This window comes from Miscanthus floridulus, chromosome 8 (assembly GCF_019320115.1).
Source record: "Miscanthus floridulus cultivar M001 chromosome 8, ASM1932011v1, whole genome shotgun sequence".
Taxonomy (NCBI): domain Eukaryota; kingdom Viridiplantae; phylum Streptophyta; class Magnoliopsida; order Poales; family Poaceae; genus Miscanthus; species Miscanthus floridulus.
In genome coordinates, this window is record NC_089587.1 from 211825353 (window position 1) to 211897441 (window position 72089).

At 46.6% G+C, this 72089-nt stretch overlaps 3 protein-coding genes across 3 annotated transcripts; 2 read left to right on the top strand and 1 right to left on the bottom strand.

Moving 5' to 3' along the window:
• Nucleotides 1-4895: 4895 nt before the first annotated feature.
• On the bottom strand, nt 4896-8013 carry LOC136478088 (auxin efflux carrier component 1a). Its single transcript, XM_066476422.1, has 6 exons — nt 6564-8013; nt 6187-6463; nt 5964-6049; nt 5679-5836; nt 5316-5392; nt 4896-5176 (listed from the first exon to the last, which is right to left on the bottom strand). Exons 1-6 carry the CDS (start codon nt 7696-7698, stop codon nt 5110-5112), a joined length of 1800 nt encoding a protein of 599 aa, XP_066332519.1. The 5' UTR covers nt 7699-8013; the 3' UTR covers nt 4896-5109.
• A 16292-nt stretch (nt 8014-24305) lies between these two features.
• Nucleotides 24306-41185, top strand: LOC136478089 (probable serine/threonine-protein kinase SIS8). Its single transcript, XM_066476423.1, has 13 exons — nt 24306-25288; nt 25929-26363; nt 26662-26765; nt 27054-28408; nt 28557-28597; nt 29222-29290; nt 29734-29834; nt 30382-30460; nt 30565-30663; nt 30751-30819; nt 40223-40272; nt 40354-40530; nt 40653-41185. Exons 1-13 carry the CDS (start codon nt 24629-24631, stop codon nt 40762-40764), a joined length of 3351 nt encoding a protein of 1116 aa, XP_066332520.1. The 5' UTR covers nt 24306-24628; the 3' UTR covers nt 40765-41185.
• A 496-nt stretch (nt 41186-41681) lies between these two features.
• Nucleotides 41682-42981, top strand: LOC136478090 (uncharacterized protein At5g39570-like). Its single transcript, XM_066476424.1, has 2 exons — nt 41682-42507; nt 42625-42981. Exons 1-2 carry the CDS (start codon nt 41824-41826, stop codon nt 42742-42744), a joined length of 804 nt encoding a protein of 267 aa, XP_066332521.1. The 5' UTR covers nt 41682-41823; the 3' UTR covers nt 42745-42981.
• The last annotated feature ends 29108 nt before the right edge of the window (nt 42982-72089 follow it).

The window sequence follows — 72089 nt, forward strand, 5'->3', positions numbered from 1 at the left end:
TGTTGCCACAACCCTCTAATACACATTAGACCACCTAATAAGTCACAAAGGCTCAAGGCCCTCTAATAGTAACCATTCTCCACTCCGAATTAGCGGGTCTTAAATCAAACACAAAGTTTGAACAAGAACACGACCAATAATAGTGCAGATACCAGCCATGCGCCTGCCTCTGCGCATGTAACGTGACTATGGTAGTGAAGGGCAAATCAGATACTTAGTTGTTCTCTTTAGTCTCTTTATAAGAAAGTCTAAACTGGCTGTATTCTGGAGCGAGTGAGTAGAAATATCTTTCAGCCTCAATATGGCATTATTACATCAGCTTATTACCCCCAAAAAAATTCGAGTAGAATATAGATTGGAAACCGTTCTTATAAAAAAATGAGGCGAATTTATAGTTGGAATCAATATTCAGAGATAAACTGAATTTACATTTAGAACTGGATGAAATGATTTGTTTACCACTTAGATTAAGTAAGTAACTCTTGGTAGGGCAAAGCTGAAAGCGTAGAGCATGCAGGTCCTGTAAGGCTGTAAAGACTGCAACTGCAGCCTAACCAGAGAAGAGATTACTGTATGCAGAAGATTAGCTAAATGGAGTAGGGGAGCACAAGGACCCAACAAAGCACTTAATGCGACAGCAACCTAGCGGGGCCTGATTGTCGCTGGATATGCTCCACAGGTCCACATCAAATCCCACATTAGCGCATAATGCCCCGCACCGAACGTGACCCCACTTAACTTTATTTAAATCATTTGTCTATCCAAATTACTAACTGCCTACTACTAGCAGATGAATAGGGACTGTTCAGGAGGAGGAATCCCAGGCTATTTTTTTTCTCGAATATAATCCCAGGCTATTTTGAAAAGGGAGAAGGTTAAAAATTATTGTACAAAATCACTAAGCAAACTCCAACTTTTCTTGTGAAGAAATAGCCAAGTTTCTGCACCTTCTTAATCAATTAGTAAGCACATGTGCAGCAGAGTAGGACAAGATTCCTTTTTAGACGATGAAAGTAGGACTAGATTAGATTTTACTGTATAAATCTCCTACAACTAAAAAGAATAGAGTGTGGACACCGTTTTGGTGCGATAATTGCGTGGGTTTATCCGTCTACCACCCCATACGATCGATCCCACCTCCCATACGGTCTAACGGGCGAGCGAGAAAAGAAAAGGTGCGATAGAAAAAGAAATTGTCATCCCTGCGATCTCCGCCTACTTTGAAGGAAACAAATCGATCACCTGGGGCCACATGCATGGAAGGAAACAATAATAATGCATGGAAGGAAACAATAATCATGCATAGAAGGAAACAATAATAATGCATGGAAGAAAACAATAATCATGCATGGAAGAAAACACTAGTGGTGCCAAATAAAAGATGTGCAGATTATACATGGTGAGACTGGTGAACCTTCTGTAATTTCCTAAACGAATATTCCCATCATTAGTATATAGGTCTATTCTCCTGTGTTTCTTCGTGCTCCCATTAGCATATAATATGAAAGTATTGTTGTGTTCATCACCACTTCCGGTTGACTACTCCCATTAGCATATACTTTCTCTACCCCAAAATATAAGTCATTATGGGATGCGTGCAGGTCAAACTTTCTCAATTTTAACTAGGTTTGTAAAAAATACGTGCAACATTTATATCTCCTAATAAGTTTATTATGAAAATATATTCAATGTTCTATATAATGATACTAATTATGTATTATAAATATTAATATTCTTTTATATATAATTGGTCGAAGTAAAAAAAAGTTAACTTCTCGGAAAGCGAGAATAAATTCTATTTTGAGACAGAGGGAGTATATGAAAGCAGTGTTGAAAATATTTTAACAATCAAGTTTGTCTTTGTCTGATTGGTAAGCTTAGACATTATAATGGCATAAAAAAATTTGACTCTCATGGACACCCTCATGGATCAGTGCAAAGCATCCCAATCCTACAGCATACACAAATGACAACCTTAAAGTTATGATATTTTTCAAAGAGTGGACAATAAAGACTATCTTAGGCGTTCTGGCATTAGAGTATATACGTGCAGACACATAGGCATGGTGGTGCAAGTGAGCAAGCAGCAGGAGTCGAGAGTCAGGGGTGTTTGGATCATAGGACTAAACTTTAGTCCCTATCACATTGAATTTTTAGATATCACAATTAGGAGGACTAAATATGAGCTAATTATAAAACTAATTACATAAGCTGTGGCTAATTCGCTTGCCAGCGCCATGTACAGGATGGTATGTAGATGTGGTGGAACTTATTCGTGGATTTGTTGACGCACGAAAGAAATGGATATCGGAAATCTCTTCATGCCGGTATAAAAAAATGATCTTAGCCGCATCACGGAAATATCTACACGGTAGAGTTTGTGAGTCGCGATGCCACGCTCTCTGTGACTGTGTAAATTTTACGAACTTAGCTTTTTGGGTTAAATGTCATTTTAACGTCAGTCATATACTTTTACAGTATTGTTATCTTATCGTGCGATCCGTGTGTTTTTAGTATAAAAGTTTAGCTGTTCAGTAGCAACGCACGGGCACGAACCTATTTGCATATATACTCAAGCCTGTGTACATGATTATATAAAGATGCAGCGGAACTTATTCATGGATTTATTTGCGTATGAAAGAAATGGATATCATAGAATTTTTTTTGCCGATATAAAATATTATCTTAGCCGTGTCACAAAAAAGTCTATACAGTAGAGTTTATAAGCCTACGACATCGCGCTCTCCATGACTATGTTAAATTCACGAACTTTGTTTTTTGAATTAAATGTCACTTTGACGTCAGTATTTAATTTAACAATATTATTATCTTATCGTGCGATCGTGTGTTTTTAATAAAAAAAAAAAATTTAGTTGTCTCGTAGCCACGTACGGACACGCTAGGAAATATAAAGGTTCATGTTTATTGGGAGCGGCCGGCGTGGCGAAGGGACGATGGTTGAAGGAAGTGCTACGACTACGAGGCACGATCTTAGGCTTGGACGCTTGGTTACTTACCACGGCCCAGGCCCACGGACAAGGTTTGGTGGAAATAGGATTTGAGGGGTGATGACGATGCTCGTGATAGTAGCTCCTCTCTCAGAACAGATATAGTGTCTATATATAGAGTGCGATGCGATGGTAGATTTTCTTTGTGTAAAGTGGGTAATGAAAAAGTAGGATCCTCTACTTAGCCCGTGCTTAGTTCAAAAAAAAGTTCCAAAAAAGTGCTACAGTATCCATCACATCGAATCTTACGATACGTACATGAAACATTAAATGTAGATTAAAAAAAACTAATTGCACAGTTTGATTGGAAATCGCGAGACGAACGTTTTGAGCCTAATTAGTCTATGATTAAACACTAATTGCCAAATAAAAATGAAAGTACTACAGTAGCCAAATTCTAACTTTTCAACCAACACGGGCTTAGTGGCGAATGATGATATACTCCGGATACAATATTGTTTAGTGAAGAAAGAGTACCGGCTGAACTTGACCTGCTCCTTTTTTGCAAAATAAAGAAAAAAGAAACTTCTTTTTTGCTCCAAATCATCCGCAAGTTTTTGCCGCGCCAATAATAACACTCCTGATTTGACTCACAAAAAAACGCCATGAGGATTACTTTCGCGCTCACCAATTTCCAGTACGGTGCCCTCTTCACATATACTCGCTCGTTACCTAAATACGTGTCGTTTTCGTTTTCTGATAAATAACTTTGACTAAATATATATTAAAAAATACTAATATTTATGGTACATAATTAATATTATTGAAAAAGTCTTTGAATCTAATTTTTAATAAATTTATTTGAAAATATAAACGTTGTACGTATTTTTTACAAATCGAACAACTTATGACACGCACATCAACCGTGACGGTTACTGAGGGACGGAAGAAGCGTGTGCCTCAAACTCGAGTCGTTCGGATAATACAGGGGCCGCTCACAACTCTAACCGACAGACCTAGCTAATCAACAACCACATGCTAGTACTCCGTATTTTGTTGGTTTTGACATGCACTGGTCAGCTATATTTGGCGTTTTTTTTACATGCACTAGGCAGCTACTAACCTACTACTGCCGTACTGCATATTTTTGTTTAGTTTAGGCCACCGTGGAAATGTTAAAAATGTTGTACGCTTGTGCAAACGGAGGCCTAGACGTGCACATGCACGATCTATTTGGGGATTGCGTTGGATCCAGTTGAATCATTGCAAATTATCATCATCTCAGGGTGTGTTTTATCGGTCCCGCTGAAAGTTTTGAAATCCACAAAAATTATCCAAATTTCATCTATATTTTAATAGAGCTTTCTACGGTGTACTAAATCATAAATCTGAAGTATATCTTTTTTATTTCTGTAAGTACCTAGCATGATTATGCATATATCCATCTAACGAGTGAGAAGTCATGAAAGATTTCTAGGCCTCTTTGGAATGCAAAAAAATATATACAAATATATATAAATTTCACCGGAATAAGTTCATTTTTATAAATAAAAAATAAAAAAGATCCTAAGGTTCCAAAGGTTCCTCAAAGAAAATGTCCTCAGGAATCCAACGGTTCGAATGAGTCAAATGCAAAGTAGACTTTAGAGCTTTAATTTAGTAACACCAAAATCCACCCCTAGAGTTTCGGCGATATTTTGAGGTGCGCCATTATCTCAAGCAAGATCCATCTCCTGTTAGAATGGCGTTGATTTTACATCGGTCAGCGCGGCCAACCAAAATTCCCTAAATCCGTCGAAGAACCCAACCCAACCCATCCCGTGACCTGCTTAAACTGGATCTCCTGTTCCCTTCAAGCTTTGTACTTGCACCTGCTTTTGTTCCGTTTTGCCTCACCATTGTCGTCCTACCTTAGCTACCGAGTCTTGCGCCCCCCCCCCCCCCCCCCCCCCCCCCCCCCTTTCCATCCACCCAATCCCCATACCTACTTCTAGAAAAAAAAATAGAAGAGAGAGAAAAAAAAACACGCCACTCATTTTGCAAGCGCCAAGCAATGTCGTAGCAGCTCTATCTCCTCCTTTGCCTCCCACGAACGGAAAGTGGCAGCAGCAGCGGTCTTTACAGCAATGCGGCGGATGCCATCATCCACACAGGTCGGTTATCACAGGCCGAGCAGGATGTAGTAGACGAGCGTGATCGGCAGGGCGATGAGCATGCCAAAAATGACTCTGCAAGCAGCGAGCAGGGAAAAAAGGGTTAGCAACAGGCGCCTGTGTCAGCGGCGACTGGAGAGAATCTTTGAACAGATTGGTGTGTGCTTGTGTCTGTCCGTGCTGGTGTCGTGTTTTCCGACACGGGGGGACTTACGCGGTGCTGAGAATGTCAGGGTGCACGTTGTACTCCTTTGCGAAGACGAAGGGGACAATGCCCTGGGGCAGAGCTGCCTGCTCGTTCCGCCGTTTTGCAAAGGAAAAAAACCAAAAACAAGCAGAGCACACACAGTGAGAAAGAGGGGGCAAAAAAAAAGGTCACTTTTGTGCTGTCCGCCGAGGGCAAAAGGCCACGGCGGCGAGACAGGGGGAGAAAAGAGGCGAGCAAGCACGCGGGGACCGGGAAAAGAAACAGCGCAGCCATGATGCTTCGCTGTAGTTGTGGCCGCGCGCGCGCGGGCGGGGGCGGCCTTTTCCCGCTGCGTATGTGTGATATCTATCCGTCTTTCCCCCAAAGTACCTGGACGATGGCGACGTGCAGAAGCGTGCCGCGGAGGCCCACGGCGAAGGACGCGGCGGCCATAACGGCCGGACCGGTCAGGAAGCGCACCGCCATGGCGAACGTCGCCACCTTGTTCCCGCACGCGATGATCCGGGGCTGCAGCGCCATGAACAGCCCTGCACAACACCGAGACCCTCAGACCCGGTGAATATGATTCATTCATTCTACTGTTTGATAAGCAATAAAACCAAACTGAAACGGAGGTGGGTCTCGTAGGAAAGTTAGGCCGCAGCTGGTACCCACCGAGACTGAACATAGCCATTCCGAGCCCCGCGTCCGACAGGATGGAGATGGATTGCAGGACGATGGCCGGCATCTGGAAGTTCCACCTGCAGGACACCAACAGATCCAACAGCGAAGCTATCAATTCGGCTGCCTCGCCAGATCACCGACTACTCTACTCCGCCGGCCGAGTGCCGATGCATGCATGCTGTATCGGTTGGTAGTTGCTACTAGTAGTACGGACCTGAAGCAGACGAGCGACCAGATGACGCCGATGAGGCTGGAGTAGGTGTTCGGGTTACGGATGAGCTTGCGCCACACCATGATCAGGATGAGACGGGTCATCACGCTCGTCGGCGGCATCGCCGTCGGCGCGGCCACCGCGCTGGGGTCCCCGCCCGCCGCCGCCGCGGCCTTCTCGTCCCCTGCCTCCGCGTCCCTGTCCATCGCGCCCCTGTTCCCGAAGCTGAACTCGTCGCGCTCCACGTAGTCGTCCCTGTCCTTGGCTCCGCCGCCGTCCACTTGGATTGGATAAAGAAAGAAAGAAAGAAACGCGAGTCAGTCGAGTGAGTACAAATTATTAGCCAGAGAAACACTCGTCGCGGCGGGAAAGATTGCTACTTTTGCGGGGGGACTTGACGGCCGCGGCGTCGTTGTAGTCCGGCGCGCCGCCGCCGAAGACGTCCGACACGGGCGACGCGCTGGAGCTCCAGACGAACATGTGGAGGTCCTCGCCCTTGGCCTGCCCGTTGGTGCCGGCCGCCTTCTTCTTGGGCGCCGCGGCCACCGCCGGGTTGGGCGCGGGGTAGTGTCCCGCCGCCCCGGGAACGGGCGCCGCATTCACCACGGGGAGCGGGTACTTGGCGGGCTTGGACGCGTCGTCCTCGTAGTTGGACGGGCGCGGCGTGGCGCCCGTGCGGATGCCGAATGCGTCGGCCGCGCCGAAGTTGGAGCTGCGGCCGACCATGGAGTAGAAGTCGTTGTGGTTGAAGCTGGAGCCCCGGGGCGTCGGGTTCCGCGACGACTGCAGCGAGTAGATCTCGGCGTTGGTCAGGTTGCTGGGCCGTGGCGTGGTGCTGGAGAATCCCATGGAGCGTCGCGAGTAGATGTCGGAGCGCGACGCGTTGGAGCGGCGTACGGTGACGTGTATCTTGCCGTCCTCCTTGACCTCGGCCTCCGTCTCGATGGCGTCCCTCCGGCCGTCGAGGGAGACGACGTCCGGGTCGACGACGATGGAGGCGATAGCGCCCGCGTTGTCCGGGAACTGCTCCGTGATGAGCAGCCGCGCGCCGCGGTACTCGAACATGAAGAGCATGAGCGTGTACCAGATGATGCACTGGAGCACGACAATCTGCACCATGAGGCTGCCAGAGAAGTCGCCGTACATGCCCTTGAGCAGCGGGATGCCCATGACCAGCGTGTTGGGCAGCGAGGAGAGGGAGAAGAGCGTGATGGTCCACTCCAGGCTGCCCCGGCGGCTGAGGTGGCTCCACGCGGTGAGCATGGCCAGCACCATGAGCTTCTGCAGCGTGTCGGCGGCGATGAAGCGCAGGTTCATGGTGTAGGGGTTGTTGGTGGAGATGAAGTGGAAGGACAGCAGCGGCACGGCGAAGAGCGCGACGAAGCGGTTGATCCCGGAGCACTGGTCGGGGGAGAAGATGCGCCACCACCGCACCGACCCGTACGCCAGGATCATCGCCACGTACAGCGGCACCACGGCCGTCATGACGTGGTAGAAGTCCGTCGCCGTAATCATCTTGCCCTTCTTGGCTTGCTTCCTCCTCCTCCTTGAAGCTCTCACGCTCCCTCTCTCACCTTCCTTCCTTCCTTCCAAGCGCAGCTCCGCTGGTGAGCTGAACGCCGCTCGCTACACACTCTCCGGCGCGCGACCACACTACTCCGAACCTTAGCTTTACAGCTGAGCTTAGCTGAGAGGAGCCAGTGAGCTGTTCAATTCACTCAGCCAGAGCTAGTGATAAGGGGACTGAGCGAGAAAGAAGGAAGGAGGAGGTGCTCGCTGCTCCGCGCGGTGGTGGGTGTGCGTGGGAGTGTGTTTTATTTAGGCGGGCGAGGTGGCAGCGCGGCCCAAGCTTTGTTTGGACCATCCCTTGTTTGCTTGCTTCCTTGCTTGACAACGGTGCGCTGTGCGCGAGTGAAGGGCGATCGGGTTGTTTGGTGCGTGTAGGGTGGAGCACAGCACCATTAGACAGCCAAGGGAGCCAATTGCCGGGGCCGCCGCGCTGATGCCTGCACCACGGGCTGCAGCGCGGAGGAGGGGGTGGCCGTATGCGTGCGCCGAGCCCTTGTTTATCCCACGCAAGTGTTTTAGCAAAAAAAAAAAACATATATATTTTTTTATATCTCCCTCCCTCTCTCTTTCTCACCGGTGACCACCGGCGCTGGCGCTGCCAACCGGCGAGCTCGCCCGTGCCCGTGCGGCCATGGCAGTGGCGGTGGCGGTGGCGACGGATCTGTGATTTGTCCTTTTATAGAAAAAATTGTGATATATGATCTGTGGAGGCCGGAGGCCGGAGGTACGAGACGGGTGGAGGCTGTTTGATCTTTAATTCTATGGTGCAAAAAAAATTATGTGTTGAAAATGCATAAAACACATGGTTGTATAATAGACAGACTCTTTATTATACGCGTACGCAGGGCTACCTTTGCTCAGATACATGTGCGTTGCACGTACCGCGACATCAAGGGCAGGACAAAAGGTTCAGGGCTTGGTCGGCTGATAATGTATTCAGCCTGTTCGCTGGTTGGTTTCTGCACTCATAAGCCCGGCTGGTGCTGGTTCGTTGCGAGAGAAAAACACTGTATCATGACTGATAAGCCATGACTAAAACCAATAAGCGAACAAACTGATTGTGTACTATCCCATGCTATGCTTTTAATACTACATCATATACGACTTAAATTATAATATACGGTGTGTAGTAGTATCATACAACTATACATGCCTTTATATACGTGCAGTTTGGCATGATAGCCCCGTTCGGCTGGCAGTTTTTTGACTGGTGCTGAACCTGTAACAGTGCGAACAACAGCCAACAACAGCAGCATCGCCCGACTGAACCAGCAACCAATCTAATTAAAAAAATAGCCCCACACTGGCATTAAATGCAATTCGAGTTCAAATTCAAACACCACCAGCTGCTGGCTGATTCTGCTACATATCAATGAAACAATTTACAACACCATTAAATACATGCTAAATCAAAGAATTTTCCTAACCATGGATGAAATTACATGCTGCTGCTAGGCATAATTTCATCCAAACCCATCAGATACATAAACACAAGTGACCAGTCTAACTAAACCAAAGCCCATGTTAAGCCTGCAACCAATGGCATCAAATCAGCTTATGGAACGCCCGGACAGGTTATGCCTTGGCGTTCCAGAGCTGACTGAGCTCCCCCCTATTCGCTCCAAGCAAGACAATAACTCCTGCACATATTCGACGCAACAAGATCTATAAGATTTCTGATATATTGCCCACCAGAATATGTAAAAAGGGATCAAATTCGACTCAACAATAGCTTACAGATGGATGGCCGGCCTTGAGGTCAAAAAACTCCATGTTACGGATGGATCAGCGACCGCCGTGTTTTAGTTGTTTGCATACATTCCTGCATATGTGTGCATCACTTGTTGTTAGATAGAAATAACTAACATTTGTCATCATCAGTCACTCACTCCCACTTGCTCTATGCACATTAGAACGAAGAACTCAGCTGGACATAACAATAGCTGCCGATTTGAAACCAACTGAGTCACTGGTCATCCATTTATTCATAAATACAATAATTTGTATTGCCTGGTCTTTACTACTCAAATTCTGCATGTATTCTTGTAGGCAAATCAAATAAACTGCATATTTCCTTTCAATTTCCCGATGACTAACGTAAAAACTGAGAATTCAAACAAGTCTCCATTTTCTATACATGCCAAATAGTAGAAGAAACTTACCTGGGTGGACTCTAGTCTATTGATTAGGTGGAACAGATACGAACAATTTGGTGACAAAGGAAGCTATTGGGACTGAGGGGTCGCTCTTGGGTTTGAATTGTCTGCACAGAGCTTAACACAACTTTGCTAGGTATTTATGGCCACAGATAGGTACCTTCACATTACAACAACAACAAACTTAAGTTAGTTGATACAACATGACATCAATTTTCACTGGTATTAATGCTAAAAAGAACTACAGATGATTTAAGTGTGTCAATGTGCATCATGACTTATCCATCTAGTTATCATATTAAAAGAAGGTTAAGGAAACACAGAGCTTGGTCAAAGATTTTCTTAGTAATACCATAAATAAATTATTAGAAGTGGACCTCTTGCACATCACTAGGATCTGCTCCCAGTGCACCATGTCGGCAATTACTTCACCTGCATGTGTACATATCCTCATTAGGCCTAAACTAGGCAGCCAAAGGAAAAAGCATGACTTAAGTGATAACATCAACAAACCATAATTGTTTCACTTACGTTGTCTTCCCAAGTAGTCCTAGTCCATATGTTATCCACTCGTGGACATGTTCCATATCATTGGGATCTCCCAACGCCATAGCTGCCACTTGACTCAAAGGGCCAAGGTCTGGCGCCTGCCTAATCCGCACTTGTTGGTGCTGACCCTCCAGTTCATGCACATAGTTGTGCAGTCCACAAAGAGCAATAATTATCTAGGTTTGCTTGGTCCTTGAATAGTGAGGTATGCCTTTCAACATCTGCCACTTAGCTTTCGCTGCTTCAAATGCCCTCTCTATGACATTACACAACTTGGAATGGTGTCGGTTAAAAAACTCCTGCACATCACAAGCCCCCTAGTCTGGAACTCCTTCACCCAATATCTCTTATTTGGATACGACGTCATATACCCGAGGCAAAGTGCATAATCGGAGTCCACAAAGTAATAGCGGACTGTATAAATTCATAGCAAGGGATCAATTAACATACAAATAGCTCTAGCCTGATACAACCAAACGGACTAAGTTCAACTAACCTGATGGTGGATGTGGGAAAGAGGCATCGGCTTCTGCCTTTCTTTTGCCCCACATATCATGTGTGGAACCCTCTGTCCCCACCCAGATATACGTGAACCTCATGTCGAAGTCACAGACCGCAACCACATTTTGGGTTGGCTTTCCTTTCCTATTAATGTGGTTATCATGGGCTCTTTGATCAACTATGACATCTATGTGAGTGCCATCCATAGCGCCTATACAACCATAAAAAACGGCGTGTACTCCACCAATTCAGCTGGCAGTCCTAAATAACTAGTGTCCCTAGGCCTAATCACGTCATTTGCAAATCTAGTCAAGGCAGCTAGAACATAGGAAAATACCTTGCTACATGTCCCCAACTCCCTCCCAAATCTCTCATGCATTTGTCTCTGGCATTGATTTATACCACATGCCCATAGAAACATGGCTAAAACTTCAATTAATTCAAGCTCCCTACTGCCTTTTAGCCGATAGCTATCACATAGTATGCTATGCAACCTAACCAAAATTTTAAGCCGCATTCGGCAGTTTTCAAAGCATCTACCAGCATCTAACAACATCTTATCTACCCACTGTCTTTCGGTAAGCTCAGGCATTGAGATAACATGGTTACCTTGTGGTGGTACCTGCAGCATGTGCGCAAATGCATAGCCTGCAGCCATAGCTATAGTAACCACCTCGTTGAAGTTGTTCTCACTTGAATTCTGACTTTCCTCATCGCTGTTGTCCATGTTCCAATAGGCTGCCAAGGAAAAATATAAACCATCGTTGGTATGTAAATTCTAACAGCATATGAGATGTTATCAAACTATAACTGTATTACACTATAACTGTCAGAGGCATACACACCTTCAAGCTCGTCGATCACCGATGACCCCTGCAACCAGTCCCTTACGTACCTGCAACAAAAGTACCCCGTTATGATTTGTTCAAATATAGAACAATTAAAGCATCTATTAATAATGAAATATTTGTTAGCTTCAACAACCAAGTAATGTCAGGCAGCTCAAACAAATACATCGCATCACACAACTTATAACAAGTTCAGGAAAATGAATACGACACATGGTTTTTGGCCATAGGCCCCGTTACAAGACAGAAACCTCAACACAACTAGAACAACAATGAATGTAAAGGATAAAAGACGATACTTAAATACCACTGTTGCTTCACACCAAACTCAACATCCTAGCTGCTGAACTACTTGTTGTTCTTGTTCATTTGATATGTCAGCCAAGTCATACGTTCTTCAGATGTCAGCAGATTCTTGAACACCCGTCGGGTCACTGAGTTATTGAACAAATCCGTTGCTAAGAAGAACATGTCTGAAGTGGCTGGCACACCATTGAAAGGTCCTAATATGGCTAGAGGGGGGGGGTGAATATCCTATTTAAAAATCTACAAATTAACTAGAGCAATTTGATTAGTATGACAAATAGCGTAATGCAAACTTGCTCTAGCTCTACAAGGATTGCAAGCCACCTATCCAACAATTCTAGTTGCAATGAGTACTTAAGCACACAAACTTGCTACTCCAAAGAGCTCAACTAGATGAATGTAAATAATAAAGCAAGCTCTTAATTCTAATTACACTAAAGAGCTTGTATCAACTAGTTTGCAAGAATGTAAACAAGTAAGTAGGGTGATTATACCGCCATGTAGGGGATGAACCAATCACAAGATGAAGATCAAGCCAATCACCGGGAGAATGCAAATGACAAGAGACAATCGATTTTTCTCCCGAGGTTCACGTGCTTGCCAACACGCTAGTCCCCGTTGTGTCGACCAACACTTGGTGGTTCGGCGGCTAAGAGGTGTTTCACAAACCTCGTCCACACGATAGGACACCACAAGAACCGACCCACAAGTGAGGTAACTCAATGACACGAGCAATTTACTAGAGTTACCTTTCGGCACTCCGTTGGGGAAGGTACAACTCCCCTCACAATCACTGAAGGCGGCCACGAACAATCACCAACTCGTGCCGATCCTTCACCGCTGCTCCAACCGTCTAGGTGGTGGCAACCACCAAGAGAAACAAGTGAAATCCGCAGCGCAACACGAATACCAAGTGCCTCTAGATGCAATCACTCAAGCAATGCACTCGGATTCTCTCCCAATCTCACAATGATGATGGATCAATGATGGAGATGAGTGGGAGGGCTTTGGCTAAGCTCACAAGGATGCTATGTCAATGAAAATGTGCAAGAGTTATCCTTTGAGCCGGCCATGGGGCTATAAATAGAGCCCCCATCAAATAGAGCCGTTATACCCCTTCACTGGGCAAAACGCGCTTTGACCGGACGCTCCGGTCATACTGACCAGACGCTGGCCCTCAGCGTCCGGTCGCCCGATGGACGCCACGCGTCACCAGCTTCAAACGCTGTTCGTCAGATTTCAACGGCTACAAAGCTGACCGGACGCTCCGGTCAAAACTGACCGGACGCTGAAGCCCCAGCGTCCGGTCGTTTCCAGTAAGCTCCTCGAGGCATGTTTTTTCGACCGGACGCGTCCGGTCCACCTTGACCGGACGCAGACCAGCGTCCGGTGCTCAACCCTAGCGACTGTGCCGTCTGACAGCTCGACCGGACGTAGCCCTTCAGCGTCCGATCGCTGAGTGACCCAGCGTCCGGTCAGTAGACCGACGCCAGCATCATTTCGACTAACTCCATTTCAACTCTAACTTCTTCACCCTTACTCAAATGTGCCAACCACCAAGAATTTTGCATCCGGCGTAATAGAAAATAGACATTTCATTTTCCCAAAAGCGGGACCCAAACCCATCTCAACCCTGCAAACACCTTGTGCACATGTGTTAGCATATTTTCACGAATATTTTCAAGGGTGTTAGCACTCCACTAGATCCTAAATGCATATGCAATGAGTTAGAGCATCTAGTGGCACTTTGATAACCGCATTCCGATACGAGTTTCACTCCTCTTAATAGTACGGCTATCTATCCTAAAAGTGATCACACTCACTAAGTGTCTTGATCACTAAAACAAAATGGCTCCTACATTTTATACCTTTGCCTTAAGCCTTTGTTTTTCTCTTTCTTCTTTTCCAAGTTTAAGCATTTGACCATCACCATGCCATCACTATTGTTATGATCTTCACCATTGCTTCATCACTTGGAGTAGTGCTACCTATCTCATAATCATCTTGATAAACTAGGTTAGCACTTAGGGTTTCATCAATTAACCAAAACCAAACTAGAGCTTTCAACCATCTTCTCATAAAAGTCGCATAACTTCGTCTACCTCGACCTGTTCATGTGTCCGCTCTCTATCCCTTGATGCACTCCTTGTAGCAATGCTCTCAGACAACCGGGCCATATACTCCCCCATACTGCAATTCTTCTTCTTCTCTAGGTTGTTGACAACATGGTCCCTAGTGTCCCTCTTCGAACCAGACTGGTAGCTGGATGGGTCGCCTAAGTCTAGCTGACGCAAAACAGCAGTTGGCGTTGACTCCCGAATTCCACCAGCGGACACGAAGCAGCCCGTGTTCCGGTTGCGGTCCCCAAACAGTGCCTCCAATTGGTCTAGGAAACGAGGTTGCCTACCACGTCGTACCTCAGGCTGACTATCATCCTACAAAAAAAGGAGAGGACATAATGTTAAACAATGTAACCTATATAATCGGAACTGTTAACAAGATAACATACCGATGTCACACACGAGGAGCCTTCTTGAGTTTCCCAGTACTCAGTGTCAGCATCAATGGCGCCCGTACGTGGGTCCCTCCCAAGCCCAGTGGCTGTCAGCCCCTCTTTCCATGTCAGGTAGGCTTTTTTTAGGTATCCTAGCTTGTTGTTGCACTGTTTCTTATCAAAATGGAGAAAGTAAGTGTAAATGTTATTCTAGCCAGTCGTGGTGAGGCCATGCTGATTGAAGTTACACTTTTCCTTCTCTTGAAGACAAAGGTCCAGCAACAGCTTGGTGTCATCCTCAGTCCAAGTTGCACGCTTTGGAGGCATCTGTTGGAACGTGGAAGTGCTATTGTCGTTTGTGGCTGGAGATAGTAATGGTACCGTAAAAAAAACTAAAGGAATGAATGGCTAAACTAAAACATGATGCAATGGACAGAATTGTGTACTTGCCTTGATTTCTCGCTTCACGCGCTTGGAACGCAAGTTGTGCCGAGGGGCTTTCGGCGGGGAGCAGGAAATTGTTGACGACGGTGCCAGTATATAGACTTAGAAAGAGCACACCTACATGATAAACATGTGAATCTGTCAGAGCTATATGTTTACCAAAGTAATCCCACCTCAATGTCTAAATTCGGAATAGAAACTGTATGTTTACTGTACTAACAACAAATTATAGGAGTAATAAAATAAGTAACCTAATCATTGAAATTAAAAATGCATTTCATCAACGCAATGAACTAGTGTATCTGTATGTAAGAGAAATTTCAAACAGACCAGCATGTCAGAACTCCAATGTAGACTTCGATGTTCAAAATAAACAAATGTCATGACTGTATTTGTATTGGAAGAAAACCGTGACAAATATGAATACCCATACATCCAGCATTAGTTAATATATCGAAATTTTGAGATACGGGGAGAATTTGGCGTGAACCAAATGTAGTTACATCACACAAAGCATCAAATCACCCTAAAATTTAGCAATATGACGAACAATAAGAAATTTGAAACAACCCGAGGAAGACAATGTGATTCATTCGTTGATGCATTATTCATAAGCCGTAAGCTGAACAGGTAGAGTTACAAGCATACAACTCATCCAACATTGAACTACATGAGAAACCAGGAGAGCCAAGTCTAAATGAAAACAGTAAAAAACAATGGAGTTTATGCTAACCCTCAATGCAACGGATGTGCAAGGACTATGTTTCCCTAACAATCCGTCTCTACTTAGGCATCCACACCTAGGAGCAGAAACCTCAACCCTAACGAAGCAGATCTGGTAGTATGTAGCAAAAATGGGATAGAAAAGGGAACATACCGAAAATGGCGTTGCAAGGAGGGCGGAAGCAGGAGAAGGTGACGGATCCGGTGCCGTGGAAGGCGGCGTCCGCGGTGCCAGCTAAAATAGAAGTAGGGAAGCAAGGATTTGTAAACCCTAACAGCAGGGATGGTCACCGACCAACGATTAAGGGGAAGGCGTGGAGTGGACCACGCACCCGAAAGGGCGGATCTCCCGCCGACGGTGACAGATAGGCTGTATCTGCTTGCCAAGACGGCGATGACGAAGCGGTGACTCGGAGAAGGCGACGCCGAACCAAATCCGACGAGACGCCCCCTGTGGATGTCGCCTTCCTTCTCAGGGCCAAGGGATGGGAGGGGTTTAGGACGGAGGGCGTCCGGCGGCGATGCGGGATTAACGGCGTGGGCGAATGCGAGACGGGAGAGAGAGTAAGGATGGCGGCAGCTGGGCCTTCTAGAGCAGCCGAACGGCTAGTCTTCGCCTGGGCCACGAGGCCCAACTAGCTCCTGCCGGTTTCAGCCACAAAATCGACCAGCCGAAGGGGGCCAATATAGATTTAGGGCAGCATGTATGTTGAACTGAAATCCGCAGTTATATTAGCTGAGCTATATATACGTCTGGTCGAACTCAACTGATAAAGGTGGAGTAGTGGTCCCTGGCTTGGAGTCGATTACATTTCGTTGCCAATGTTGCTTTGCCTGTGTTCGTGGAGCGTGAAAACTGGGATGCGCATTTCTTCTCTCTTTTTAGACGTGAGGTCCAGGAACGTTGCTTACTGTTGTACTGCGTTTCAAAGGAACGGTGTCCATCTGGGGAGCAGTTACTGTAGCACCCACAAAGTGAAAAGCCTGAAAGCAAACGACTGGACGTGGGCTCGATCCTGGACGGCGGCTGCCCGGACGGAATGGGGTAGGCAGTAGTGACGTGTCAGGCCCGGGTCCGTCGCCTTCCTTCCTCCGCCAATTATCGTGCCATCCGTAACAGAATCCGGAAAAGGGCCGCCAGAAATTACCACAAATGTCCAGCAGTCCCGGGATTAAGAGTGGCATCATCAACGGACGACGAATCTGCTAGGGGTAGGCAAAAGGCTGCGCGCCGGCGTAGCTATAAATATTCTTGAAACGGCAACTCTCAGTCACAGGTCGGTATCGCGATCCGTGATGAGCCGATCATCTATGACTGTGGATTATAAGTTAAAAGAGTATTTTTTCTCATCTCAAACCAGTTAGCAATAAATAATCCACGATCGGGCTGCTCTGCATATCTTTCATCCTCCTCTTCGCGCCACCGCTACTGGGCGCGGATATTTACAGCGTAGTGGATGGCAAGGTTGAAGTCAACCGAAAGCCCGAGTGCGTGAAACAGGCCTAGTACGGAGTACCGAGAATATTTCTGCTAGCGGCGGTCTGGCACTGGCAGTGAAGTGAAGTGAAATGCGAAATGACCACGAAAAGATGGTGCTCGGATAACAGAAAGCCTAATCTTTAACACATTAGGATCCATCATACCAGTAGATCCTAAGCGAGTAGTACCGGTACTTATTTCATAATTTTATCATCGGAATGTCTGAGACGACCCACACCACACATGCCGACCTGCCGTCCCAAGCTCGCAAACGCGATATTCTTTGCATCACACGGCGACCAAACCCCCATCGGGAGGAAGAAAACACGAGTCCAAAGCGACAAATTGCCCACAAACTTGCTGCATCTCGGCGTCGGAATCCGCGCGTTGGACAGCGAGCAGCGCCGTTTTTTAACTGCGCTAGCAGTAGCAGTAGCAGCGTGTCGTAAAAAATGGCAGGGAACATGAGGATGGGGAGCAGCGCGGATTAGAAAACGAGGGAAGAGGGGAGCAAAGTTTGTTTCCTGGCCTGCTGCCGGTTTATTGGCCCGCGTATGCATCCCCGCTCCAGGATCGCCTCCTGTACTCTCGCACACCAAGCACCTAAAGAAAGCGATCGATTCGTCCTCTTTTCGGCGACGCTCAGGCTTTGCATAATCCAAGCATGAATAACGTTCTTTCTTTTTATAGCCATTGATTCCGAGTTGCAGATGGCGAGTACACAGAGACGTACTACTTTATACGGTATACTCCTATATTGCACTACATCATGCCATGCTCAGTAGGGGCAGGTAGCGTTTCATTTCTGGACCCGGCTCTGACCACTTGATCGAATCACACGCAAAAAAGTTGGGCCCTGTCCAACACATGCATGGCTGATGGCTCACTGTTAGTTGTTAGTACACCTTAGGCATTGTTTGAATGCTCTAATTCCACTCCATTCTATTCCAACACATTTAGATTGAGATGAATACATATGCATTCAAATAAGGCCTTACGTGGCTCGTCACTGGTCTAGTGATACTATCATGCTAACTCTTATGCCTTGTTTGAATCCGCATGTATTCATCTTAATCTATATGTGTTGAAGTAGATTTGAGTGAAATTAAACTAAATTTTATTATATTCCACTCCGACTAAGTGTGATGAATGCCTGCACATGCATGGTTCGTCTATGCCTGGGTTTAACTGTAGCAATGGAGAGAAAGGACGAGGAGCAAAATGGCGAAGTGCCCCCTTAACATACCCACAAAAGCTGCCCTGTGTCAGAAATTTTTATTCAGATACCTGTCTATCTACATCTATAAAAATCTCAATTGTGCTACCTTTCACCCTGTCCCTTTGCTGTGCGGGCGAATAACTTTGGACAAATTCCGCGGCCATGCCCCACCATCACCCGCGCTTACGTGCCGCTGCAAAAGATGTTTAAGCGTGCGTGTTATCATTTTTCAAGTACCTGTGACCCCCCTACTTACCCAGCTAATCCAAGCACGGCTCCTGTACTATGCTCGCCGGTGAAACGCTCTAAAGTGCCCTCTGACAGTCTGTCTGTTCACTTGTTGGTTCAGCCTAAACCAATCAGTTAATAGTGTTTTTCTCTCACAGTAAATCAACACCAGCCAGTCCAATCAGCTCAAAAACCAACCAACGAACAGACCGAGTATTTTTTGCATGCTCCCATATGTGAGCCACTATGCCATAAGTCCATAACAACGGATAAACAATTGAGAAAGAAAGGGAGGCAAACGCAATACTAGAATGCATGGTTGTAGGGTGTGCCACCACTACTAGCTAGGCTTGTGGCACATCGCCACCGATCCATGAAACGGGGGATTTGGCTGCCAAGGCAGGGCGAAATGCCTCCAAGATTAGCTCGCACCCTGGCCTGTTTCCCGGAACGAAATTGTGAGCTGTTTAAAGACTCGATTAGAATAAATCGAAGGAGCAGTCATGGGGGCCTCAGCTGGATTCTCTATTTAGGTGGCTGAAGCGGAAAACCGTGGCCTGCGCATTCCTATCCTCTCGTGTCTGCGTCGCCGTTCTGTAGAAGATCCGAGTGGAGTGTTGTGGAGGCGTAGGCGACTAGCCATAGCCCGTAGATGGTAGGGGGGCTGTAGCACGAGGGAACGCCAGAACTGGAGCAAGCGAAAAGCGGCTGAAGCAAAGCGTCCGTCCACGATGGAGTCAACCACCCCAAGCCTTCCTGGGTACCGTTTCTGCGGCGAGGGGGAGATCCACGGCATGGGCTTCAGGCGAGACGCTGACCTCTCAAATCGATGAGAGCCACCGTGTCTCGCGACGACGGACGAAGGAGAGGGATCCCCGTGAGAGGCGTAGGCATCCGTGATCCGCCGAAGCGGAGGGAGGGACCGAGGGAGGGCCGGACCACGCTGCGCTGGGAGGCCCAGGCAGGAAATCGGCCCGAGCGCACCGCAGCTACGAGCGAGCCCATCGGCGCGAGCGCGACCCAGCAAGGAAAACCGCGCGCTGGTCCATCCGTCGCCTCTTTGCCCTTGGTGCGCCTCCGCGCAGTGATCAACAGTCGTTGCTCGTCTGGATCGACCTGCTTAATGAATCAATCAATGCAGTGTCTGTGGTTCCCAACGGACTCGCATGTGCTCCTGAAATTTTGAGTACGTATAGTAGCGCCGCGTGTCCGTGTCCGTGTCCTTGTCCCAGTGGCGCCGCGCTGCACGGCGCACGGGCACGAGTTCTCTGAACCCTCCTCCGGGACGTGCGATTCGCTTCTGGTTCTACTTCTGGCCCAGCAGTACGATGGCGTGCCTCCAAAGTCAAGCCGCGCACAGTGCCCTCGGCCAGCCTCGACGTCGCGCCGCTGCGGACCTCACGGTCTGTCCGGCCGCCCCACACGTGCTCATCGCGCGCCTGGAGGGACCTCTGGTCCTGCCGTCCTGGCGGGGGCGAAAAGGCGTCCGGCGGCACCAAAAGCGGCGCGGATGATTCGCCAGCACCAACAGAATTCTACTTAGAGGGGCTGGCTCGATCTTTTTTATTACGATAATTTTATTATCTAATTATGCTTTATATGATTATATTATCTAGAAGATATTAATATATATATACGACAAGAATTTTATATAATCATTATCTTAATATAAATAAAAAATATTAAGTCATACTACTAATTTTTTTTTTTTTTGTTGTAAAGGGGCCATGGCCCCTGCCAGCCCCCCCTTGGCTCCGCCAGTGCCAACAATGATCGATCGTCGGTGATCGCTGCTAGCGCGGCGCATGTTGATAGAACAGGGCATATTTTCTTTTCAGGACCAGGCGGCGAGCTTCTTCGCATCGGAACTCGATCTTTCCGATCGTCCTTGTGCATCGCTGTTGCTCGCTTTTCCAGCCGCGCCCACTGTTGCTTCTATGATGCGTCACGGTTCCGTCTGCCGTTCGAGTAACAGTTTTCACTGTATCTATCACCTCGCTTGGTATGCCGCGCCACTGTTGCTTCTATGACGCTCCAGAGCAGTGAGAGCGAACCGTTGACTTGAGCCAGCGTACCATCTGAAGAGTGAAAAATCCTTACTCTTTGGTCAAGTCTTTTCAGAGATAATAAACGCGCTGTGCAACGACTGTTTTTACTGTGCGTGATGGCGTTTGCATAGTAGTATACCATAGCAAAAAAGGACGAAAAGGTCAAAAGCACACACAGAATTTGGGCTAGGTGAGGGTAGACCAGGGTCATTTGGGGATTCCCGGATCGAGGTTTCGTCCCCAAGTTGCCGGGTGCTGTCGAAGAACTGCCTCTGCTGGCTCCGCATGCACATACTGTAATTGGCAGACCCGTGCCGGTCGTTGCGAAGCCTGCCAAAAATTGCCGAAGAACTGCTTCTAGAGGAAAAATGAAAATGAACGGCAGCGCATGCGCATGATGAGGCATGCCTGCTCAACTGTTGGTGGGACTGGGAGGGAAGGGAAGGGAATTCCAGAGCACAGGTCAGCTAGAGTAGCATGATGACCAGAAAAGCACAAATGTGGTTTTGGGACGGAACGCTTTTCTGCCAAAATGCGTTGCTAGTTGCCTCTCCCGGCCGAAACGAGCAAGCGTGCAGAAAACAGCTAGCAATGGCGGTTGCAACTTGCAAGCCAACGGACCACAGCAGGGCACGTTTAAGTGTAGTCTGTCAAGTGCTGATACAGTCAGGCAGGAACAGGAACGTATGGGACACGATGCCTGTATGTACGATGTGCCCGTCTTCCTTTGTGTACAGTACAGTTTGGCGTACTCCGACACTCTTTTTCGCTTTTTCATTAAGCAGACAGACGTACTCCAACACTCGTTATAGTCCAAAAGGAACACTGGGTTTATCTGATCAGGAATGCAAGATAAATTCAGACGTCAGGTATGGAAAAATCACGCTAGTAGGAGATTACGTCCTGACCTTGTTCTACCTAGTGATATGAACATGTAGTCCTTGAGCACCTGAACTGTACATCTTCTTCTTGTTTGAGAGTGAACTGTACATTTTCTGATCCCTACAAAGCTGTACAAAAAACGGACAGAGGCCGACCCGGCAAACAGTTAAACAAGGCTGGCACCCCGTCGACGGCCCATCCTATTATCGTTTAGTAGCCCAACAAAACTAACATGTTGTACGAGGCTGAAATCCTGAAAAAGCCCACATAGATATGAAGGCCGATATTGTGTAACAAAAGAGTTTCTTGGGGTGAAGTTCCCCTCCCGCTCTTTTTTTGGCGCACGTTTCTCCATGTGAAGCATCTCAACCTGTTCTGCAGCTCGTATTCGACTTATAAGCCTTGGCTTATCAGCCAACGAACAGTATTTTTCTCTCACACCAAATCAGCCAGCAGTACTTTCAGTCATAGCTTATAAGTTAATCCAGTCGAAACGAACATACTGTCTATCTTTAGACGGTCGTACGTGCATTCTTTCTTTTCAAACACGAAGGCACTATTTGTAAGTATGCAAATGAGTCCAAATTTCTAATAATCATGCATTAGTCTTGCCACAAATTAAGTCATTTTGTATGATTAAATTAGACGCATGGGAAAATTTAAGTATAGATAGTTTAAGGTTGAATAGTTGATGGATAGAGATGTGTGGGGTTTCTTTTGCAACGCAAGGACATATTCACTAGTATACGCAAGAGCGGAAGAGAAAAATAAAATTTACTTCCTCCTCAAACTTGGAAACGAGATATTTCAATCGCTAAACTTTTTAAAACTGCTCTAAAGTGGTTTCAATACAACTTTGCCTTTTTTAGTTAAAAAACTAATAAATACTTGACAAGGTCTGAGAATCACAAAAATTGTTTACAGGCGACTAATAGTTTCTATAAAAAATCATAGAGATAGATTGGGATACCAAGAAACGAAACAAAATATTTAGAGCTTATGAAAAAAATCTCTAAAAGTTCCAAAATACTCCATCCGTTCCAGATTATAGTCGCTTTGACTTTTTTGGTTCATCCATTTTGCTATGTATCTAGACATACTATTATATCTGGATGCATAGCAAAATGAATATATCAAAAAAGTCAAAGCGACTTATAATTTGGAATGGATGGAGTAATAGATTTAGCTCTAGAAAAATGAGAATAATATATAAAAAATCTACAAAATTCTCAAACATTCTGATTGATGTCTAAACACATTAAAAATCTACATGAAAAATTATGAACTGCAACCTGCTTTAATGTTGAACGTATTCGTGGTATGCATTCATCTGGTTGTGTATTATGTTTTCTTGTTATGGAAAGTTTTTAAAAGGCACTTAGACATTTAATGATACTTAACTGATATTATAAATATTATCATTTTATTATATAAATTTGGTCAAACTTGATATGCTTTGACTATCTAAGAAAAGTTAGAATAATTTATAATTTGCTGTGGGGGGAATAAATATCAGGTTTTATTAGAGTTGTAGGGAGCAGACTACGATGACTACTGGTTCAGACCTTTGTCCCGGAGTGATATTCTTCGGCCTGCAGATTGGAATGAAAGCCCACAAACGAGACAGTCCAACGATGTCCAAGCCACATGTTGAACTTGCCACCTTCTGGGCCCCGCGAACTAGCCTATCTGCCGGCGTATCGCACGGTCCGCTGGCGAAGGATATACATGGGAGGTGGGGTCCAAGCGCAGCGGAGTTCTAGGTCCCACATGACAGTCACTCCATATTACCGGGGGCGGAGTGGCGGACGTTCGTGGCTCTGGCGTGTGAGAAGGAATGGGCCGATGGGACTTATGATAAATGCACACTGTCCACTACTACTAGCAGTGCATGGCAAGTGGCCCGCTAGATCAGCGTGTCAGTGGGAGCAGCATAAAGTTACCAAGCGACGGTCCACGCGGTATCCGACGTTGCTCGTCCCGCCGTCGTCCGACGGCCGTCGCCATCAGTTGCCGTGTGGTTCGGGCCCGATGTCATGGGATATTAGCCCGTGCCCATAATCCAAACTTTGGCGCTATATAAAAGAAGATTCTCCATCACATTAAATTTACGGTATATGTATAAAGTACTAAATATTGATGAAATCAAAAACTAATTGCACAGTTTGGTTGTACTTTGCGAGACGAACGTTTTGAGCCTAATTAGTCAACGATTGGATAATTATTACCAAATACAAACGAAATGCTACAGTGCACTACAGTAGCGCCAGAATTCAGCCGGCGCCAATTCGGCCGGCAACTAAACGGGCCCATGTTTAGTTCCAACCCAAAATCCCCAAAGTGCTACAGTAGCCATCACATCGAATGTTCGCGGCCCGTGCATGGAGTATTAAATGTAGACGAAAAAAAAACTAATTGCACAATTTGGTGGAAAATTACGAGACGAACATTTTGAACCTAATTAGTCCATGTTTGAACACTAATTACTAAATAAAAACAAAAGTGCTACAGTAGCCCAAAATTATCTACGAGACATGCGCACACCTTTCCTAATTAATTGCACGCACTGTAGCAGACGTAATTTGGCAGCTAAACCAAGCTTCATTTGGTAATTAACCGCAAGCCCCCAATTCGTTCTCTTTCGGGTAAAACCCTCGAATTCTCTTCGCCTAGTCCTCGCCTGGTCGAGTCATCGCCGCGGGGACGGCGACGGGGACGGAGGAGGCGCGAGCTAAGCCGGCAGGAGTGGGCTACTAGTCGCTTGCGATTGGATATAACGACTAAACTAATGCGGTTTCGGCCACTCGGGGACGAATCAATCGCTGCCAAAAGCTAATCAGAGACCCGATAAAAAAAAAGAAGCTAACCAGAGACCGACCCTCCGCCTCAGCGTCTCAGTGGCCATGTCGGATCCACCCACCCACCACCAACGCCAGTCGTAGCAAGCGACGCGATTAGCTGCGACGGCGACCCCGGTTTCGGCGGCGGCGGCGGCGGCATGAAGAACTTCCTCAGGAAGCTCCACATCGGCGAGGGCTCGGGCGACGGAGCATCATCGCCTCCCCCTCCGCCCTCTCGCAAAGGCGGTACCGGTACCGGTGTTGGTGTTGGTGGGGTTCATCATCATCAACCGCACCACGATCAAAGGCAACAGACCTCGGCGGTATGCAGTTGGCTCGACTCGGTGCCTACGAGGCCTCCGCCGCCGATTCCTGTCGAAGCAGAGGTGCCGACGTCGTCGTCCTCGGCGTCGTCGGTCGGGGTTGGGGCAGAGGATAGGAAAGCGAGGCAGTCCGGGGCAGTCGAGAGGCGGCGATCGCAGCAGGAGGAGAGGGAGCGGAGGCGGTCGCAAGAGGAAGAGACGTTGAAGGAGCTGAGGCGGTCGCGGGAGGAGGAGATGGAGCGGGAGCGGAGGCGGTCTCAGCAAGAGGACGAGGTGGAGGAGAGGGTGATAAGAGAGTCGTCGGTAGCGGAGGAGAGGAAGCGGGAGAGGGAGAAGGAGGAAGACGACCTGGAGGCGTACCAGATTCAGCTGGTGCTGGAGATGAGCGCGCGGGACAATCCGGAGGAGATGGAGATTGAGGTCGCCAAGCAGCTTAGTCTGGGCTTCTGCCCTCCACAGAGATCCCCTGCGGAGGTCCTCGCGGTCCGATACTGGGTCAGTTTCCAATTCAGTACTTGGCATGTTCAATTTCATCTTCCAACAGCAGTATTCCAATTGCAATTGTGAATTGTGATCGTGGAGCATATTGCATGACGTGCGATTGCTTAGGATTACACATTTTTTCCATACCATTTGCTTGGTTGTACTACCAACTGGCTGCATTACAGTGTTCTATCATGTAATTTAGTTTAGTATAAGATCAGAAATATAGAATGCATTGCCTCTCGAGTTTAGACAAAATTTCAGCTGCATAGATTATTTCATGGAGTTCCCACTGCATACCCTTTATTCTATCAGCGACAACAGGGTTTCTTTCTGTAGAGCAAAATCACTATTCTAGGTGCCTTTATTTTGTAAATTGTTTTCTATTTGTTGAATAGTACACCATTGTTGTGTAAGGTTTGGTAAAAGTTGTGGTGATAGCTTGCAAAAGGGACTTCATGCTGACATGAATGACATCTCTTACACCTATGATGACTGATCAATCTTAATCTGGATTATAGTGATGGCTGATATTCTGGGTCTGACTGACGTTTTTGTGAAACCGACTCATGTTCCCTACTTAATTTTTGACTCACCATATATCTGATATGTCTGGTGCCTCATGATATATTTGTTTGTTCATCATTGACAGAATTTTAATGCCCTTGGCTATGATGACAAAATATCGGATGGGTTTTATGATCTGTTTTATGTTGGAAATGGGCCGGCATCAGTTACTATGCCCTCTTTTGCTGAGCTACGAGCTCAGCCATTTTCACATAAAGTTGACTGGGAAGCTGTGTTGGTCCACAGAGGTGAAGATCCTGAGCTCATGAAACTTCAACAGGAGGCCTTAATGATGAATCTTGAACTTCAATCGAGAACTTCAGAATCTGTGGGCAATGCTTTGGTTAAGAGACTTGCAAATCTAGTTGCTAGACACATGGGTGGAGTGTTTGATCCTGAGAGCATGTCAGTGAAATACCAGAATATGCTTAGCTACTTAAGAAGTGGTATTGGAAGTGTAATTGTGCCACTTGGCCAGCTAAAAATTGGTCTAGCTCGTCATCGTGCACTGCTGTTTAAGGTCAGTAACTTTATAGACATGTTTAGGCTGACCTAACCTCCGATCCTGTAATTCTTGCACCAGCTTTGAACTTTATTTACCAACAGAATTTGCCAACAATGAACATTGAGAATCATATTCTGTAATGTGTTGCATGCTGTCCTATATTTCAAATTGAATATGTAGTTCTCTACACACCAAATTTTCATGCTGTTCTATAAACTCCCTGAACACATGGCATAATATTTGTCAATGATGTCTGTTGAAATGACAATCCATGAGTATGCTAACAATTAATTCTCATCATGCTTGCATGTAGGTTTTGGCTGATGGCCTTGATGTACCTTGCTGTCTGCTGAAAGGAAAGCAATACACTGGATCAGATGATGGAGCTTTGAACATTGTGAAATTTAAAGACGGAAGGTATATTGCACCCTTTGCATATGGGATTTTGTAGGATGGAACAATAGAGGACAGACAGAGGAGGGGATGGCACCAGAAGGGAACGCAGACAGTCCTAGGTGCTGGTCTCGCACCTAGGGCAGTGCCTCGTTCCCATTTGGTGCTGTCCCCATCTCTCCATATTGGAATTGGACAACATAGCACACTTTCGTTATGTGTAGACATAAAATTTGTTCATCCTAACGCTGTCACTAAGAAATGAGTTCTGCATTAAATACAGTAACCACCTATACTTGTATGTTTTTGCAGGGAGTTTATTGTTGATCTTGTGGCTGATCCCGGTACACTTATTCCGTCAGATGTTACTGTTTCATCCACAGAATTAGACAGAAATTTCGTCTCTGATAATCATCACTTTGGCCAAGATGATACTACCAATCTGTTGGGATCTTCTCTTAGTGGTGTATCGAGCTCAGGGTATGGTTCTTTTGAGTATGAGTTACTTGACCGAAGATCCACTTCAACCAATGTTGGTCTTGATACTGATGGATCTACAACTAATCGGACAAGCAATCAACAAAATGTGTTATCAAATTCATTCGAGAAACTATCAGTTAGCACATTCACAAGTGAAAATAGGCCTGTCAGTAATGAATCTACAAATACAGACTACATTATTGTTGGAAAAAACAAAGAAAAATATACTGCGGCCATTGATTCTTCGTCAACTTCACCCTCTACGCCAGATATGGGGAGCACTCCAGCTGTCCGGAGAATGAAAGTGAAGGACATTTCAGAGTACATGATTAATGCTGCCAAGGAAAATCCACAATTAGTTCAGAAAATCCATGAGGTTTTACTTGAAAATGGTGTAATGGCACCACCTGACTTGTTTTCAGAAGATTCAATGGAAGAGCCAAAGGACCTCATCGTGTATGACACCACCCTGTTTCAAAGCAAGGATGAAATGAAAAGGAGGATGAACGAGCTTGGGTCAAGGGAATACACAGATCGTGGTCATGGTCCATTGTTGCCTCATCATCCTGGACATGAACTCCAACCAAAAGTTGCTCCTCACCGAGCACCTCTGGAGTCACTTAAGCCTGTCGAGAGCTTGGGCATTTACCACCCCCATGATATCAGAGTTATTGCATCTCCGTTTGTTTCTCAGTACGAACCTTCTGCACCTCCTCAGGAAGCTCCATCCCAACTTACAAAGCAATTGCCTGTCACAGCTGCTGCTGTTGCAACTGCTGCAGTGGTGGCATCCTCTATGGTTGCTGCTGCCACTAAATCTAACAATGACGTAAACTTTGATGTGCCTGTTGCTGCTGCAGCCACAGTTGTTGCGACAACTGCTGCTGTTAGCAAGCAATATGAGCACTCGGAGCCTGGTAATCGGCTGCTTAGCTTACCAAGTACCTCTCAAGGAAATGAATCAGTTGAGAAAGCTGGAGATGACCTTTGGGACAAACACCACCTTGAAACTGATCATGGCCAAGATAATTCTCTGGACCAAGAAGTTCCTCAGGAAGCTGAACGAACCTCTGATAAATCAAATAAATCAAGTGGGACAGAGAGTGCAAAATCTGATCTTTTGGAAGATGTCGCAGAGTTTGAGATCCAGTGGGAAGAAATTGCTGTTGGTGAACGGATTGGCCTTGGTAAAGTTGATTTATTATTTGATTATTTATGAAAATGATTTCCTAATCATACTATTTCATTGACTGTGGGAAATGATTTCTTTGATCCTTTTTTCTTTAAAAACATATTTCATGTTTTTTAAATTCAATTCAACCTGTTATGTTCCAGGATCGTTTGGAGAAGTTTATAGAGGAGAATGGCATGGAACAGTAAGTTTTTTTCAGTCAAAAAATTCCTTGCTTATCTTTTGAGTCGGCAACTTCTAAATGTGCTATGGAAAAAATATGAAGTTCAACCCTTTTGGTATACTGATCTAAGGATGTGAAGAAATGTTAATTTAGATAATATCACAATATTATCTGTGCCAACACTGAAATAAAATACCTCTTTACTTGCCAATCTTACAGACATCTAGTAATTTGAAAAACCAGTTAATAAAAGGCAATGTTCCAACGAAATACTTCACAGTCTTGGTGGCTTTTCTCCATTTATACCATGAAACAGTATCTTGTAACGAAAAGGAGAATATTTTATTTGTAGACTTGAACTGCACCTACATTTTTCTGTCTGCTGCTTTATGTTTTCCCTACAACTTTAGGTGACTCATATATCTTAGTGACAGGCCTTAGCACCATTTGGACTAACAGGTTTTAGAACATTTTTGGCCAGTAGTTCTTATTTTTGAAAAAGAAAACAATGATCCATCCATTGTTGCATTCTGTCTTCTGAAGTTCTAGCTATTCCATTTGTTATTGTCACTGTATTTTTATTTTCTTTTGCTTTGTTCACTGCTACCAAGTTGTTTACAGAATCACAAATTTGTTTGTCTATAGGAAGTTGCAGTCAAGAAGTTTTTGCAACAGGATATTTCGAGTGATGCTCTGGAAGAGTTTAGAACTGAGGTATACTCCTCTCTCTATGCCAAGCCATCCACTGACATAAATGGACTGAAATACAGAAATTTGGCTTTGTTAATTGTGCATTCTTTGTATTTACCTGCAACACTTGAAAATTACTGTAAAATTTGTTAGAAAAGTTAGTGCTGCATTTTTTTCTTGAACACACAGGGCAACTTTGGCTTGTAGCTGATAGATAAGTGGTATGAAATACACAATAGGTGGTTTGAAATACTCAACCTTTTCTGATGCTTCATTTTGACTACTGTTTCTTAATTAACATGCAAATTCTAGCTGTTTATGTATCAAGGTTTTAGTGATTATGCCAGCAGCCCCAACAATCATTTTGCAATTTGAAATTTTACTCCCTTTCTTAGGGATTAGAGACTGTTTGAGGTTCTTTCTAAATTGTTGTTGCACCACCTGATAATGCATTGCTTCATGTCTAGGTGCGAATAATGAAGAGGTTGCGCCATCCTAATGTTGTTCTCTTCATGGGTGCCATCACTCGTGTGCCTAATCTTTCTATTGTCACTGAATTTCTTCCAAGGTGGGATTTCTTGATTTAGATTGTTTACTTCATATACTAGCATCTAGCACAATGGTCACCACATAATTTACCTTATGATTTAGAATGCAATGTGTCCCCAGCACAAGCTTTTGTCTAATATCTTCCATGTTGCACAATTTTTCTTGAATAACTAGGAATGACTAAGTTGCATGAATATAGGAAGATCCCTTTTACAGATAATGATTGTCTTTATTCGCAAAAAAAAAGATAATGTTTGTCTTTAAGAACTGCGCATTAAGTTAGTAGGAAGTGACATATTACCGAGTTTACCGCACAGTGTTCATAGATTTAAGAAATATGAAAAGGTATGCTTGGGACAATGATAGAAACAGTAGTATTCAACACATGCATGACATGCATTTAGCTATGTAGGATCCACATACCCTTTTAAGCTTAGTTCACACGTACCCATTTGAATACCTCATTCAACTCTCCATGCACGACATGTAGCTGCAGCTTCCGGCCCTTGCTAAAAATTTGTGCTATTTACTGAAAGTTACTTGTGCTATTATTATTGGTATTGCAGAGGCAGTTTGTTCCGTTTGATTCACCGACCCAACAACCAGTTAGATGAAAGGAAGCGCTTAAGAATGGCACTTGATGTGGTATTTTTAATGAAAATTTTGAATATCTCTATTGCTAGATGCTGGTGTATATATGGAGAAGTATATGTGAGATATTACCAGTAAACTTTCTTTCAATTGTCTAGGCTCGCGGTATGAATTATCTGCATAATTGCTCACCAGTTATAGTCCATAGAGATCTGAAATCCCCGAATCTACTGGTGGACAAGAATTGGGTTGTGAAGGTAACATACAAATTCCTTTATAACAGTGACATTTTGCATTTCTTGCAATCTGTATCACTAGTTGGTACATAACTTTTTTGTCATTAGGTTTGCGATTTTGGTTTGTCAAGAATGAAGAACCATACCTTCCTGTCATCAAGATCAACAGCTGGAACAGTAAGCTTGCATAACTTTACAATTGTATTAGTTTTTCTAAAATGCTTCTGCACTCTCCCAAAGAGTATTTTGCATACTCCTAAAGCATTTGTGGTTTAATAGCAGGTGTAACCAAATTGCTTGAAGTGTCGCTAACTTTTTGTTTTTGGGAGAGTGTAGGGGCACTTGCATCACTATGATTATCTTTTGTTCCAATGTTGAGTCCTGTAACCATGTAAACTGTAAATTGTCTTCATTTGTTCTAAGAAAATTTTGCAAGGGTATGGTTTGTCTGTTAGCTGAGCTCTTATGTATTTAGAGTTTACCTGCCAGTGAATACACTTTTCTGATATGTAGTTAATATTAATACAATTGCATCAGGTATTAATAAACTTACTCCATCGTGCTCCTTGAATATGGAAAAGGAATGAAATATTTGAAGGTATAATTTTAACTGCCCTAGTACGGAAGGAAGATTGTTGATCATAGTTACAGGGTTTAGATACCCTTCCCCAGACCCCGCACAGAGCAGGAGCTCTCTGCACTGGGTACGCCCTTTAGTTACAGGGTTTAGATGAATGGCAAAGGTCTGAAGTACATCCTCACTGCAATATATTAAAATTCTCCGTACAATCGTGTGTTACTTTCAGTTTCTTGTAGAGATGCTATAGTCATCAAATATGCAAACAATCCTTTCGGTAATCAAGTGAAGGTAAAATATTATTTATTGAATACACTGTGTTTGAAGAATGCTACTCAACATGCAAAATACCAGTTTATGCTTTAATCTGATTTCCTTTCCAGTGTCCTTTTTGATGGATAAGTCTCATGTGTGGCTGGTCTTTGTGGGGCTATGATGCTCACATGGTCATGATCCTTGTGGCTGTTTTTCTGTTTTTAGGACAGCATCTTAGACTAGAGGACAGCATCTTAGAGGACAGCATCTTAGACTAGAGGACAACATCTTAGATTAGCATCTTAGACTAGCATCTTGGCATATGCTTGGCTGGCTAGCAGCCTATAAATATGTAACCCCAACCCCTCAGGTTGGTATGGCATTTGTGTGAGCTTGTGTGAGAAATAGACAAGAAAATTGCCCCAACTCCTAGTGTCATCATTTCTCGATGAGAGTAAGAATTCTCCTACTATCAAGAGTGAGAATTCAGCGACTAACAACTGGTATCAAAGCCGTATTATCCTGTAGCCTGAGCATCTCTTGCTCATCTTCTCTCCCAGCCCCACAACAGCCCCAGCTATTGGCAGCAGCAGCTCCTCCGGCCGCTCCTGTTCACTCCTCTCCTAGCTCGTCCGAAGCAGCTCTCTCCCCACGCAGCAGCCCCCCGGTAGCGCGTCATGTCCGCAGGGCAGTCTCAGCGCTCGGTCGCCTCGAGCACGCGGCGTCGGCAGGAGGCCGAACTTGCCGCGGCAGAGACCGCTGCGGCGGCGGCAAGGGCGTCGAGGCTGGCAGCAGCCAGAGCGGAGGCGGAGGCAGCGGCGGCGGCGAATGCAGCGCGTGCGGCGGCAGCGGAGGTCGAGGCTCTGCGCGGCAGCATCGGCAGCTCCATTTCCGCTGACGACACCGCCGACGCGGACCTCGAGCTGCTAGGGAGGGAGGCAGCGCGAGCGCGGGCGGCGCAGTGGGCAGCCGCGCACGTCCACGAGCGTGGCGGTAGCCCAGACAGGCGTGGACGCGCCGGCGGCGCTCCTGGAGGAGGCGCGCACGGCGGTGGCGCTCCTGGGGCAGCCGCGCACGCCCACGAGCGCGGCGGCAGCCTAGACAGGCGCGGACGCGCCGGTGGCGCTCCTGGAGGAGGCGCGCACGGCAACGGTGGCGGACGGGTCGATGGAGAGCGCGGCCTTCACAGGCAGCGTGGCTCTCTCTCCTCGGATAGGTACCGACGGGTCGATGGAGAGCGCGGCCTTCATAGGCAGCGTGGCTCTCTCTCCCCAGATCGGTACCGTGGTTACCACGGGCTCCAGGCTGTTGTCAGGGACGTCGGTCCCGGCGGTGGGTGGCCTACCCTCACCAAGACCAACTACGTCGAGTGGGCTGCGGTGATGAGGGTAAAGCTCCAGGTGCGGCACATGTGGGAGGCAGTCCGGTATGGCGACGTCGACTACGACCTAGATCGACGGGCGCTGGATGCTCTCATCGCTGCAGTCCCGCCCGAGATGCAGTTCTCGCTTACCAGCAAGCGAACTGCCAAGGAGGCTTGGGACGCCATCGCTGCGGCACGCATCGGCAGCGACCGCGCCCGCAAGTCCACACTGCAGGCACTTCGCAAGGAGTGGGAGAACCTGGCCTTCAAGCCAGGTGAGGACATTGATGACTTTGCTCTCCGTCTCAACACTCTGTTGCAGAAGATGGTGCAGTTCGGCGACGACACTTACGGCAAGGAGAGAGCTGTTGAAAAGCTCTTCCGCTGCGTCCCCGAGAAGTACAAGCAGATGGCTCGCTCGATCGAGTCTCTGCTGGATCTCTCCACGATGTCGATCGAGGAGGCGATAGGTCGCCTCAAGGTCGTCGACAGCGATGAGCCACAGTCCCTCTCGGGGCCCATCACCACTGGCGGGAAGCTCCTCCTCACTCGGGAGCAGTGGCTTGCCAGCCAAGGTGACCGGAGGAAGGGGGAGCCTTCTTCCGCGACAGGCGGCCGCAAGCGTGGCAAGCCACGCAAGGCGCGCAGAGACGCCCAGGCCGGGGCGCGAGGACGTGCCGAGGGTGATGCCCGCGGAGGCGCCCAGGGCGGCGCTGCCGGGAGGCACAAGCCGGCACGAGACGACGCCTGCCGCAACTGCGGTCAGCTTGGCCATTGGGCCAAGGACTGTCGACAGCCACGACGCGGCCAGGCCCACGTCGCACAGGCGGAGGAGCCAGCTCTGTTCATGGCACATGCCAGCATCGAGCTACCTCCAGCGGCACCGGCCGCAGCGGCTCTCCACCTTGACGAGCCAAAAGCACACGCCCTCCTCGACGACAGCTCCGGCAACGACAAGACTGACGGGTGGTGCCTCGACACCGGCGTCACCCATCACATGACCGGTCGACGGGAGTTCTTCACCGAGCTTGACTCTAGCGTCCGAGGCTTCGTCAAGTTTGGGGATGCCTCCGGCGTGGAGATCAAGGGCGTCGGCTCCATCATCTTCACCGCCGTGTCTGGTGAGCACAGGCTGCTCACCGGAGTCTACTACATCCCCGTGTTGAGGAACTCCATCATCAGCTTGGGACAGCTGGATGAGAACGGTTCGCGCGTGGTGGTTGAGGACGGAGTCATGAGGATTTGGGATCGTCGTCGTCGCCTTCTTGCCAAGGTATCCAGAAGCGCAAATCGACTCTACGTCCTTAATGTGCAGGTGGCACAACCCCTCTGTCTCGCTGCTCGTCGGGACGGCGAGGCGTGGCAGTGGCACGAGCGTTTCGGGCACCTTCACTTTGAGGCCCTGAAGCGGCTCAGTGCCACGGAGATGGTGCGAGGCCTGCCGTGCCTCGACCATGTGGAGCAGCTCTGCGACGTCTGCGTGTTGACGAAGCAGAGGCGACTCCCTTTTCCCCAGCGGGCGAGCTTTCGAGCCAAGGAGAGGCTCGAGCTCGTGCACGGGGACTTGTGTGGCCCGGTGACACCGGCCACACCGGGAGGACGACACTACTTCCTGCTGCTCGTCGACGACCTCTCCCGCTACATGTGGGTGATGGTCCTCGGCAGCAAGGGAGAGGCTGCGGACGCCATCAGACGCGCGCAGGCTGCTGCGGAGGCGGAGTGCGGCCGCAAGCTGCGCGTGCTGCGCACCGACAACGGCGGCGAATTCACGGCGGCTGAATTCGCGTCGTACTGCGCTGACGAGGGCATTCAGCGCCACTACTCCGTGCCGTACAGCCCGCAGCAGAACGACGTCGTCGAGCGGCGCAACCAGACGGTTGTGGGGATGGCTCGGGCCCTCCTCAAGCAGAGGGGGATGTCGGCTGTCTTCTGGGGAGAGGCGGTGGTGACGGCCATCTACATCCTCAACCGCTCGCCTACCAAGGCACTCGACGGCAGGACGCCATACGAGGCTTGGCATGGGCGCAAGCCGGCGGTCTCCCACTTGCGGGTCTTCGGCTGCCTCGCGTTCGCCAAGGAGCTTGGCCACATCAGCAAGCTCGACGACAGGAGCACTCCGGGAGTGTTCATCGGCTACGTGGAGGGCTCGAAGGCCTACCGCATCCTCGACCCGAAGACACAGCGTGTGCGCACGGCGCGCGACGTTGTGTTCGACGAAGGGCGAGGATGGGCGTGGGACAAGGCAGTGGACGACGGCTCGGCTCCGACGTACGACGACTTCACTGTCGAGTACGTCCACTTCGAGGGAGCTGGGGGAGTAGGCAGTTCTTCTTCGGCGAGCGCGTCTACCCCAGTCTCCGAGCCTCCACCGACCCCGGCACCTGCTACTCCGACAGCACCACGCTCTCCAGCCAGGACCTCGGCTGCGATGAGCTCTTCGCCGGCTCCACCACAGCCGGCAACGCCACGCACTCCAGCACCGACAGGCACCACTCCGGGCACGTCTACTCCACCACCAGCTCGTGTCGAGCACGGCCCGGTTGAGCTCGCTACTCCGCTCTCTCACGACGAGGAGCGCGTCGACGCGTACCACGACGGCGAGCCGTTGCGGTACCGTACGGTGGAGAACCTTCTCGGCGACCAGCCGGTGCGGGACCGGTGCCTCACGACCTGGAGGCGCAGTTGCACCTTGCGTGTGACGACGGCGAGCCTCGGTCGTTTGCAGAGGCCGAGAGACACGCGGCATGGCGCGCCGCGATGCAGTTGGAGATGGATGCGGTTGAGAAGAACCGCACCTGGGAGCTTGCTGACCTTCCTCGTGGTCACCGCGCGATCACCCTTAAGTGGGTGTACAAGTTGAAGAGGGATGAAGCCGGCGCCATCGTCAAGCACAAGGCTCTCTTGGTGGCACGAGGTTTCGTGCAGCAGGAGGGGGTCGACTTCGACGACGCCTTTGCTCCCGTGGCACGGATGGAGTCCGTGCGACTCCTTGCGCTAGCTGCCCAGGAGGGCTGGCGTGTTCATCACATGGACGTCAAGTCAGCGTTCCTTAACGGCGACTTGAAGGAGGAGGTCTACGTGCACCAGCCGCCGGGATTTGCGATCCCCGGCAAGGAGGGCAAGGTGCTCCGCCTGCGCAAGGCCCTCTATGGCTTGCGGCAGGCACCGAGGGCGTGGAATGCCAAGCTGGATTCCACGCTAAAGGGGGTGGGCTTCGAGCAAAGCCCGCACGAGGCGGCCATCTACCGACGGGGCAATGGAGGTAATGCCCTGCTAGTGGGTGTCTACGTGGACGACTTGGTGATCACCGGCACCAAGGATGCGGAGGTGGTAGCATTCAAGGAAGAGATGAAGGCCACCTTCCAGATGAGTGATCTGGGGCCTCTCTCCTTCTACCTAGGAATCGAGGCACACCAGGATGACTCTGGGATCACGCTTCGACAGACCGCCTACGCCAAGCGCGTCGTTGAGCTAGCTGGGCTCACCGACTGCAACCCAGCCCTCACTCCGATGGAGGAGAGGCTGAAGCTGAGCTGCGACAGCACGACGGAGGAGGTGGACGCTACGCAGTACCGGCGTCTTGTGGGGAGCCTTCGCTACCTCGCCCACACACGGCCGGACTTGGCATTCTCCATCGGCTACGTTAGTCGGTTCATGCAGCGACCGACGACGGAGCACCAGCAGACTGTGAAGAGGATCATCCGCTACGTTGCGGGGACTCTCGACCACGGCCTCTACTACCCGAGGTGCCCTGGGGCGGCACACTTCGTCGGGTACAGCGACAGCGACCACGCCGGCGACATCGACACCAGCAAGAGCACGAGCGGGATTCTCTTCTTCCTCGGCAAGTGCCTCGTTAGCTGGCAGTCGGTCAAGTAGCAGGTGGTGGCCCTGTCCAGCTGCGAGGCCGAGTACATAGCGGCCTCCACCGCTTCGACTCAGGCGCTCTGGCTCGCTCGACTGCTTGGTGATCTCCTCGGCAGAGACACTAGAGCGGTGGAGCTCAGGGTGGACAGCAAGTCCGCTCTGGCCCTGGCAAAGAACCTCGTGTTCCACGAACGCAGCAAGCACATCCGGGTGAGGTACCACTTCATCCGAGGCTGTTTGGAGGAAGGGAGCATCAAGGCGAGCTGCATCAACACCAAGGACCAGCTTGCGGACCTGCTCACCAAGCCCCTTGGGAGGATCAAGTTCCTTGAGCTCTGCTCCAGGACCGGGATGGTTCAACTCTCCCACAAGACGACGCACAAGACTTAGGGGAAGAATGATGGATAAGTCTCATGTGTGGCTGGTCTTTGTGGGGCTATGATGCTCACATGGTCATGGTCCTTGTGGCTGTTTTTCTGTTTTTAGGACAGCATCTTAGACTAGAGGACAACATCTTAGAGGACAGCATCTTAGACTAGAGGACAGCGTCTTAGATTAGCATCTTAGACTAGCATCTTGGCATATGCTTGGCTGGCTAGCAGCCTATAAATATGTAACCCCAACCCCTTAGGTTGGTATGGCATTTGTGTGAGCTTGTGTGAGAAATAGACAAGAAAATTGCCCCAACTCCTAGTGTCATCCTCTCTCGATGAGAGTAAGAATTCTCCTACTACCGAGAGTGAGAATTCAGCGACTAACACTTTTTGGCCTAGGTGGTTGGACTTATTGTCATCCTATAAGTTGGTTTATTGCACCGATATCACCTAAGAACAACAATTGTTTATAAGATAGGCCTAAATTACGGTAAACCCCACTCGATGGCCTCTGCAAGCTTTTACGGACTATGAGCTACACAGCCATGCACATACACACAAGGGGTAGCAGCAGCGGTACGTGAAGGGCTTCCAGGGAAGCATACAATCTGTTAGTTTGAGTTGTTACCTACGGATAAATAATAAGCTAGATTTAAGGATGCCCCCCTGGTCTACAAAGGCATCCTGTTGTGATAGGATTTACTGCCTCCGATCCCAGATATAAGTCCATTTGGACTTGACTACTTGAGCACAGCACAGGAATCATTGCTAGAGTTAAGATGGGTGGCAAGTGCATGACATTGATTAGCATGCATTTAAGTAGGGGTAGACATGGAAGAATGAATAAAAAAGGTGCATTGAAGTTATCATAGACTTGTGGTGCATATGGAAGAAGGTTCGATGGACTTATGTGTACGTCAACAGCAGTAACCTCCATAAATTGGACTGAGACCGAAAAGCCATCAGCACGAGAGGCTTGCTGAATTGGCACTTAACTTATGCAATTTGATCTCCAGTAGAATTGTCAAGAGAAGGACAGTGGTTCAGGCTCTAAATAACTGGGATTGGGTGGCTGATGTAAGAGGGGTCCTTACAGTGCAAGTATTGGCTGAGTACCTTCAAATTCAGGACTTAGTAGATGTCCTGGTCCTTCAGCAAGATGTCCCAGATCAACACCGATGGAAACTCTCCTCTTCTGGTTCCTACAGCAGCAAGTTGGCCTACCAAGCTTTTTTTCTTGGGGACTATCAAATTTGCCCCATGGAAAAGAATTTGGAAAAGTTGGGCTCCACTTAAATGCATTTTTTTTGTTTCGTTGGCCATCAATCATCGGTGTTGGACGTCTGACCGTCTTGCCAAACGTGGGACGCCTCACCCGCAGCTTAACATGTCTGCAGTGGCGCCACAAATCTGTACAACCACTTTCTCTCGGTGGTGGGACAGTGCTGTTAGAGGTCTCCCTGAGGAGATGTGCAAACTGCAAAGGCCTTAACTCTCTAATCATCCTTGTCACCTGGGTGATTTGGAAACATAGGAATGCCATTGTTTTGAAGATGCTAGACCAAATATTCAGATTCTCTTTCTCACAGTGGCTAATGAAGCAGCTTGTGTTGTTTGGCTGGCACCCCTCCACGAGCTCCTCTTTAGGTCGCTAGGCCCCAACCCTTGAGGTTGGAGGTGGGCTGGTTGTGGTTGTAGTCGTGTTTATGTCCCTTAGCTTGGCGCGTCTTTTTGTAGTCTCGTGTGTGTGAGGTGTGGTTCTGAGGGGCTTCTTTTTGCCTCTCCCTTTTCTATACATTTTTTCCTTAATGAAATGACACGCAGCTTTCCTGCGTTATTCGAGAAAAACAACAGCAGCAATAACAACAACATAGCCTTTCAGTCCCAAGCAAGTTGGGGTAGGCTAGAGTTGAAACCCAGCAAGAGCCCCGAGTCACGGTTCAGTCACTTCAATAGCTGCTTTCCAAGTACTCCTATTCAAACATAAATCTCTAGGTATATCCCAAGCTTTCAAATATCTTTTTATTACCTTCCCCCATGTCAATTTCGGTCTTCCTCTGCCTCTCCTCATATTATTAGCTTGGCTTAGGACTCCACAATACACTGGTGCCTTTGGAGGTCTCCTTTGGACATGGCCAAACCACCTCAACTGATGTTGGACAAGCTTTTCTTCAATTGGTGCGACCTCTAGGCGATCACGTATATCATCGTTCCGAACTCGGTCCATTCTTGTGTGACCGCAGATCCATCGCAACATACACATTTCTGCAACACTCAGTTGTTGAACATGTCGAATCTTTGTAGGCCAACATTCTGCTCCATATAACATAGCCGGTCTAATCGCTGTTCTATAGAACTTGCCTTTTAGCTTTTGTGGTACCCTCTTATCACAAAGAATGCCAGAAGCTTGTCGCCATTTGATCCACCCTGCTTTAATTCTATGGCTAACGTCCGCATCAATATCTCCATCCCTCTGTAGCATCGATCCCAGATACTGAAAGGTATCCTTCTTAGGCACTACTTGACCTTCCAAACTCACATCTCCCTTCTCCTGTACAACTCCGCCAAAGTCGCATCTCATGTATTCGGTTTTAGTTCTGCTCAATCTAAAACATTTAGACTCAAGGGTCTGCCGCCATAACTCTAGTTTCCTATTTATTCCCGCTTGGCTTTCGTCCACTAACACTACATCATTAGCGAACAACATACACCAAGGGATATCTCCTTGTATGTTCTGGTAACCTCATCCATTACTAAGGCAAAGAGATACGAGCTTAAGGCTGACCCTTGATGAAGTCCAATTTTAATCGAGAAAAACAACAGCAGTAAGCAAGAAATATACCAAGGTTCCTAGTATCTCATGTATCTCTGCCCTTGTGGTGCGGTCATCACTCACTGCCCTGCCATGGTATCCTGCTTGGATTTAGAGCCATCTAAAGTATGTTCACGAGATAAACATTTAGCTGTTTAGAAACTAGTGTGACTCTGGTTATAAGATTATCAGATTAACCACTGCGAAATAGGGCTGTGTTTTCAGGTTGGCTTGTGCTAATCCATTCATATAATTTTAAATCTTTGTCACACTGGTTGGTGCAAATGCTACCTTGGTCGCTACTTCTACTGAATAGTTTGGCTGATGTGCAGGCGGAGTGGATGGCACCAGAAGTACTTCGTAATGAACCATCGGACGAAAAGTAAGTGGTTAAAGACTCGGTTAAAAAATAACCCTATCAAAGATTGTTTTTTGCATGCTGAAATCTTGCATGGGCTGGCAGATGCGATGTTTTTAGCTACGGAGTCATATTATGGGAACTTTGTACACTACTACAGCCTTGGGAAGGAATGAATGCCATGCAAGTGGTCGGTGCAGTTGGATTTCAGAATCGTCACCTTGACATCCCAGATAACATCGATCCAGCTATAGCAGAGATAATAGTGCAATGCTGGCATACGTTAGTATTTTCTTAACTTTCTTGGCGCAATACAAAATATTGCACCATTCTTGGTGCATTGCATCTTCCTAACCCATATATGCATTTTTTGTTTGCTAAATTCACTTTGCTACATGCCTCAGGGACCCAAAGTTGCGGCCATCATTTGCAGATATCATGGCTAAACTAAAACCACTGTTGAAGAACTTGGCCAGCAATCTAGCCCCGAAGACACAGAGTACAACAAACAGATGAGTGAGACAAGGAGATTGGCAGCTGCACAACGCCCATAACTTGTAGGATTATTTCTGTACAGTAACAGCAAGCATGTGTTCAAAGTTGAAAAAAGATGCGATGTTGGTCTGTTTGCTACTCTATCCAACTAGAGGCGCAACACTTTAGAGTGGCAACGCGACGGTAAGGCTTAAGGCCGCTTGCCATTGATCCACATTTGAAGATCAGTGCTGGTATACCCGTGAAAGGAGACGGAGGGCTGTGATCTATGCAAGGAATTGTGCAGAACAGTAATGTTTTGGCACTGTGGAACGCTTAACAGGGGCCTTTTTCTCTCGTTGTGCCTCACCAAATGGTGGGTATTTATGTGTAAATGTCAACAGATGTAACGTGCTGTCAACCTGAAAAGGGAAAGGGAAAGGTTGCCCAGCTTGTGCTGCGAATTTGTACTCACCTCGTGGCTGACGTGTGTCCATTTTGCTCGGCCTGTTCAAGTGGGCCGTAGTTCGTCGTTACGCAGCATGTCTGGTGTTCCTCACTGACTGCTCACCAGCTGGAAAGCACGGAATGCTGGATGGTTCATGGCGCTCGCATCAAGTTGATCTCGATCTTTTTTTTGAACATAAGTTGATCTCGATCTGCTGTAGGCCTGTAGCTGTTTTCCGATTTTGAGCGAGTGCCGTTGATTGATTCGGTCATTTGGAAGTACGGCAGGTCACGATGTGGGTGGTTCGTGGTCGGTCGGAACTCGGAAGGTATGTGGCCTATGCCTCTCTTCTCTGACTGTATGCAGTATTCACCTCCTCCTATCCACAGTGGGGAAGGGGCGAAGGGCAAATAGCCAAATCTCGGCAGGAAAATCGTGACGTCCATCCCCGTCTTCCTGTCCTCCACACCCGACCGCTTGGTTGCCTTCGCGGCTTCGCCTCTCACCATCCGTCGTGAACAGTCGAGCCCGAGCGCGCACGCCGCACGGCGTCGCCATGCAAGCGCGCCCCTGCCAGCGCTCCTCCCGCTTCCATATGACAGGTTTCCAGCCACGAAAACTCCGCAAACGTCGCACGCACGTACGCCGTCTCCATGCCATGCATGGACACCGCGCTAATTAACCCGAGATCGATCGGCCCCCATCGCGGAAGCCAGGACCGATCACCCGACCACGCACAAACCACCTCCGCACGGGGATTAGCGGACGCCGACGGTGAGCAGCCAGCAGAATTAGCGGAGCGCGCGACGATGGCAGCGGCGGGCGTCTTCTGGGGAGGCGGGAGGGCGGACGAGGTGGCTGGCTTCGACGAGTACGACCCCACCCCGTACGGCGGCGGCTACGACATCGCCCTCACGTTCGGGCGCCCGCTGCCACCCTCCGAGGAGACCTGCTACCCGATCTCCACCGCCACCTCCTCCGCCTCCTCGTACGACCGTCCCCAGCAGGCGCAGCACGGAGGCCGGAGGCCCGGGGTCGAGGAGTCCCACGGGTCAGCTGCAGGGTACGGTGGAGGCGGCGGCGGGTACGCGGGGGCGGGGCGGCCTCATCAGCCTCATAAGGAGGAGACCCACGGCTACGGGCGGAAGGGAGGACACGACGACGATGACGAGCAGCAGGCGTACCGGAAGCCGAAGCCGGCGTACGGGGACGACCACGAGCAGCAGGCGTACCGGAAGCCGAAGCCCTCGTACGGGGACGACGACGACGACCAGGCGTACAGGAAGGCGAAGCCGTCGTACGGGGACGAGAAGCCCAGCTACGGCCGGAAGAAGAAAGTGAGCGTAGGCCGATGGGCCTTAAACTCGTAATCTGGGCCGTTTTAAACGTAGGCTCGAGCTGTAGGCCCTCTTAGCTTAACTGCTAATGGTTTATTGGCCTGCATGAAATTACAGGGTGACGACGATGACTCGGATGACGACAAGAGGAAACCACGTTACAAAAAGAACGACGACGACGACTCCGATGACGATGACAAGAAGAACAACCGCCGCCGCCATGACTACGACGATTGAGACCTTCAGTCACTAATCATGCATTATCATCCCCGCTGCATCTCCCCTACTAGTACTAGTAGTAAATAAGCAAGGCTGGGATGGAAACGTACAGTTTTGCTTTTCAAGTGATGCCTACTACTTTTTTTTTCCTTGTTTTTGTTCTTCAGCTTTTTACTGCTCTGATAACATGTATGCTCGGTTACTTGTGACGATTGTTCTTTGAACAAAATAATACTGTTGATTTTCAGGTTCATAGTAAAAAAACGTCATAAATGACATGCTGCAGCTGCACAGGTGCTGTTCTTCATAGCTGCTATTGGTCGACTTGCATTCTTCACTGACATACATCAATTTCCCAATCCTAAATTCAAAATAACAAAAGTGCAGCTAGAAATGACATTATTTATCCATCGATCGTAGCAACTACTTATTTGAGAAGTGCTCTAATTGCATCTCCCATACTAGCAGTAACTAGTAATTTATTTTTTTGTACCGAGGACAGCTACTGTGTGAACCTGCAGCTCCCCGTGGTAAGCGTAGTACCGTATTGACAATGCTGCCTACCGGGAGCTTCGCCATTCGTTTTTCTGAAATTTGGCTTATACTAATTTATTATAAAAAAAAATATTATTCGTTCACTAAAAGTTCTGTTAAAATAGTTTCGAACAAACGAGCGGGGAATTCAAGTTGCTCATCCTTGTTCTGAGCTGGAAAGCATGGGGTGCTTACTCGATGGCAGGGCTATGCCCCGTTTAGATCCAAAATTTTTTGGATTTTGGCTACTGTAGCACTTTCGTTTGTATTTGACAATTAGTGTCTAATTATGGATTAATTAGGTTCAAAAATTTCGTCTCACGATTTCTCACCCAACTGTGCAATTAGTTTTTTTTCGTCTACATTTAGTACTCCGTGCATATGCCGTAAGATTCGATATGACGAATACTGCACAAAATTTTTTGGAATCTAAACGCCCTATCTTTCCGTGTCGTACGTTTATGTCACGTACAATTGTTTGGCCTCTCTCGTGCCAAGCTATTTTGCTGCAACTTTAGGTTTCATGCGGTGCTCGCATGATACTAGTACGATGTTTCTTTCTTAAAGTTTGGAGCTTTTCTTGTTTTACAAACACGGTACACACGTATACACTCACCCTTATTTATTTTTGGAGGACCATATGCATCCACTGGGATCGACGAGATCATCTCAAATGTCTTGATACCGTCGAACACATTGTCCACCGCAAAAAGAATAATTAATCATAAATACAAATATCATGCTAAAGTTTAGAGTTGTCACATTGAGTATAACATCGGGTGTTCAAATACTAATAATAAAATTAATTACAGAAGCCATGACTAATTTACGAGACGAATCTATTAAGACTAATTAATCAATCATTAGCATATGTTACTGTAGCACTATATTATCAAATCATAGACTAATTAGGCTTTATAGTTTCGTCTCGCAAATTAGTCTCAAACTATATGATTAGTTTTGTAATTAGTCTATGTTTAATACTCTAAATTAGTGTCAAACATCCGATGTGATAGGGACTAAACTTAGGGGGTGTTTAAATTCAGGGGCTAAAGTTTATAGGTGTCACATCGAGTGCTCGGATAGTAATAATAAAACAACTTATACAAGTCCTCAGAAATCCGCGAGACGAATTTATTAAGCCTAATTAATCCGTCATCAGCATATGTTACTGTAGCACCATATTGTCAAATCATGGACTAATTAGGATTAAAAATTTCGTCTCGTAAATTAGTCTCGATCTGTACATTTAGTTTCATAATTAGTTTATATTTAATATTCAATGTATATGTCTAAATATTCGATGTGACAGTGACTAAAGTCTAGAAGGGGGAAATAAACACAGCCTTAAGGAGGGGGAAACCAAACACCTCAAGTTGAGTCTGTTCGTTTAAACTTATCAGCTAGAATGTACATTATTTTTCTCTTATCATAAAACAACTTCAGTCGGCTTATCAGTCGGCTTTAATACCAGGCGAACAAACTCCATGGGTACAACCATGTCCTTTTCTCTAAGGCTCCATTCGCTTTGTAAAAAAAACAAACCAAAATACTATTCTAATTAATTTAGAGAAAAACACTGTTCCAACTGAAGATGATCTCGACTGGACTCTGATCAATCAACGGTTTGCTGATACGTGATATTCACAAGGACTACGAAACAGCAGTGTATTGCTTTTTAGCTCAGCTGTGAGCTGTGATTGAAGGACACGGGACACGGATAGTGTAGTGTTCAGTGTTTCATGTGACCGGTAGTTGGATCTTGCTCTGGTTGTGGCCTGTAGCCTAAAGAAACCACCGATCGTTCCCAGGAACACGTCGCATCAAGATGCCGCCCATGCTTTCCATCGAGTATCTTCCAAAATAATCCTGGTTTGCGAGTTCTCGCCTTGCCAAGTTGCCATGCATACATGATTGCAACGTCTGGTAGTAAGTCACCAGCCTAGGAAAGCAGGAGGATTGGAGAGCAAACGGGGACGTGAAAAACGCTACTACAGAACATTTTTTTGCACAGTGTTTAACTTTGGGACTATGAGGCGGATGGACTGGTTGCCCGCCTCGGTTATTCGAGGCCGGACAGCCAGGCCAGCAACCACCTTGGTTAACCGAGGCGGGCGCTGTATCGTAACCGCCACGGTTAATGTCGATTAACCGAGGCGCATTAACCGAGACGGTTGTCTTCCGTTAATAAGTATTAACCGAGGCGTTTTCTATAAAACGACCGCTTCGGTTAATAGGCCATTAACCGAGACGGTTTCCTTACAATGTTCGCTTCGGTTAAGTCTGGGCTATAAATGCAGCCACGCCTACCCTTCTTCCCCATGGTTCATCCTCCATTTTTTTGGGTTTTGACCTCAAAACTCTAAAAAGTGGCCATTTTCTAGGGAGGAGGTTTTGCCCTTGGATTTGTTGAAGGGGGGCACCGCAAGAGGTTGATTCTCGCTCTCAAACACTCAATCTCCTCTCTTTTTCATGATTTAGGTGCTTTTTCTCACAATCTAGATCTAGATCTATATGAAGGAGAGAGGAATCAGATCTAGAGCTGTTTGGTTGTCTTTTTTTTCGTACCGCTCCACTTATATACGCCATTTTCGCTGTTTGTGTGTGCAAGGTGTTCACGGTCATGGACAGGGAATGGATGTACAAGACATCGAGGTTGGAACAAGCTTACCTGGATCATGTGACATAGTTTATTGCCGCTGCGAAAAGGCATCATCTGAGTCTAAAGCGGGAACGCACGATCTATCCGTGTAAGAGCTATAAGAACCTTCTTGCTTACGGAGATGACACAGTGAAATCTCACTTGGTCTAGTATGGTTTCGTCAAGGATTATATCATCTGGAAGTTTCACAGGGAAGCAAAGGATCCGAGTGCCAGTGCATATGAAGGAGGGAACTCGTCGACAACAACGACGGCGGCGGTGAATGCTGAACAACAAACCTCATCAGTAGTGGCCGACGGGCACGACAATGCTGCTACTGGCGACAACGCAGATCATGATTACATCACGATGGATGATCTGCTCCAAGACACGGCTGACGACGATGACGGGGATGGCGGTGAGCCTGTGAGGGATCCCGAGACCACTGAGCTTTTTTAGTCAAACACTAACCATCTTGACCACGATGACGTTCTGTTTGGGAGCCCGAGGTGGCTGGAGAATTTCAAAGAGATGAAGCAAGAGGCAATTTATCCCCTCTATAAGGACTGTCCGAAGCACTGGACGACATTGTGTTTTTACCTCCAGATGCTGATGCTAAAGGCTTGCCATGGCTGGTCCGACACTAGCTTCAATGACCTGTTACGTATCCTTACTGACACATACCCAGAGGGTAATAAGGTGCCCGCCAATACCTATCGGGTGAAGAAGCTGATTCGGCCTGTGGCGATGAAGCTTAAAAAGTTCCACGCCTGTCGTAACCACTGTATCCTATATCGAGGCAAGTATGAGAACTTGCAAAGCTGTCCGCACTGTGGCGTGAGTCGGTACAAGAGGAATGTCGGTTGTCGTGCAGATGCGGATGACGAGAGAGGACCGAAGAAGAAGGAAGACGACCAAGAAGAGTATCGCGAAGAAGCAGATCCCATCTCTTGAAGATGAGGAAGAAGAGGGTTACACGTAGAGGAAAAGTTTGTCCCTATCGATGTGGTACCTGCCCGTGATCGATCGCCTACGTACTATATTTGGGAACCTTGAGGATGCCAAGCTGATGTCCTGGCATGCATCTGATGATCGCATGAAGGACGATGGCAAGCTATGGCACCCTTCTGATGGCAAGCAGTGGAAGCGTTTCAATGCCAAGTTCCCGGAGTTTAGCGACGAGGCAAGGAACGCTAGGTTCGCGCTGAGTACCGATAGGATGAATCCGTTTGGTGATCTCAGCAGCTAGCACAGCACTTGGCCGGTCATCCTCACCATCTACAACCTACCTCCCTGGCTATGTCAGAAGCGTAGGTACCTTTTACTGACCATGATTATTTCTGGACCTAGGCAACCAGGCAATGATATAGATGTGTCCCTAGAGCCGCTCATGGAGGACATGAAGATACTATGTGTCGGGGTTATAACCCCAAGGTATCTTAGGGCACCGATTAGTTGACGCACGCGTCCCACAACTTGCCAGCCGGTGAAGGCCCGAACGATCGAGGCCTAGCGAAAGCCGAGCGAAGCGGGTCGGGCACCGAGGCTAGGGTCATCCCCGACCCCTTCCACCCGCCTTAGCACATGACACTCGCAAGATGCACAACCTCTCCTCGCCATGACCCCTGGAAGGGATGGGCGGAGGTAGAGCACAGCTAGACGTGCCTGCTCTGACAAGAGCAAGCATGCCACATTGACCCCGCAAGGACCGAGGGGATAGTAGTCACCTTGGCCTGGTCAGACACCATCCTTGTGCCATGCCGCACCAACAAGACAACACCACACCATGGTGGCAATAGGTACGATACTCATCGTCCAAATACGGATCGATTAGACGCTTGTACGATCTGACCCACTATGGGATAAGATCCACGACAAGGGACTTGATGAAAAGGCCATCTAGACTAGCAGAGTGCCCCAACCCTGATGATAAGGGTCATGGTCCTTAGCCCCACAAAGCGACCAAGTGATCGATGACCCAAGACAGCTACCTACTTTGGATACGACACCCCTAGGAACCAAGAGACGATGAAGAAGGCCACAACGGACACTATGTTGCATAGGATGGCTGACGAACCACCATCGTGGCTATAGTGCCACCATGGCCTGTGCAGTAGTACCATGTCACACCCTGCCGCAATGTGGCTAGAAGACCATGACGATAGCCATAACCGGACGTGCATCAAAAGACGGCGTAGCTTGCAAGCCAAGTTAGCTAGGTCCTCCATCAGGCTCTCGACCCTTCGGTTAGGAGAACCACCTCTTTGTACAAGCCCTAGCCCCAAACTCTATATAACGGTAGCCAGGGCACCCATCTCACCACGGTTCACATCCTCTACATTCCATTCATTCACCATTGTAGTAGGGCTCCTAGAGCTTCTCTTTGGGCAGCCCTTCGCCTAGCATAGATCCTTTCACCTCTTTCACCATTCTTGCACCCCCCATTGTAAGAACTTCAGAGCATTCAAATGAGGAACATGCACTCGATTATCTCTGAGACTGGACATAGGGCTCCAGCCTAAGATGCTACCATTGTCTTCCAAGAGCAGCGTGGCAATCATATAAGTTTACTAGTCTAGTTTACAAAACACCGACAGTTGGCACGCCAAGTAGAGGACAGTCATGCACTCTCGTTTGTTGAGAAGGAAGCGATGGCTCCTCGCACTGTCGGTGAACTCAATGGTGGAATGGCCCACGGCGGCCACATCCACCTCAAAAACTATGAGTTCATCAACATCAAAGGGCCAGCACCCACGTCTGCCCGTGGCTATGACCCAAACCTCTACCATGGAGATCCAAGGCATGTAGCCCACAGTGGACACACTCTCAAAATTGCCTCCGATGGCAACAACCTAGAGTTCACCTACCCAGAGGGGCCAATACCCTCGCTCACCATTGGCCACGGCCAGGCCTCCTATTTGGGGAACCAAAGGTCCATGGCTCGCAACAAACTCGTCTAGGGAATGGCCTCAACTAGCCATGTCCTTTTAGGGAACCATGTGGTTAACCGCACCAAAGGACCGACACCTGCATCCACCCTCAGTTGTGACCCGGACCTCTGTCCCGTAGATCTAGATCACACGGTCCATGCTAGACACACTCTCGAAACTGCCCATGGGGGTTGCATCCCAAAGTGCACCCACATGAGGGGCCCAATGCCCTCTCTCATTATCGGGCATAGCCAAGACTTCCACCCGGGAAGCTAGACGGCCATGGCTCATGGCGATCTCACCCAAGGAATGGCCCGTGGTGGCCACATCCTTTTAGCAAACCACGAGATCGCCCGAACCAACGAGGCAATGCCCATCATCGACGTATACCTAGTCCAGACTCACTGCATGATGAAACCAGACCCTATGGTAGAGTCACACCCCGGATAGCGACTCTGCCACCAGCGGAACGCACTAAGCTAGGGCATGCATGAGCAATGAAGCCACCCGCCACCACGCGGCATCATTACTAGTGATTAAGAGGCGAGCCAGCGCAATGCTACGCACGACGAAGCCCAAAACCAGGGTTCTGTCCGTAAGGTAGCTACACCGCTCATCATGCCTTAACAAGCAGTCAGCTATCACCTAGAGGCACATGCATTCGAGGAGGAGGGCCCCCTGAGTGTGCCACGCGCTGCGTGCCACACCGAGCGAATAAAACTATGTCATGCTCGGGATCTGCTTCCATAGTGACAGGTCACGTCAGCCCTTCATCGAGGGCACACATCGCACTCAAAGGTGAGGATGCGATGATCATGATGTCATCATGCCTTGAGGGCTTAGGCATCAGCACACGCGAACCCTCTTGGCCAGAAGCCACAGTGGGTTGGACACGAAGAAGACGCACTCGGGGGCTCATGGGCCCGCCGAGAATGTCAAACTAGCAGAGGACGACCCGAAGCCAGCTGAGAGGCCGACCAATGCCGACTATGACTGTTCCAAGCGCTAAAGAAATGCCCACATCAGCTTGCATCCTAGAGATTGCCGTGACTCCATCATGAGGAAGCGCTCGGGGCATTGACGCACCCCGAGCTACGGCAACCGGTTCGTCAGCAGCTTCTGATACACCAGTCAGTAACGTTATCTTTTGCTCTAGCCGCTCTACCCAAACAATACACATATAGGCAAACCCTTAGCTCCATAACACCATGACCAACCCATGGAGCGAGCTATGGAACAATGTGCCCACACACCTTGCCTTGAAGCTGTTTAGACTCCCGAGTGACCTAATCCGACTCGCGCTAGCAACCGAACATGACCCGCTCACGAAGGCCGCGCACGAGAGCGCATATACTGCTCCACGGCGTAGCCTTGCTTGTCACTATCCCAATGACCCCTTCCCAAACACTATTGCAAGCCAGTGACCCACGTCTAGATCTCTCGCTCAGGCTGCCCTGGCTGACCCATCAAACTAGGTTCTAGGCAAGGCCAGTCACCTACACGTGAGCGTGAGAGGAAATGGGAAACCTGTTCATTCACAACCAAGAGAGTGAAGGGAAAGGGAACTTGCGTCGTTCCCATGCTTTCTCCTCGCATCGCGCCAGATCTACGATCATCCCTCGCCGTTCAGCCACTCCAATGAACCACACACATTTTTAGCCCCGCATGCCAGCCCCAGGTTAAAAAATGTGTCGACAAGCACATGACTACGGGGGTGGAGCACATTCCATCTCAAACAGGAGATAAGCGAAAGAACGATAGAATGACAAGCGAATACACTGATCGCACACTATGCGTAAAGAGCCCAAATGCCACCCATGCGAACAAAACCGCCAGGAACTCCTCAAGGCTCCAAGAAACATAACCCATGCGAATTGCTCAAGAGCACCGTGCACCTCAGCGCGCACCCGAATGGCATAGCAAGACCACCTCACCTAGGTCCGTGGCAACTGCCCCTCGAAGGAAGGCCCAAGCGAGATATAGTAGGTATGCCGCCTCCCTCATTTGCGGCGGGCGCACGCAGTGGCGTACGAATGTGGACCGCCACAGCCTGGCAATGGCTCGACGACGAGCCTAACTGAGCGGAGCGACTCGCAAGAACCAACAACATAGAGCCCAAAAACATACCCTCACAAAAGCAAGAAGGAAAAGATGTCCGCACAACTTGAAGAGGGACAAAACAAGGCGCGACGCTGCCAAGTCTAACCTACAGACACTTGGATCACAAAAATAGGGTCATGCCAAGCTGGAGCCCATGGGTCGACCCCGGGTAGGGATACGTGGCCGCAACGTTCGAGCGACCAGACCAACAGTGATCATGGCTAGTCGACAACACATAGAAGAATCTAATCCATGAGACACAAGCTAGAAGAAACATCTTTAATAAAGAATCCTTCAAGAATCCTAGGCACACCCTAGAGTTATCATCCACAACCACGAAGGATCTCCTCCACATCCATGGCGGCGATAGCGGCGTTCATAGCAGTGACAAAGGCATTGACCCATGCCATCCGTTCCTCCTACCGGGCGTGCTCTAGGAACCCAGGCATCACCCGGCGAAGATTCACCCTAGTGCGTAGCTGCATGGTGGCAAGGGCAGCACTGGCCCCCTGCTGGATCCCTGCTACCACTGCCTGCTCATGGTCCTCTGCTACGATGAACCCCCAGAGGTGAGCCACCTCCTCTTCATGACAAGATGCCACCAACTGTTCCTCCAACACTGGCGATAAGGCAACATGTTGGTCAGAAGCCACAGACGACCACCCGGATGACAGGACAAGGAAAGCCCTTACCGGTGATGTGGGCCTAAGCGTTGGTGGTCACCGCCTGTGTGGTGGCTATATCACCCTCTGAGGCACCAAGGGCAACCCTAGCGACATCAAGGTCAATCTCCAGCCACCTTGCATCATGGGCAGCCATGAAAAACTATCGATAAGCTTTATCCGTCTCGCGAATGAGATGACGAGCTTCCCAATGGGGCCCCAGCCAGAGTGGCACTAGCGGCGCCCCCCAAAATAGCATGAGAGATAGCCCTAAAGAGTGCCCGTGGTCATCCTAGGTCAGCGTCAAAACTCAAAACACCACTTAGGCACTTACCCCCATTCACGCAGCAAACCTCGGAGATGCGGCGGTGGACCTCCAGCCTTCGACGACCCCTCCCACAGATGATTATTGTGATCCATTGACCCGAAGAGGAAGGGAAACTATGAGCACCCAAAAGCAAAAATGAAGAAGCAGCGGGGAACGCACCAGAAAGTGAATGATTCCCTCCACCATACCGGTCGTCCCGATTTATAGCTCCAGCAACCAGCCACAGTGGACACCTCAGGCACACGCATGCTCAACTTCATTTACCAACCATTTTGGAAATCACACAGAGCAGGTGAAGTGAACGAGGGGGGGGGGTGATACGATGCGATGTCCCGATCTTCACGACGTAGGATCAATCACCAGATAACTAACTGAAGAACAGCTGGATAACTTGCTGCAGGCAGCGATAACTAGTGCAACCTGGCAAATAAAACTCGAAGCCAACCACCGTCTTTAACCGGCAACCTGAATCGAGGATTCGCCCAACCACACTCTAAAGAAACCAACCAACACAACCTACAATCAATCAAGGTAAACCTCAAAGGGAGTAGAAGCACCAATTAGGAGCGGATGAAGCCGCCGCTTCTATAAATCCCGCAAAGGAAATCACAAGAGCAAAGGGGTAGAGATCACTCTCAATATTTGTTAGCACACAGCTGAACAAAAGGGGGTTCTGTATTTCAAGTATCAAAAGTCTTCTTTTGCTTAGGAGTACATGGATATTTATACTAGGAACAGCCCTCCTAGATAGGTATAAACACGAAAAGGAAACGAAAGGGTAGGCTATGTGAACAGACTTCCACGAAATGGGTTTCTGAGCAGTTTCCGCGTGGCTGTTGGTCTTCTGCGCAGTCTTTAATGTTTTGGTAATAACTCCATCTTGGAAAATCCAAAAGACGTGTGGTTGGTTGCGTTGGAAAGCTAACTTGATAAGGTTTCACACCATGTATAGCATGCACCACGAAACATTGTAGAATGGTACAGTTTAATATGAGAAGTTGTACCAATATCATGTCCCGAGAAGACTGTTAACCCTCTGAGCAGTCTGCACTAAAGCTGGTCAGATCTGCACTAAAACTGATCGGCTCTGGTCGGCCTTGAAGCATTAGAAACTAGACTTCACAAGCTTTCCAAAAAGTCCTCATGGACCTCCATAGCCTTCAGGAATAAAAAGTTATGATATTTTCTTCTTGACAGTACTATCAGTTTCGAGCGGTCTGACTAGTATGCACTAAGCTGGTTGGATTTCATTAGTTATGGCTCGGAACTGCTCGGCATTAGCATCATTGGAAAGTAGACTCAATAAGCTTTCCAAAATGTGCTCATTCACCTTCATAGCTTCTGGAAATCAAAAGTTATGAATATTTCTTTCTGACTGTTCTGCAGGACTGGTCTGGTTCGAGTGTGGTTCTTCTCTGTGGTCATCACCTTGTGTGTTCTTGCTATACTCTTTAGTGAACCTGAGCAACAACAATGTGCACGACTTAGGCAGTATATAATTCTCATTAATATTAAATTGAACTTCATAAAGTAGCGCGTTCACCTCTTGTTGTAGCTTCTTTGCTCGACTACGTGTAATCGGTCCCTCAAAGACGTGATATGGTGTAGCTGTAGGTGGTGTTCGAGTTGGACTTGGTGCAACATGAATTGGTGATGGTGTGGTCATATCATCCTCCTCCCCTTGAAAAGGAGTCGTCCTTGACTCTAATCCATCTAAGCCCAATAACTGTGCTAGGCCAACAGGGCTAAATGCTTTGTCTCTGTTACCATCTACTTCTTCCATCATAGCAAGGTGTTTGAATCTATAATCATATAAACCAAGTAGTAGTCTTGTAGGTGGAAACCAAAAGGATTTAGAATCAAGTTTAGCTTTCACCTTGAATGGATGCTTAGGATTAAGAATGAATGTTGATGTCCTTGGCATGGTCATATCATCCTCCCTCACTTCAAGAAAAGCCATCTTCGGCTTTTGTTCTCCTAAAAACAACCGAAAGAAAATAGAGAGTGGATCCAAATGCCAATTGCTATGATCACTTATTGAAGATTGTTCATTGCCTTCTTCACAATTCATATGCACATTATTTCTTTTCTGGTGAGAGAAATAGTTTCTCAAATTTTGTGAACCTAAAATTAGCTTTGAAAATGGTAGCACAAAAATTTCTTCCAAACCACTTATTTTATTCATGTTATCATGTTTCATCATAGGGAGATCAATCATATCAAATGATGGGAGTGAAACATTCATGGCATTATAAAGATTCATATGGCACAATGTATTCAAATGTTTAGAGATGTACCTTTCAAACTCCATGGTTCCAGATATAGATGGAAAAACTTTGGGTGAATGAATAAAACATGTTTGCACAAGATTTCTTTCTTTGGATGAAAAATATAAACAATGGAATAACATTGGTAATTCTGAACAATAAGCATTAATGAATCTATTCATCTCAACTTTAGAAAAATAGGGTTCGCAAGATGTATGACTCATTCTATTCAACTTCAATTCAGCAAACTTGTCGCATGTTATGCAAAGGGCACAAACATTAAATTGATTTACAGCATGATGTCCAATGATGTTAAACGTGAACCTGCAGCCATATGCACTATTGAAGGATTTCATAAATGATATGTCAAGAACATTTTCAAGCATTTTATCAATCTCAACAAATTCATCAAGCATGACATAGCACACACATTCAGTAGGGGATGTTCTTGTGAAAAATTCAGCATGAGTAAGCAATTTCACATGGTCCACATTATTGGCATGTAAAGTATTACTTATATCAGTCAAAGCATGGCAATGATCCTTCATGATTGAGCAATGGTTATAAACTTGTAAATTTTCAGCACTTGTATTAACATGTAAATCTATCAAATCAGCACAAAGATTTTGTGTATGCTCAATTCCACTTGAAATAAATAGATCATCACAATTTCTCACCAATTTATTTTGTAAATTCAGATTTAAATTATTTTCATTACCTTTTAGGTTTGATGATGGTGCATGAACGGTGGATTGTATCTCTGAGTTTTTACCTCCATGATTCCCTTGATTCAAACTTGGGGTAGCAATGAATTGGTTATCAACATCGATTACCTTTTCACTTCTCTCGTCTGGTTTCGTGGAGTTATGAGCATCCATCTCTTCCTCATTTCCCTTGCACACCTACACATTTTCAGAGACAACACTAGAAGTAGAGTTTAGGGGGTTAGTGTTAAAATTATCTTCACATGTTTTGTAATGAAGCTCTCTCTTTTTGTGTGGTGTATCCCTCACACTCCTTTTGTTGATGCTCTCAACCTCACATTTAGTGGAATCACACAACTCACTTTTATTTTCACTCTCACTCAATTCGGCTATGTGGCTCTCATTCTCACATGGGTAATGATGCACAATCACTTCGTTGGCTGGTGGAGCACCATATGAATAGGCGGCATCATTCATGGTCTCTTCCAGTGGCATTGTGATAGCAATAGTCAAAGCACAACAACTATCTTTTGACTTCTCAAAAGACATTGAACTTGCATTGGTTGAAGTGGATTCATGTGCATTGATCTTGCCTTCAATCTGAACATTAGGTGGCATGTTGGAGCACATAATTTTAGCAGAACTGTCCAATAATTTTTCATGTTCCACAATTGGCGATATAACACATATTTGCATCTTTGGATTTGTTGGAGCATGATAAACATCATCTTGGACATGTTTGTCACTTCCACTAGATGTCATAATAGAAGCATCTTTCTTCTCACATTCAGCTCTCAAATTGACACTATAGATAGTCTTGAAATTCAGATTAGATACGCCTTCAAAATCTGAAGTGTTATCAATCTCTTGATCATATTTTGGCTCTAAATTTTCACCGTGTTGCACAGAAAATTTCTGGACAGTTTTGGGACATGTAACTTCACCACAATTGAAACTAGAACAAGGCACAAGACTTGTAGGATCTACAACACTTGTGTTCATGCATTGTGATGGTGCTTCTTGCTGAATAATATTTGGATTTCCATGGGGTGGGACTGCAGCATGTTCCTTCAACTCTGTATTCAAATGATCAACCTCGAATAGAGAAATATGTTCTCTAATTTCACAACTTGGCATAGTGGCTTCTATAAGCTCAATTTGTGTGGCATGCATAGCAGATTTATCTTCTTTCTCTTGCTTAGAATTGAGACAATCAATGAAGGGATTATATGTGACTTCTTTCTTCACAATTTCAGACTATAAATGACACTTTGGGATAGCAACTCTCTCAGGAGTTGGTGTAACATTATGATCCACAGTAAAATTACACACCTCATCATTTCTCTTATCAACTTGAGGCACAATGTTGTCTTCTTGCTGCTCAATAGAGTTATTCTTGGAGTTGCATTGCTGATGTTCACTTCTTTTAGCACTAGAATCAACTGAAGAAACTTTTGGGACAACATGTCCTCTCTTCTTGCGTGTAGTTGATGCTTGCTTCTCTTTAGCAACAGAGGATACATTGGGCTGTAGCTTAGAACACATGTCTTCACACAAATTAATGCACCTTGTGATCTTGTCTTGCTGCACCTTCATAATTTTCTTCTCTTCTCTAATTGCATAACTCAAAAGATCTTGCATGCCTCTAAAATATTTCCTCTCAATAGCAGCAACAATATTAGGATTAAGGCCTCTCTTGAAGTATGTCATTGCATTCATGTCATCAATCACATTTGCTCGATGTAAGGAAGAATTTAGCTTATCATAATATGCTTGGACAAATTTACTTCCTTGCTTCACATTCTCCAAACGACGAAGCAAAATCAGCCCATATTTTCTTGAAACAAATTCCTTTCTCATGGCCTTCTTCAAATCTTCCCAATTCTTGATGAGATGCTTGTGTGGATATTGTTTCCACCAATCAAGAGCATAATCTTCAAATTCAAGTATGGCTCGTGATATCTTCTTGGTTCTAGAAAATTCTTGGACTTCAAATTCAATCTCCATTTGCTCTTGCCAATCAAGAAATTCCTCCGAATCAGTACTTCCATAGAAAGGAAGCTTGGTATATCTTCGACCTGTCATGGTTAATATATATACAAAATAGCAAGCTTATATGTGGTATTGGATAATATGTGGAGCTCTCACAACCTCACCTCTCTGACCAACCAAAGCTCTTATGAATTCCCTATGGGTTACAGGAAAAAAAGAGTGTGGTGGTAACGAAAGTGATGGCTAGGTGAATACAAGACCAGAGAGTACCGATTACGATGGCTTGTATGTGGAGCTTGGTAGGGAGTGATACACAAGGAATGCAATCTGAAATCTAGTTGTTGTAAAGTTAAATAACAATCCAAACTAGAGGTTCTCTGCCTAGTGCCGACCACAGGATATGAATGATGTAAATAGATCAAACACACGCGCAAAGAAATTTCAGATTTGATGCAAACAAGGAGTATGATTGGGATGCAAGTGTTGCGATCAGACCCAACCAAAAATTGCACCAAACAAAGATAGTAAACTGGTTACTCACTTGATATAAAAAAACTTTCAGCACTTTTGCACATAAACCAACTGACCTTCATTTTTCTTTTCACAACTTTTTGTTTTCTCAACTCTTTTTTTGCACTTTTCTTTCTTCTTCCTTTTTTTTATAGGGATCAGATATAATACTTGCACACTTAAGGATAAAAACAAAATACAACCAGTAGCTGTAACTTGATAGGATCAAAGTTTACACGAAGGAGATGATATGGGTTTCTGATTTTCTTTTTGTAGGGATTTTTCAGATATATGAAAGAGGCACAAAGGACACGCGAAGGAAAAAAAATGATCAGCAACTAAAACAAGACTCTATTGGACTGAAACTTAACAAAACTCACTAAAATAACTGATTGAAACAAAGGCTATGGCAAATATTTTTGTGGCTTTTTAGTGGATAGGACGAACACAAAAAATATGTAGCTAAGGGTAAACAATCCTACCATGATAACGAAAGCTCTGATACCAGATGATACAATGCGATGTCCCGATCTTCACGATGTAGGATCAATCACCAGATAACTAGCTGAAGAACAGCCGGATAACTTGCTGCAGGCAGCGATAACTAGTGCAACCTGGCAAATAAAACTCGAAGCCAACCACCGTCTTTAATCGGCAACCTGAATCGAGGATTCGTCCAACCACACTCTCAAGAAACCAACCAACACAACCTACAATCAATCAAGGTAAACCTCGAAGGGAGTAGAAGCACCAATTGGGAGCGGATGAAGCCACCGCTTCTGTAAATCCCGCAAAGGAAATCACAAGAGCAAAGGGGTAGAGATCACTCTCAATATTTGTTAGCACACAGCTGAACAAAAGGGGGTTCTGTATTTCAAGTATCAAAAGTCTTCTTTTGCTTAGGAGTACATGGATATTTATACTAGGAACAGCCCTCCTAGATAGGTATAAACACGAAAAGGAAACGAAAGGGTAGGCTATGTGAACAGACTTCCACGAAATGGGTTTCTGAGCAGTTTCCGCGTGGCTGTTGGTCTTCTGCGCAGTCTTCAATGTTTTGGTAATAACTCCATCTTGGAAAATCCAAAAGACGTGTGGTTGGTTGCGTTGGAAAGCTAACTTGATAAGGTTTCACACCATGTATAGCATGCACCACGAAACATTGTAGAATGGTACAGTTTAATATGAGAAGTTGTACCAATATCATGTCCCGAGAAGACTGTTAACCCTCTGAGCAGTCTGCACTAAAGCTGGTCGGATCTGCACTAAAACTGGTCGGCTCTGGTCGGCCTTGAAGCATTAGAAACTAGACTTCACAAGCTTTCCAAAAAGTCCTCATGGACCTCCATAGCCTTCAGGAATAAAAAGTTATGATATTTTCTTCTTGACAGTACTGTCAGTTTCGAGCGGTCTGACCAGTATGCACTAAGCTAGTTGGATTTCATTAGTTATGGCTCAGAACTGCTCGGCATTAGCATCATTGGAAAGTAGACTCAATAAGCTTTCCAAAATGTGCTCATTCACCTTCATAGCTTCTGGAAATCAAAAGTTATGAATATTTCTTTTCGACTGTTCTGCAGGACTGGTCTGGTTTGAGTGTGGTTCTTCTCTGTGGTCATCACCTTGTGTGTTCTTGCTATACTCTTTAGTGAACCTGAGCAACAACAATGTGCACGACTTAGGCAGTATATAATTCTCATTAATATTAAATTGAACTTCATAAAGTAGCGCGTTCACCTCTTGTTGTAGCTTCTTTGCTTGACTACGTGTAATCGGTCCCTCAAAGACATGATATGGTGTAGCTGTAGGTGATGTTTGAGTTGGACTTGGTGCAACATGAATTGGTGATGGCATGGTCATATCAGGGGGGAGGCAGAATGATGGTTGTCCATGCAGCAATGTGAACCAAGTAAGCTTTGCATTCCCCCACTTCGTCCATATCATTTCGATTCACGCACCCATATTCCGCGGGACATGACTGCCTGCAAATAGGCACTATTACACCACGACGTGACTGGGGAGGCCAATGCCCCCCTAAGATCATGCGCATAGCAACACGCTATGACCATGACCCCACATCGTGCTTAGGAAACCTTCTATCAGGCCGGTCCTTAGAAGGGCTTGAGGCCACAAAAGCGATAGGGGTAGGGAGGAGATGGGCCCCTATGACTCTAATCGGTGATGCGGAGTCACACAACCATCTCTCCCTGTATCTGAGTCGTCCACTTCGAAGTCTCCCAGGTTGACCCCCTTTAGGGAGGAGGCACCTTGCCCTCTGGCCGTTGTGGAGGCGGTTGGGGACCAACGGGATTGACGATCGATGATTTATGGGTCGCTCACGTGAGGCATAGCCGAACTCCACGTCGATTGGGAGAGGATATTGGGTTCCACTCAGATTACCCATAGACTCTAACGAGGCGCACCGGTCTGACAACGTGGTTATGGTGGACATGCCTCTCCCCATGTGGGGCAAAATCAAACCCACCTGTAACAAGGCAACATGACCCCCTAGGGTCGGCAAGGACGTTGGGGAAAATGGAGTTGGGTCCCTGCAACCCTGAAAGAAGTCAGGGCCAAGCCACAACTAACTCCTCCCTATGTCCTAGGTCTCGGACCTAAAGCCTGCTCCAATGACTCATAAACCATCAGAGGTCCATGACCTCTCCGAGAAAGATCGACGAAGCAAGAGGATAGGGCGGCGTGCAATACTGAACCCAAAGCGTGATCTCGGCTCGATCACATGGAAGAAACAGATGGTCCAAGACCTTCAAGCCAACGCATGATCACAAAAAGCGACTGTGTGAAAAAGATATTAAGGGGATGATCCCTCGCATCAAATAATTTTTAGGTAACCCTGAGCAAAGGCACAAGCCTGACTGCAAGGGGAGCCTAAACCACAGGGGAAAACCTCTCCCCGCTTAGCACCCTCTAATACTAGAATGGACACACAACCCATGATGGTGATACCACGGAGACGTCTGGAGGAAAATGCCACGGGCACGAGGAGCAAGGAACCCCTCGCTAGCCTTCTTGCCACGCCACAACCTCTGAGCCAGGGTGCATAGGAGAGGACAAGGTCGCTGAGCCCAGAGACCACCACCATCAGGCTCTAGGAAATAGGAGGGAAATGACGAGGCACCCTCGGTTTTCTGGAGAAGTCGATCGTGGCCACTAGGACCAGTGTTTTAGCGAACCCAAACCTAGAGGGTCTGGAGACCGCTGAAACCACTGGGCCTAAAAAGCGGTTCGAGCACCTCCCTAGCCCCTTCCTGCTCGCAAGATCCCTTCTAGCGCTAGCTACTAGAAAGGCCAACCGTGTCTCCCTCATCCTCTCCCTCTCTCTGCGGAAAGGGGGAGCTATCTGTATTCATGGCCATGGATGACTCAAATCGAGAGAAGGCCTCTATTTATAAGACCAAAGGTGGACCAAATGGCTTGGGACCGCCATGCCACATGACACACCATGGAAGGTCACAGCCAAAGCCAGATGCACGTGTAAGGGTGGAGGAGTCATGACCCTCCTAAAAGGAAAAACTACAACAGGGTCAACGGACCACTCAGCTTCGCCTAGGTCATGAACTCTGAAACACGGTACACTAGCATGGCAGGGCTCATCAGTCACGTACCACATCGTCGAGACGTCATGACAGAATAGAACACAACAGCCACCTACCGTGTTAAATACGCCAACCCACTAGGGGGTTGGGCTAGAAACCTTGATGAAGTCACGACCATGAGCCCGTGCTCAAACGTACACACGCATTAGCGCTTTCACGATCACTTCGTGGTCGTAAAAACGCTTGGGAGCTACTATTGGGGTTATAACCTCGGGGTATCTTAGGGTACCGATTAGTTGGCAGGTCACGCGGTCCACAACTTGCCAGTCGACGAAGGGCCAAATGATCGAGGCCCAACGAAAGCTAAGCGGAGTAGGCCAGGTGTAGGATCTCTAGTTGGCCTATAGGGGGTGAATAGGCCTATCAAAACAAAAACTCAAACTTTTATCAAATTCACCCAACGGCACTGCTGCTCTCGAGGGCGGCACTGTCGGACTACGACACTACCGGGTAGAACAGCGGCACTGTCGCACCTACAGACAACTTTGAATCACAGTTCAAAATCTGTAAACAAAAACTTAGATTAGAGAAATTTTCTAGCTTACTGTAGGTATGACAATCACTGATCAAGAGCTAGAAGTGGTAAGAACACCACACATAAGTAGATCGATTAGAAACCCTAGAAATAACCTCAACCATAATATGTCATGCAAGTAATGTAAATCAAGCACAAGTGACACAATGATTTATCTCGTGGTTCGGCTCACCACTAAGGCTTGCCTACCTCCACGTTATTGAGGTTAGCCAGTAAGGCTTAGGGCTTTCCAACCCTTCCTTGTTCTCAAATCAAGACACTTAACTCTTCAAGAGATGGTTACAAACCTCCTAGGGCTACCACACAAGTTGGCAAGCACCACGGGCGATGCTCTAGCCAGCTAGGAGCCAAGCTTTAAGAGTAACAAACACAACCGCTGGCTAAAACATGAAACAAGTGCTCTTTAGAGTTTGGGAATCAATGAAGCTGCTCTCTAATCGAGTTTTGGACCCTTTTCCCTCAAGGATTGATAGGGAAATCAATGGATTTGCTTGTGAGCTTGAGGTCAATAATGGAGGGAGAGAGAGCTCCTATTCTATTTTGGGCATACTAAAGTGAGGAAGAAGAGATAGATGGCCGTTGGGGAGGAAAGGAAAAGGTATATATACCCCCTAGCCCCCAACGATCACCGCACCTAAGAGGTCAGGCGAGACGAAGCTCGTAGCCTCGAGGTTAGGCGAGACAGAGCTCGTGGCCTCAAGGTCGGGCGAGACGGAGCCCGTGACTTTAGGGTCAGGCGAGACGGAGCCCACGACCTTGGGGTCGGGCGAGACCTTTTAATACATCTCGAGTCATCTGAGGAAGTCGGTGTGGACGCTAACTTTCTTGTGCCGTGACTCAAGTGCGGCAGTGCCTCTCTTCAAGTGCAGCAGTGCCGCACCACGCAAGATAGGAAGGGTAATAGTGAAGTGTAGACTATCTTGGCTATGAATCTGAGGATGCATATGGTTATTTGAACACTTGGTAGCACATATTAGCTTAAGCATTGTGTCCCCCTTTATCGTACGACTTTTCCTATACTCAAATTTAAAATATAAAATAATTTAAACCTCCTTTGAGTTTGAAGCCATCTACATCTATAATTGGGGGTTCCTTCATTTCGTGTAGCATCCTCGAATATAAATTCCCTGCTTATCATCTCGATAAATCTCATTAGTTCTCTAATTGCATGGTCATTATCACCAAAACCCACAATTAGGTCTTGATTGCACTTTCATGTTTACAAAACACTAACACTATGGGAAGATGGGGGTCAAGATGATGGATGCATCCCTAAAGAAGGAGTTCACTCTAAAAGCCATCATCTTTGTCACCATCATCGATTACCCAGGTCTTTTTTCACTATCAGGGTAGATCAAAGGTAAGTCTGGTTGTGTAGTTTGCATTGATGGTACCCGCTACACTTACCTTAGTGCATCCATGAAGATGGTGTACATGAGGCATAGGCGATTCCTCATAAAAAAGCACATGTACCGGACAGCTACGATGAATAAGTACTTCGACAACCAGGAGGAGCCTAAAACTGATGAGCCAAAAAGGACGAGGTTTAGGCAAAAGGTGTTTGACATGGTGAAGGGCATAGACGTTAAGTTCAAGAAGAAGAAGAAAGAGGAAGATGGGACCATGACAAGGAAGAAGAGGAAGCGGGATAAGATGGAGGAACCACCTGTCGCCCCGATTCCTTTCAAGAAGCAGTCGTGTTTCTTCAAGTACCTATCGTAGTGGAAGGAGCTAGATACGTCCCATGCCATCGACTGCATGCACCTCGAGAAGAATGTCTTTGAAATCACCATTGGCATACTACTAGACATCAAGACTAAGACAAAGGATGGTCTAAAGTCATGGATGGATCTTGTCAACTAGGATATCAGGCCCAAAATTCACCCGACACCGATGACGCAGAGCAGGAAAGTCGACCTTCCGGCGCGAGCTACAACCTAACGAGAGATGAGAAGAGGGTTGTGTGCTAGTGGCTTAGGGGTGTCAAGGTGCCGACCGGTTTCTCTTCCAACATCAAGAGCATGGTCTTGATGAAGGACCTCACACTAACCAGCTACAATGCACATGACTACCACATCATGCTCATAGTGTTCCTTCCATTTGTGATTAGGGCTATAGGTCCAAAGTACATGAAGATGGTCAAGGCACGCATGTCCTACTTCTTCAACTGCATCACATAGAAGGTCATTGATGAAGCTGAGCTGTCTGGCTTGAAACAGTTCATCGCGGAGACTCTTTGCCAGCTCGAGATGTGCTTCCCGCCGTCTTTCTTCGATATTATGCCACACCTGATGATGCACATGGTTGATCAGATATAGGAACTGGGTCCTATGTACCTACACCAGATGTGGATGTATGAGCGGTTCATGTTGACCCTCAACAAATACGTCCTTAACTGTGCCTATCCGGAGGGCTCTATGATCGAGGCATACACAACTGAGGAGGCCGTTAACTGCTGCACCAAGTACATCCAGGATGGAAGGGCGATTGGCCTACCCGTGCCTCAGCATGAATGTAGAACCTCGAGAATAGGTTGCATGGGGAAAAAGTATGCACCGATGTACAGTATGAAATGGTGCAAGAAGCTCATCACAACGTCCTCATTTAGCTAGTGGTTATGGAACCATATGTTGACAAGCACCTGGAGAAGATCCACGCTGCTCATGACGGACCGCGCACGGAGGCATGGTGTAGGGTCGAGATGGCGACTAGATGGCTCCTACACATGCTAGTAAGCAAAAGCACAAAGTCAACTAAGCTCACTAGCAATGCTCAATAATGAGGCAACCAATGCCAAATTAGAGAGTGCAAATACTTAGCTACATAGACTAAGCAATATGACTAACAAGATTACACAAACCAAATTAGTCACGCAAGGGAGCTACTTCTATGCTACACAAGCAAGAAGGTAACTAGTGAACTATACAAGCAAACTAATTAAAAGAGCAACTACACAAGCACAATGTATATGAAAGTAATTACAAGCTTGGGTTACAAGGATGCAAACCAACAGTAAGAACAAAGTTGACATAGTGATTTTTCTCTTGAGGTTCATGTGCTTGCCAACACGCTAGTCCTCATTGTGTCGACCACTCACTTAGTGATTCAATGGCTAATTGGCATCACCCGCCAAGCCCGCACGTCAGGCACCGTAAGAACCTACCTCAAAAGTGAGGGTAGCTCAATGACACGCTATACTAAAGTTGCTCTTCGTGGCTCCCGCGGGGCAAGCACAATACCTCTCACAAAGCTCTTCTCCGGAGCACCGCACAAGCTTCTTGTGGGCTTCGACGGAGACCACCACCAAGCCGTCTAGGAGGTGGCAACCTCCAAGAGTAACAAGCACCACTGGCTTGTAACTTGATCACCTAGTACCACTTGATGCAACCTCATAATGCAATCGCACTAGAATCGCTCTCTCACATAATCAAATGATCACTATCAAGCATATGTGAGATAGAGGGCTCCCAAGCACTACCACACAAGCCACCAAGGCTCTAGTGTGCTTAGCTCTACAAAATCTAACGGCCAAAGGCCGACCAAGGCTCCTATTTATAACCCCATGTACAAATAGAGCCGTTACCCCTTCACTGGGTAGATTTTGGGGTGATCGGACGCTCCGATCAGATCGACCAGACGCGGGACCCTAGCGTCTGGTCGCACGATGCATGCCACGTGTCCCCTACTTTAAACGCTGATCGCCCGATCTCAACGGTCATCAGTACATTTAAGTTATGACCGGACACGCTGCTTAAAGTGACCGGACACAGGACCCCAGCATCCGGTCGTTTCCAGTAAGGTTCCACTTGCGACTCGCCCAGCGTCCGATCACTCACCGTCTCCTCTGTGCGCCGCCACATCAGCACGACTAGACGTTGAACAGTGTTCAGCCTGCGTCCGGTCAAGAGACTGAGGGGGGCCTTCGTTGTGCGCCACTAACTGGACGCAGGACCCCAGCATCCGGTCACTGCGTGACCAGCGTCCGGTGCACTCCGTGAAACCCTGTCTTTTCTATACAGGGCATCGGAGGCACCGTCGGACTGTCCGCACTCTATGGACGGACACTCCACCGGTAAAGTTTCAAACCCTTCTCGCCTCCGTTTCATCACCGAGTTGATCCACATCAACTCCAACTTCATCTCATTTGTAAATGTGCCAACACCACCAAGTGTACACCACCATGTGTATGTGTGTTAGCATTTTCACAAGCATTTTCTAAAGGATTAGCCACTCAACTTGCCACGCCACTCGATTCTAGCGATGATGCAAAGTTAGATCACTCAAATGACACTTAGATGACCGATATGCAAACAAGTTTGCCCCTCTTGATAGTACGGCCATCTATCCTAAACCCGATCATCAACTTCTCTACACACCTATGACTGGTGAAATGAAATGCCCTAGGTTATACCTTTGCCTTGCGCATTCCATTCCATCTTCTCCAATGTCGATGCAACACATGCACCAACACGATCAACAATGATATGATCCACTTCATATCACCACGTGATCATATTAGTTCATCGATCTTGACTTCACTTGCTTTTTACCATTGCCTTCGTCCATCGGCGTCAAGTCTTGCTCAAGCTTCACCGCCACGTGGTCCATCGCTCCAAAGCCTCTGATTTATCCTTCACGCTTGCAACTGGTCTATCAAGTTAAGTCTTGTCTTGATTTTCTCCACCTTGATCACATGACTCAATGTCATGTCTCATGTGCAATGAGCTCCTTCATCATCACATGTGTGGGCTTTGCAACATCTCTAAGCCATTTTCACCTTCATGGCATTTGTTGCTCATACACACGTACCTGTGGACTAATCACCTGTGTATCTCACATAAACATAATTAGTCCACCTAGGTTGTTACTCAATTACCAAAACCAAACAAGTATCTTTTACATGGGTCTAGAAACAACACAAGATCAGTTTCACGATGTGAATCAAAGAGCTGCAGGACATACCCCGTGGAGAGTATGATGAAGCGAGGCTTGCGTCCGGCTCATCCACCCAAATCACCTGTGGCAAGGGTATGACATCAATGGATACAGGTTCCACATAATGGAGGACAAAAAGAGCGCGGCACAAAACAATGGTGTTCGATATGTGGACATCGACGAGTCAACGGGGCAGGCCAAGACATACTTTGGGTGGATTGAAGAGATATATGAACTTAACTACGGTGGTGACCTACAGTTAGTTTCTTTCGGTGCCAGTGGTCAAACCAAAGGGGATGTCGTGGACGACTATGTGCTAACCACCGTGGAGCTTTAAAGTGCCGGGTACAAAGATGATCAGTGGGTACTAGCAAGCGGTTACACACAAGTAGCCTAGTGGCCGATGCCCAAAGACAGCAAAAAGCATATGGTTGTGTCCGGAAAGCAGAGGGTTGTGGGAGCTGACGAAGTCCAGAGTCCCAAAAAATACAACAACTACGCTGAGCTCTCGCTCTTTACCGATCATCCACAGAAGATCAAGTTGATCGAGACCTGCGTCAACAAGACCAAGATGATGTCCGGGTTCCGCCTGACGGTGAGAAGAAGACCGTCGTGGGAGCAATTGCAGCAAAATGATATATGTGCCATACATGTATGTACCTAGTCATTTATTGATTAACGAGAACTTTTAACGACAACGCTATTTGGAGCGCTATGCTCCTAATAATATTTAGCGCGCCGGCGGCTCTCCGTGCTCGGCTTCTTGCGATTTTTTCGGGTCAACGGTTTTGGTTCTCAACCGTGAAGTCACAGCCGTAGCTAGTATTAAAGAACCAAATCTATCCTACCGTGGTTGTCGGTTACCAAGAGGTCATGCATGTGCATGTGTCTACTGCCAGCGTGAGAACGTGTCGCACACTCGCATGGAAGGAGCAGATTTTCCTACTCAATTAAACGTAAATGTTTATAATTAAGGAAGTTAATGAATTTATTTCTCTCAATTAGCCATAAATGTCTATGATTAAGGAAGTTAATGATTTGTAGTTTATATAATTGGTCGCACGTTTTTAGATTAGCAGTAAGATTCTTTTTTTCCCTCCATATCTTTAGATTAGTTAGTAGTAAGATTCTATTTCTCATGCAACCGTAAGCGGTTTCAATGAAAGAAATTAGTAGTTTCTATAACATAGGATACTACACAAAAAAGTACTGCTTTTTAACCCATGATTTCTATGAGTAATAACTATTTTCTCTTTCTCTCTCCCAACTCTATCTTTTTCTCCAATGGAAGTGTGACACGAGCTCTATAGAAACTGGTGGTTTCTCTCCAATGGCGATTTCATGGTTTCTTAGTGCATTGGGTCAAGAGTAGACCTGGTTTCTTCATGAAGAAACAATTTCTATGATTTTTGCTCTCTTTCTTCATTAATTACGTTGCCATGTCAGCGTTTTACCTACGTGACAAATCATTTAATTAGGATAGAAACCATCATCAATACACCATTGGGACCGCCCTAAACCAAGGGGAGCAGGGAGACCCTAGCCTGTGATCGTAATTTTTTTTTCCCCGAGAAAGGAGCAGCCTGTGATCGTAAAGAAAGAGACCAGGGAGCAGCACGTGACCGTAATTCTTTTTTTTTTTTACAATTTCTTTTGGCAAGGGAAGCGAGGAGGGAGTAGCCTGTGACCGTAGTTCTACTTTTTTTGACAATTTCTTTTTTTTTTGCAAGGAAGGAAGGTAGTAATTTGTTTCCTTCTAATGATGAATGAGCGCCAATGCCGATAATTAAAGAAGGTAGCAATTTATTTCCTTTTAATGATAATGAATGCGCAAGTAATAGAGTGCTTCTGCAACCATAAAAATGAGTCGGAGGTCAGTGCGTGTCAGTGTGGCTCTGCGGATGTCTGTGCGCTGCCCCTGTTGCGTTGATCATGCATGGCGGTGCAACAGTAAAAATCTGCCCAAGCATCAGCCTTTTGCACACCCCCGGAGACAGTGCATGCTGCCCTCTCCAGCTAGACAACTTGTTAGTAGTAAAAAATTTCTATGAAAAAAGTCCAGCAGAGCTCCCACAACTGTAACACATTAGTAGTAAAATTTGTACATAATTGGTCTCTGAACATTTTTGGGATCTAGTAGTAAGCCCGTGTTTAGTTGCCAGACCAAATTCTAAAAAAATGCTACAGTATCCATCACATCGAATTTTACGATACGTGCATAGAGCATTAAATGTAGAAAAAAAAACTAATTGCACAGTTTTGTTGGAAATCGTGAGACGAACGTTTTGAGCCTAATTAGACCATGATTGAACACTAATTACCAAATAAAAACGAAAGTGCTACAGTAGCCCAAAATCCAAAATTCACCCAACTAAAAACCCTCTAAGTTCTTTTTATAAGCCGTAACAGTATGTTACAGAGGAGCTGCATGCAACCGTCCCCGCAAAAAGCTGGCACTTCCCTGATTTTTCGCGGTAATTACTGCTGACGCGTTGCATGGGGGTGGAGTGGGAGCTGCATGCAACTGTCCCGCAAACAGCTGGCACTTTCCTGATTTTTTTTTGCAGTAATTACTACTGATGCGTGCATGGGGGTGGAGTGGGTTTGACGTGTTGCATCTTAGACCTTGGATTCGCGGTCGCTGTGCCATTGAATATTTAGATCCTGTTTGGTTTCTATAAGGTCTCTTAAAATTTTTGTCACATCGAATATTTAGATATATGCAGAGTATTAAATATAGACTAATTACACAACTTGTAACTAATTTACGAGATGAATCTTTTAAGCCTAATTAGTCTATGATTTGACAACGTAGTGTTACAGTAAACATGTGCTAATGATAGATTAATTAGGCTTAAAAAATCATCTCGTAAATTAGCCTTCATCTATATAATTGGTTTTATAATTAATCTATATTTAATGTTCTTTATTAATACCTAAACATTCGATGTGACATAAATTTTAGAAGCGACTAAAGAACCGAACATCCCTTAGACACATACATAAAGTATTAAATATAGATTAATTACGAAACTAATTGCACAGTTTACGAGACAAATCTTTTAAGCTTAATTAGTTTATGATTTGACAACGCGGTGCTACAGTAAATATATGCTAATAACGGATTAATTAGGTTTAAAAAAATCGTTTCGTGAAGTAGCGACGGATTATGTAATTTGATTTTTTATTAGTATCTAAACACCTCATGCGGCACACCTCCTAAATTTTTGTCACCGGATCAAACACGCCCCTGGGTAGCGCTGGCGACGTACAATGATCGTAAAAGTTTGTTTAGATGTGGAATTTTATTGTCTCGTATATTAGTTACACAACCGTAAAAGGTAGAATCTTTTGGCACAGCATATTAGTTAAAACCGTAAAAGGTGATTCGGTAAATGATGATGTTCAGTAGTAGAACTTTAAATTGATAGGAGTAATTCTTCAAGGTAATTCGGCAGTAGTAGTAACTTTGACTTTTGCAAACTGTAATCATCAACCTTTTAGTAGTAAATTTATAAAATTATCATTTTTTTTTCAAACAAGAATCATCAATATGTACAAAAATATGGAAAAATTAAGACATTAATCGGGTACAATCTTGTTCACATCCATCACTTTGTACAAAAACCAATCAAATTAATCTAAAAAATGCATCGAATGCAACAAATCATTAGCGCAGTTCCTGAGTTGGGGAGTTGACACTTCTCAGATGCATCACAATACTAGAACTTTTAGCATCTGGTGTGGACCAGGAGGGACAACCACCACTGTGCCATGCTTTTCTGCTATCACCAGACGGCAGCACGCCGGTCTTCGGAGCTAGCAGTACGTCCAGCATCTCCAATTGAACATGAAAAACAAGACATAAAAAGACAGAAAAAAAATACAAGATCTGCACACATAGAAGAGAGAGAGAGAAAAGACAAGATCTGCACACACGGAAGACCAGTGCATGTTCCATTTGAACATGAAAGAAAATACACGATCTGCACGCACGGAAAATCCAGTTCTTGCTCGTCCATCGTCATTTGACAATCAAACATCAAAAAGACGCCGGAGTCGCTAGATAGGAAGAAGGCGCCACCGCTGTAGGCCCCTACGCCACCATGTGACGGGATTTTTAACTTTTTTTTTTTTTGCCGTCGGATGATACTCCTTCGTTCGTCATATTTGTGCGTGTCTCTATATATTTACCATCACAAATAGTAACTTTTTTATATTTTTATCATTTTTACTGAGGTGGAATTAATCATCTCCAAACTTCCAGAGTAAGACAGCCAGGTGGAACAAGTAGATAGCCTACTTTCCACTCTATCCATCATCGGAGTGAGATCTTCAAGGCGAGGCTTGGTCGTACCCATGGGCAACCCCAAATAGGTAAAAGGCATGGCACCTATGTCAGCCAAAAGTATTGGCAAGGTGTGTCATTTTCTCTGCAGAAACATTGATTGGGTACAAGTGTGACTTTCTGTAGTTCACTTTGAGCCCTGTTGATTCCGAAAAACTGAGAAGCATCGCTTTAAGAAAGATTAACTGCCTGGCATCAGCTTGAAGAAGCATAAGGGCAGTCCCAATGGTATATTGATAATGGTTTCTATCCTCATTAAATGACTTACCACGTAGGCGAAATGCTGACATGATAACGTAATTAATGAAGAAAGAGAGCAAAAATCATAGACCTGGTTTCTTCATGAAGAAACCAGGTCTACTCTTGACCCAATGCACCAAGAAATCATGAAATCGCCATTGGAAAGAAACCACCAGTTTCTAGGGAGCTCGTGTCGCACTCCCATTGAAGGAAAAGATAGAGTTGAGAGAGAGAAAGAGAAAATAGTTATTACTCATAGAAACCATGGGTTGGAAATGAGTACTTTTTTTTTGTTGCGATATCCTATGTTATAAAAACTACTAGTTTCTTTCATTGGGACTGCCCTAAGAGCATCATCCGCGTACTGAAACGTCAGTTTGATTTTCAATCCTACACTATTTGATTACTAAACAGCCTGCAATCAAACAAAACACCACCTTAAACCAATTAAAGTGGTTTCTAAGGTGATTTTCTATTTTTAGTTTAATCTCTTAAACTTCATGGTTAATTTTTTTTTTGAAATCGGTAAAATATAAAACTAGTACCATTTTTTTAAAATATTATTTATCTGTTGGTGTTCTTTTTAAAGGTATTTTTTTATCTAATTGTTTCATGTTCTTAGTGTTTCATTGCTTGTAGACATTCATGTTATTTATTTAAATTATCGTGCTACTCCGTGGTCTATATATAGGGGACTTCATATATGGAAATAATGAGCCTGTGACGTACTTTCTCCTCTCGCCAATACAAGTCCAATTCGATTTTTTTTAACTTCGTCCATCACTACCGAGAATGCCTCTTGTGCTCCCACTCCAAAACAACCATAAAAATGTGCATGAAAAAAATCAATAAAAAAATATGAATGAGTAGATAATATAAATTCAGATACGCTCATGCGAAATCTGGGGATGGAAAAGTTCTATGCAAGGAGAAACAAAAAGACAAATCAGCATGTGAATAGGCGTGGCCGCGTGGGCTGTGAATCTATATAAACAGAGTATCTGACCCAGTAAACATGTT

Coding starts and splice junctions, on each gene's coding strand:
- LOC136478090 (XM_066476424.1), top strand. CDS start 41,824: ATGCCATGCATGGACACCGCGCTAATTAACCCGAGATCGATCGGCCCC. Junction 42,508..42,624: donor GCTACGGCCGGAAGAAGAAA/GTGAGCGTAGGC, acceptor ATGAAATTACAG/GGTGACGACGATGACTCGGA.
- LOC136478088 (XM_066476422.1), bottom strand. CDS start 7,698: ATGATTACGGCGACGGACTTCTACCACGTCATGACGGCCGTGGTGCCG. Junction 5,837..5,963: donor AATGGCTATGTTCAGTCTCG/GTGGGTACCAGC, acceptor GGTGTTGTGCAG/GGCTGTTCATGGCGCTGCAG. Junction 5,393..5,678: donor TGCACGTCGCCATCGTCCAG/GTACTTTGGGGG, acceptor CGGAACGAGCAG/GCAGCTCTGCCCCAGGGCAT.
- LOC136478089 (XM_066476423.1), top strand. CDS start 24,629: ATGAAGAACTTCCTCAGGAAGCTCCACATCGGCGAGGGCTCGGGCGAC. Junction 30,461..30,564: donor TAAGAATGGCACTTGATGTG/GTATTTTTAATG, acceptor TCAATTGTCTAG/GCTCGCGGTATGAATTATCT. Junction 40,531..40,652: donor ATAGTGCAATGCTGGCATAC/GTTAGTATTTTC, acceptor TACATGCCTCAG/GGACCCAAAGTTGCGGCCAT.